This window comes from Electrophorus electricus, chromosome 1, assembly GCF_013358815.1.
Source record: "Electrophorus electricus isolate fEleEle1 chromosome 1, fEleEle1.pri, whole genome shotgun sequence".
Lineage (NCBI taxonomy): Eukaryota > Metazoa > Chordata > Actinopteri > Gymnotiformes > Gymnotidae > Electrophorus > Electrophorus electricus.
In genome coordinates this window covers 12,853,852-12,925,026 of record NC_049535.1, presented here as the reverse complement: position 1 = coordinate 12,925,026, position 71,175 = coordinate 12,853,852, and the positions used below count along the sequence as shown (strand labels likewise).

The 71,175-nt window shown below is 41.2% G+C and overlaps 4 protein-coding genes across 11 annotated transcripts; 1 reads left to right on the top strand and 3 right to left on the bottom strand.

The window, feature by feature from the left end:
- Positions 1 to 389: 389 nt before the first annotated feature.
- LOC113583692 (leucine-rich repeat-containing protein 3-like) lies at positions 390 to 4,122 on the bottom strand. Its single transcript, XM_027020152.2, has 3 exons — positions 3,980 to 4,122; positions 3,167 to 3,248; positions 390 to 2,065 (listed from the first exon to the last, which is right to left on the bottom strand). The coding sequence occupies exon 3, from the start codon at positions 1,664 to 1,666 to the stop codon at positions 908 to 910; it is 759 nt and encodes a 252-aa protein (XP_026875953.2). The 5' UTR covers positions 1,667 to 2,065; positions 3,167 to 3,248; positions 3,980 to 4,122; the 3' UTR covers positions 390 to 907.
- A 5,021-nt stretch (positions 4,123 to 9,143) lies between these two features.
- LOC113583703 (poly(rC)-binding protein 3-like) lies at positions 9,144 to 12,812 on the bottom strand. Its single transcript, XM_027020170.2, has 12 exons — positions 12,738 to 12,812; positions 12,593 to 12,616; positions 12,464 to 12,496; positions 12,220 to 12,336; positions 11,948 to 12,079; positions 11,614 to 11,742; positions 11,161 to 11,307; positions 10,547 to 10,588; positions 10,201 to 10,276; positions 9,797 to 9,849; positions 9,372 to 9,541; positions 9,144 to 9,198 (listed from the first exon to the last, which is right to left on the bottom strand). Exons 1-12 carry the CDS (start codon positions 12,810 to 12,812, stop codon positions 9,144 to 9,146), a joined length of 1,053 nt encoding a protein of 350 aa, XP_026875971.2.
- An 8,378-nt stretch (positions 12,813 to 21,190) lies between these two features.
- Positions 21,191 to 28,366, top strand: slc19a1 (solute carrier family 19 member 1). 3 transcript variants are annotated; one of them, XM_027020174.2, is made up of 6 exons: positions 21,191 to 21,275; positions 22,344 to 22,970; positions 24,049 to 24,829; positions 25,227 to 25,419; positions 25,802 to 25,943; positions 26,547 to 28,366. In XM_027020174.2, the coding sequence occupies exons 2-6, from the start codon at positions 22,698 to 22,700 to the stop codon at positions 26,724 to 26,726; spliced, it is 1,569 nt and encodes a 522-aa protein (XP_026875975.2). In that variant the 5' UTR covers positions 21,191 to 21,275; positions 22,344 to 22,697; the 3' UTR covers positions 26,727 to 28,366. The 3 variants fall into 3 exon arrangements, with proteins under 3 accessions (XP_026875975.2, XP_026875973.2, XP_026875972.2); XM_027020172.2 differs by having other exon boundaries at positions 21,215 to 21,271; XM_027020171.2 differs by lacking the exon at positions 21,191 to 21,275 and adding an exon at positions 21,343 to 21,587.
- Positions 28,367 to 31,682: 3,316 nt separating this feature from the next.
- On the bottom strand, positions 31,683 to 70,786 carry col18a1b (collagen type XVIII alpha 1 chain b). 6 transcript variants are annotated; one of them, XM_027020166.2, is made up of 44 exons: positions 70,040 to 70,610; positions 69,815 to 69,911; positions 69,564 to 69,695; positions 53,899 to 54,440; positions 53,448 to 53,540; positions 53,169 to 53,219; positions 52,909 to 53,002; positions 52,059 to 52,112; positions 51,489 to 51,610; positions 50,033 to 50,059; positions 49,687 to 49,893; positions 48,992 to 49,018; positions 48,739 to 48,801; positions 48,513 to 48,596; positions 48,356 to 48,406; positions 48,108 to 48,248; positions 47,930 to 47,992; positions 47,804 to 47,848; positions 43,749 to 43,892; positions 43,541 to 43,606; positions 43,436 to 43,462; positions 43,257 to 43,355; positions 43,101 to 43,136; positions 42,933 to 43,010; positions 41,465 to 41,497; positions 41,283 to 41,318; positions 39,524 to 39,583; positions 39,331 to 39,408; positions 39,170 to 39,205; positions 38,940 to 38,993; positions 38,748 to 38,828; positions 38,589 to 38,657; positions 38,372 to 38,399; positions 38,232 to 38,285; positions 38,030 to 38,064; positions 37,833 to 37,946; positions 37,577 to 37,733; positions 37,355 to 37,419; positions 36,734 to 36,862; positions 36,597 to 36,629; positions 35,948 to 36,370; positions 35,392 to 35,589; positions 31,996 to 32,111; positions 31,683 to 31,903 (listed from the first exon to the last, which is right to left on the bottom strand). In XM_027020166.2, exons 3-44 carry the CDS (start codon positions 69,661 to 69,663, stop codon positions 31,702 to 31,704), a joined length of 4,215 nt encoding a protein of 1,404 aa, XP_026875967.2. In that variant the 5' UTR covers positions 69,664 to 69,695; positions 69,815 to 69,911; positions 70,040 to 70,610; the 3' UTR covers positions 31,683 to 31,701. The 6 variants fall into 6 exon arrangements, with proteins under 6 accessions (XP_026875967.2, XP_026875968.2, XP_035390279.1 ...); XM_027020167.2 differs by lacking the exons at positions 69,815 to 69,911; positions 70,040 to 70,610 and adding an exon at positions 70,637 to 70,786; XM_035534386.1 differs by lacking the exons at positions 69,815 to 69,911; positions 70,040 to 70,610 and having other exon boundaries at positions 69,564 to 69,798.
- Positions 70,787 to 71,175: the final 389 nt, after the last annotated feature.

Below are 71,175 nucleotides of genomic sequence, written 5' to 3'. Positions count from 1 at the left end.
TGAATGAACTGGGAATAATTAGTCTACAGATTATACTGGAGTTACTGAATATACTATACTACTACTGAGTATACTATACTACTACTGAATATTATATACAGCATATTTAGCAACATATTGAAGGAAATACTCATTCTGTCTGCATGAACTATCCCACAGAATCCAACATCCCCATCATCCCTGGTTCCCATTCCCATAGCAGGGATACACATTCGTTGTTGGGTAATCAGTGATGGATGAATTCCTGGGACTGCCAGGAATTACTTTCCCACTTCTGCTCTTATGGAAATTGGTTCTGTTAGGGCAGAGAAGAAATGAAGATAACACCAGGACTGTGTTCCATCAGAAAACCAACTGCAGACAAGGGAATGAAACAGTACACTGGGGCCTGGAACACCCATAGCATAACTAATACACACACAGATTCGCCACCCACTTTATTAGAAACATTTACATGTCAGAAACATAATGTAGGTGTACAATCAGAGACCATTACATATCTGTTGCCAGTTTGAGTTAGCCTCAAGCTAGGAAAATATTCTGTCAGTGATGGTTGTCTGGTTGAAAACTGACAAGGGATGAACAGGGTAAAGAGTAGCTGACGAATTATACCTTTCAACATATCGATTACAGACTATAATTGTTCATCTATAAAATACATTTATAAGGCAGATAAGTGTACCTAATAAAAGTGCAAACGAGTTTGGTGCATTGTATATGCTTCTAATAAAGTGGATGGTGAGTGTAACTAAATTCCCATTCTGCTGTAGGAACCTGTTATAAATGCAGCCTTTGACACAAAAAATACAATTCCAATATTCCCTAATGTTGTTTTGTTATGGATGTCTGACACTTATTTATGAAGACCTTGAGGAAGTCGCCAGCTGTAGAGGATTCAGAAATGGTGCTATAGAACTGTGCTGATAGTGTCTGTATCTTTTCTCTCTCTGGGGCTGCTGGGTAGGGCTCTGAGGTACTCCAGATGCCTGCGGGTACCCTCCTGGTTCTGTCGCATGTAGTACACCACGTAGGCTATCACCATGATGAACCAGCCAAACATGGTGACGAGCATGGCCACATCAGTGGTCTTGCGCTGGAAGCTGCAGAGGTTGACACCTGAGTCAAGCACCTGTATAATGGGCTTGTCGACGTACTCCTCCCTCACAGCTGTGTGGCAGTTCACCTTGTTCACCGTATCAGGGTTCAGCTGCAGCTCCCTCAGAACCTCCTGGAGGGCGCACTCACAGTGCCAGGGGTTTCCCGCCAGGCTGATCCTAGCATGTAGCCTAGCAAACGTCTCCCTCGGGACTCTCTGCAACAAGTTGTTGGATAAGTCTAAGACCCGTAGGCCCTCCGAGATGCCCTGGAAGGCTCCTTCCTCCACCGCCTCGATGGCGTTGTTGGAGATGTCCAACTCCTGGAGAAGGTGTAGCCCCTTGAAGGCCTGGCTGGGGATATAGGTGATACGATTGGAAGCTAGCTGGAGAGACACAGTGTCCTCTGGAATATCCGTTGGAATTTGGTTGAGATTACGGGATACACAGTGGACCATCTTGAGCTGGTTCCTCTCTGTGCACTTGCAGTCATTGGGACAAGGAGGCAAGGTACCGACTGAGAAAACCAGATACAAAACCCCTGTGATGCTCATCAGCAGACTATCACCCATATTACAGACACTGGCAAAAAAAACTTTCCAGTGCACTGGCTTATTTCTTATAATTCCAGGCCACAAATCCCCAAAGGACAAGTCAGCTACATTATTCAGCGATGGCTAGAATGTGGGGAGTTACTTCCTACATGGAATTTTGCAACATGCCTCCACCAAGCCATCTTTAACATACAGAATTAGAAACTTGGAAATATACTGAAAAACATGAATACAAAGGACTTCAGCAACTGATTTGAGCCTTGTCTATGTACACCAAAAAAGTCTTATTCTGGGCAGGGAGAATAAACAGCCAGCTGTGTGATTTCAGGATGGGTTTATACTACTAGAGAATGAACCACCTGCTCTGTGATGGTTTATTCCACTGGAGAGGAATCTAGATCCAAATCTTCGGGGCACCTGAGTTGAAAAATGTTGGAGGACAAATTGTTATTAACACTACAGTCAAAACACAAATGCATCTTCCATCACAGTAAATCTGTCATTCTGTTTAGGTTTGATTGTGATTTATCCTACAGTCCCCCGATGATGAACTGAAAGAGATAAACAATGAGAAATTTAAAAGCAAACTGACCCTAAAGTTAACTGGCATGGACTGCAAAAGGTTATAGCTGATTCTTTATAACTAGTGTTATTTTATATTTTCCTTTGTAAAATCAGCATTGTAAAATCAGCTAAAGTTTGTAAACAATATTTTATCTCAGTGCATAGAAATGTTTTTTTTTATACATTTATTGGGTTCATGCTTGTTACTTTATGCTTATAGAGGCAAACTGTTCCAGTAAAGGGCATGTTATAATATTTTTGTTAGCTAATGGGAAAAGACACTTTTGAAAAAAACGTATAAAGGGTTGTAAATAAGTCAAAAAGTTTTACATTATAAAAATAGTTTCTGGTTTAAGAATCATTCCTAGAGACTTTTCCAGGGTCTCATACATGAGGCTAGCACTGCAATGATTGCAGTAATTAATACACAGATTGTAAATGTACCCTGTTTCAGCCTCGTTTACCAATTACTTTATGTATCTGTAATGGGATACTGGACCATTCACTTTCAATTTAAGAGCCAGACACTGAAATAATATGTTGTCTGCATTTTTATCTGATGAAGTCGTGCATATCATCAATGTGCTCTTTTAATTTTCTTTTGTTTGCAGCCTCTCCTGTGTTAAATAGGAGCTGATATAATCTAGAAACATTTTAACAGTTTTAGCTTGGTCTTGAAACATTTAAATGTAGAATCATTGAAAACATTTTGTCTACTTATTAGGCACACAACCAGATGTATTTATATGGCCCATTTTAAATATCCTGGAAAGGGTAACATTTACATATGGTTTTAAATACCATGGAAAATATTACATTTACATTTTGCTTTTTATCAAAATCACATTTGCATTGCTGTAATGCACTCCACAACCTTCGCTTGGAAGGTGAAGCTGCTGTATTATTCTGCTGTATCAAGGTTACAGGTTCAGACCCCAGCATGACACCTCTGACCTGCAAGCTGTATCCGAATTCTCTTCTACTTTTCCCTCTCAGGTCCACATACACAAAACAGCGGTCATTTTCAGAGGTCTGTCTGGGAAAGTCCAAAGGTACATTCCTCAAAATGTGAACTGTGTATTTGTAAACAGCGTTCTGTAACACAGCCTTATCTAATGCCTGCAATTTAAACAGCTACAACACCAGCCTTTATAGATACAAGATCCATCGTGGAGTCTTTGTTTCAGTGTTAAAGTGAACAATACTGTGTGAGGGGGATGGAGCACAAGTCACCAGTACTGCTCCTTTCTAGCTTCAGATATGGCCAGAAAATAGTTAAGTATCAAATACATTTAAATACATGACTTACAGTCAGTTCTTTAGTAATAAAAATGATCCATGCCTCGACAGATAATAACACTGAAAATAATGTACAGCATTCTATATAGATGCCACAGAAATTTCAGGAGGATCTGCACTAAGTACAAAATGCACAGGCGTGCGTACACACACACAAATTGACTGACACTTTGTGTTTTAAAAGTGCTTTTATAAATGTTACCATTTGTTACCCCCAGATGAGGTCATGTGTGCTCATAATCTACAGATCTATACTTGCCTTGATCTCCTCATAAACCTAGTCTGCTGATACAGCGACCACGGCTATGTATTAAACTGTTTTAATACAAACGTTCAACACCGCTACAATATTATTTATTATTGCATTGCAATGGAAGTCAACAGTACAGCGTTGTTACATTTGAATAAGATCGTAAAATGAATAACAATAAATCAGTCATATTCAAAAGCGAATTCAAGAATTCTTACCTCCGAGTGTAACCTAAACAAGAAAGTTTAGCGAATGTCTTTTTGATACATCTCCAGTGGGATTAAAAACTTAATCTATACTACAGTCATCTCCTGAGAAAGTGCGTGATTTGAGCGCAGGGAGTCCGCGGGTCTTCACACACTTGTTGCCCCGCCAGATTCTCCATTTTACAGGGGTGTAGCGGAATATGGTATTTTTTTCTAATCGGAAGAGCGACGATGGGCTTTTTTTCTTAGCAAAAATAGAACACCCTCAGGGACAGCACCTGGTGCGGAGAGAGGGCTGTCTGCATACGTTCAATGATGACGTGTCCAGGCTTTCCGAAACACACAGTAGCATACGTTCACATTACGGTTAAGGTAACCCAAACGCGATTAGCCTACATTTGAGGGAAATATCTTTCGCTGAGGGAACAGGAGAGCAGTTTTGTGGACAAGGTCTAATTTTTAGAAGAGAAAGTTTAAATGCCGATCGCTTTATATTCAACAAAAAAGTGGTCTTATAATCTGAACTATATACTGTACTTAAATATTGTTTATGTATTCAGGTGTCACTATTTATTTCAAAGGGAGCGATACAATTTTGTTAATTATCTTTATTCGAATGTTGGAGTAAATTAATCCTGATGAAATTCAATTTAAGGTAAGTGTCGCTTAAGGTAATAGGCCTTTGCATAAAACCACACAGAAAGCTTTTTTATTATAGACACATGCAAAGTAGTTAGGGGGAGTGGGAGAGGGGGAGAGAGAGTCAGAAAGAGGTAGAGAGATGGAGAGAAAGTGGAAAAGAGAGAGAGAGAGAGAGAGAGAGAGAGAGAGAGAGAGAGAGAGAGAGAGAGGGTGATCAATCCTTTGTACATCTTTTACAGCAGATTTTTCACAGCTGGGGCTATACTATTCCATATAAGTTTAATGGAAAATCAATCGAAAATAACTGGTGAGGATAAACCATGCTGCATTAATGAAGTTAAATCAATTGAAAGAAACTGGTCAGAATAGAGAATCATTCTGCAATAATTAAGTTCAATCGGTTAGTGTTCAATAGCCATTAATCTATCTGAATTTTAACATGTGCTGTGAATTTATTAAATCATATAAATCTCAGTGTGTTCGCTTTTATTAAGGATTAAAGTAAAACAGTGATGTTGGTACATCTGAGCTGTAGTACTTATTTCATTTAGCTGTGTAACATCCAATAGGCAACAAATGCCCTGCTTCCTCCTTATTAGTTAGCTGATGAGGTTTGAATTTTAAATACAATAGCGAATATGGAATATGTTTGTATCAGAACCCTCTCTCCACAGGTCATTATGACCACAGGAAAAAAGTCAAAATTAGTTGTAGTGCACTAGTTCAAAATGTCATCTCAGACTAACATAAACTTAAAAGTGTATATATATATATATATATATATATATATATATATATATATATATATATATATATATATATATATATATATATATATATATATATATATATATATATATATATATATCAGCTTCATTGAGTTCAGTTAAACCTGACTGGGCTATACCTGGCTGCCATAGCAAAGGGAGAGAGAGAACTAGTCAGCTTGCACTTGTGCTCACGATGTTCTTAAAGTCCTTCTGGATTGTCCTGCTATCCTGCATAGAGCCTATAGGCTTTAAAGACTTCCTCAGCCAGACCGCCACAAGTGAAGAGTCCTGCCTCTGTCTGTAGAGTGTGGCTGTGTAGTTGTACCTCAACTATGACCCTGTCATGCGTATTATGGAGCAGGTTTCTGTCCTGTTTCTCACGTCTTCCTGATTAAGTAAGTGTGTTAGCATACTGAGCCATCAAATCATTCCAGTTAAATGGCTTTGCTCTCATCTGGAATTATACGCTATCATCTGTTCCCACACTTTGGCAAATTTCAAGGACAGCTGGAGAAAAGAGAATGGAGAGAAATTGTTGACATAGGAACTGTGGACTTTCTTTGGAGTAATACCATGCAAGAATAATGTTTTACTGCCAGTAAGAAATGAATCTTAAATATTATTATTTTTATTTATTAATTTATTTGTTTGTTTATTAGGGCTCCACCCTGCCTCGATTATAAATATGGGCAGTGGTAGCTCAGTGGTTAGTGTACTTAACTAGTAATTAGAAGGTTACCAGTTCAACCCTCATAACTGGCAAGTTGCCACTACTGGGCCCCTGAACAAAGCCCTTAAACCTCAACTTCTTGAACTGTGTTCAGTTGTAATTGTAAGTTGCTTTGGATAAATGTCTCAGCTAAATTCTGTAATGTAACCCTATTGGGAGAAGGTCAGGGCTAGCATGCACCTGCCCCCTTGTGGTGAAAGAGGTTTTGCTGGTTAACAGTAATGCAGATGCAAAACACAGCATTGGTTTTCACTTGAAACAGTATTTACCAGCTGAAGACTGCCGTAAACATAGAAAATGCAAACCGAGTGACCCCCCCAGACCTACTGTACTGGTCTGTTACTTATCAAGATAGGCTGGCCTGTTGGTATATAACATTGAATCACCATGGTGCAATTATGGCATTGAATTACGGATGTACAATGTAATTAGTGATGACCTTTAGTGTATATATAATGTTCATGTAATATATAACATCGAATTAGTTGCATTGCCTGTAAGCAGCAAAAAATGTACATTGTGCAAATGTACATTACTCACGTAATGATGTTTAAATAATGCATACATGGAAAAAACATTTAAAGCCTATCATACAGCATGCTATGCTATAAACAACTAAATTTCCAGAAAGTTAAATAGAAATATTTATACTTCAAATGCACATATTAACCACTACTGTGTTCAAAATGAAACTGAGAATCTAACTTTATAACCCAGATGTACTTTTATCATCTGGATATGTTAGCATGGATGTTAGCATGGCTGTAGCTTGAAGATGCACTGCTACAAATGACATGTTTTAAAGATTCACATCGTTACATTCAAATGCAATTAGTAATTTTCCTCTTCTAATTAGAAACATCACAGTCAAAAATCATCTGGAAAAAAATGCTGAATTATACCTGTGACTAACAAAACAAAAACCCAATCACTAAATGTCTTCTCATTATGTTTATCATAGGATTACAGTCAAAACAGAATTGCTTACAATACACAAATATAGCAGATAACAAATATGGCATTTAACATGAATTTTTAACACACTGCTAGGTCATGTTTCCATGACATATTAAGCTACCAGAAAACAATAAAATGTCTGAGTCAGTGCAAACCAGTCAGTCATCTCCAAGTGCAGGGCCAGAGAAACGTTTGATGTTCTGGTCATCTTATGGAGTGCTCTATAAAGATCTTGACAATAACACTGCAGGCATATTTAAGAAACAAGTTCAATTTGCCTGCAGTTTGAACATTTTGGCTACATACACATTACCAACCTGGAGTGAATCAAATCCAATTTTTGCCTTAATGTGTGGACGCACAAATACTACAATCGATGTTTTATTTTTAATCAGATTTGAGTCACTTTTGTATGTGCTCCTAGATCAGATTCATATCCAGTTTGTGAATGTGCCATGTGTGAATGAGAATAGCCAGTTCAGAATGCATGTGGCTTTTTGCCTATATGCACCTGTTTAACGCTGTTGTCGTTAGCCAGCACCAGCAGAGCATGTTCACACAGCCCGTTCACACAGCAGGTAAAAGTAGCCCAAATCCAATCTTTCCTTCCATATATGATGCAGATTTGTCATTTAGATGGCAGTGTGAACAGGAAAAACCACACTGAATCTGACATTTTCAATTCCAATTTGTACCATTTCATATGTGGTACATATGTGGTATATGTATCTGATACATGGCAATGCAACTCAGTCTGATCAGCCAAATTGGAATTCCTGCGACTTTTCATGCAACTTCAGTCGTTATAATCTCACATTACCTTGAAGGGCAAATGGATGTGTCGCGAATGGCCACCCTCCTCATGTCCCTGATGTCACGGTTTCCCTGTCTTCCTGCACTCCCTGGTTCCATGCCTTAGTTTCATTTTCTCCACCCCTGTCTGTTCCTCTATTCCATTCCTTGTTTTAGTTTCCGTTGTTCCCATGTTCACCTGTATCTGTTTAGTGTCTGATTGTCTTGCTTATTTAAGCCCTGTGGTTTTGTCTTCTGGTTGTTGGTTATTATGGTAAGTTATGTCTCTCTGTCAGGTTTGCATCGGCATTTTTCTGTGTACTCCAGCCGTGTGTTATATTACCCTCAGCACCCCTTAGCCTCTGTTTGTTTTACCGTTCATGTTCCCTCATTTAATAAACCGCCTCCTGCATTTTGCATTCTACCTCTCGTCTTGTTCCTGTCAGAAGCGTAACAGGATGACTCAAACATTTGCGGTGATGCTTCTGTACAAACAAAATTTGAAGGCTCTTATCAACTGCTCCCTTTTCTCATAATTTGTTACCAAATTGTCAGCTGGTGTCCGCTGCAGAATAACACGAGCATTAATTTGTTTTCTGCATGTACATCACATTTTTTTCTATTGTTGGAATTTATTTAGATGTATACTCATGATTAGTAGACCATGCCTTTCAGGGCATGATAGGATGGTGGGAGATGGGAAGAGAGGTTGTGATTAAAACAGGAGGACTTCCAGTTGTGACCTGTCTCCCAAACTTCAGTTATTTCATAACTTCATTTTAAGACTCGTAGCTTGTCTTGCTGGATTGCTTGATGACACTTTAAGCATTTCTGCATATTTACGATAAAAGGAGTGAAATAAGAACATAACTGATTCTATACATTCTGCATGCTATGTTTCTGTGCTAACAGATCATATGGGTTCAATCCAGAAGAGTTAAATTGACAAGAAAATAAAACATAAAGCTTTTACTGACAAACCATGAGCATTCTTTACAAACTACCTAAATTCTCAACAATTGCTGAATAAATTAGCTACAATACAAGAAGATCATAGACACATGAAACATAAGTTGTATATGGCACCTCACACTTGCACAGATGATGTCATTCCTGTTTTATGAAAGGAGTCACATACAGACTGAAATGTTCTTTCAATTCCATTCACACTTGCTCAGAAGCAAACCTAAGTAAACTGTCCATGTCACTATGGAGGCTCATGGAGTCCAAAAAGGGATACAATGGGATGATTTCATAGCTTTTCACACGAGGACAGCCCAGGGCTTCAAAAGGTCGTCATAGTAACAGGATCAGTCCACATTGCTGCCACATCCTGAAACCTGCCAACAGCACCTGGATATTACCTCTCTGAAGGGATACATCAAACCCATGCCTGGCATGAGAAATGAGTCCCTTCTTTTCAAGGTACGGGGCAAGTTACCCAGGACTGATTCTGTGGCAAGAATGACATGACACTCTCAGACAAATGAACAAACATTGCGATTACGCTTACCTGGCATTAATGAGATACTGTGCCAAGCTGATGTTGGCAGGTGTGCCCATGATGGTGATCTGACGATCTGATGACCCCTCCATGGCGTTAGCGATTTTGATCTGAGCCCCTGACATATGACGAATCTCATTGATTTTTGTGCCCTGGCGTCCAATTATGCATCCTATTAGCTAAAGAGAGATGTTATGGGTTATGAAGAATACTAAAGTATGAAAGGAGTAATTAAGTATGATGCAGTTTGAGAGGCAAAAATTAAAACTACTTTAGCTTTGCTTATACTACAGGCATGGTAGTAGATATACCAGCCTAAAGACATGTCGATGGGAACTGGGTGTTTTATTGTTAGCCTTGGACAATGTTAGCCTAGTGTGTGTAAGTCTAGGCTAGTGTTTGATTTTGACAAGATTAATAAAGTCAACACTCACATCATTTGGAATGGTAAGCTCATGAATACTGGTCTGTGAACTGGCATCCAGACCTGCAGAACAGTGATAGGATGGTGAACCATCTCTCACAGAACCATCTCTCACAAGCTTTGAATGTTATGGGATAAATGGCTGTAGCAAACAGAATGTATTTCATAATGGATGCAACATGTGACCGTTTTCTAGGCCTGTTTTGCTTTAGTAGTTTCATGACTGCTAGCAGTGCTCCAGCACTTCAGATGGATGCCGTCTAAATATTAACTCAGTGGAAGATCATGACATATTGACCGGATCTCTCCCAAGGGTAGAGGAGGTGAGGGCAGTGTGAGAAGAGTGAGAGAGTGAGAACAGTTCTACAGGAACAAAGTGAAGGGTGTGAGCAGGTGGGGTGGACAGGTACATACCAGGGAAAGTGGGTGTGGTCTGTCCAAGGGGGGGGAGGGGGGTTTGCTGCATACCCAGCTGATGGAGTTTGGTCAACTGCTGGGGAGGGGAGGAGGGACAGGACAGCTAAGAGGTTATCGTCACCACCCAGAAGCCTCCACATCCTCAATTAAGTTCTCTGGACAGGATTTAACAGATGGGTCAAGACTGCAGAGTTCTAACAGGACTAAACCTGACATCAGGCTGTGTGGATAAGGTCTGTGCTATTCCTGGTACAATTGTTAACATGTCAGTTAAGTTGAACAGCAGAAGCAAAGGCAGTAAAAGAAAGATAGATTAGTGAATTAAATAAACCACTCTACTCACATCGGGATGAGGGATGGCAAACTGCCCCTGAATGGTGTATGTCTGGAAAAGATATCACAAGGGAGGAATTCATCACACAAATGTCAGAAAAACTCATATTTTCTCTTAGGTGTCAGGCTTGATTTGTGCATCGATATATCATAAGATCAACCCAATACATCAATATATCATATGACATCAACCCAATATATAAAAAATGTTATGTGTGAGCCAATGTTTCACTCATCAGTTCTCACTCCTATTAACATCTGTAGAAAAAGAAGTAGTGTATCAGGACTGTATCAGGACTGCACAATATATCACTTGTTAATATTGCAGTGTTGGCCAATGTAATTTTGATATTGTGAAAAGTTACAAAGTGCAAATGAGCAATATTTTTGGTTGTCTGCTACAAGTGTCCTTTCTGGATGAAATGGGTGCATTTATGAATCATAGCAACCACATGATCCAACAAACACAAATGATAATGTAGAATAGCCTTTATTACTGTAACACAGGGTTTTCCAGTGTAAGGTAAGGTAACTTGCATTAACATCACAGTATAGTATGAGTTCCCTAGTGTGCAGGTTGGAGTATACATGGTGAGAGGGCAAATGGTATGAGAGTGCACTCACAGGCAGTGGCTGGTGCTGCAGCAACAGGCTGAGGTTGGTCGCTGAGGGTGCCGCCAGCCCATCTGCCCTTACCTGCGCCCCGGAGAAGATCATGGGAATAGAGGCAGGCTTAGGCCTGTACGGGATAGTGGCACCTTTGGGTGGACACTGACAGGTCAAAAAAAGGCAAGGTCAGTTAGCAAGATTTGGACAGGGAAAGAGGAACATGGGTAAGGGGGCTCAACAGATGTCCGGAGCGAGATGAGAACAGGAATATTCAGCCTACCGAGAGACCTGCAGGGCCTCGGGTCCATATGCTCAACTTTATATGCACTGACACAGAAGGTTCCCACCAACATTTGGTCACCCAAAAAGTAAAGAATGTCGAGTGAAGTGACATGAGCCTCACAAAGCATTCCGCCCTGTTGTGTGAACCTTATAACACCACCTCCAGCATCAGCATGCAGACCTCACCACCAGCATCAGCATGCAGATCTGCTTCACACAGTGAATGATGGCATCTGGAGTTCCCGAGATGGTAACAGCGCGCTCGGTAGAGTTTGGTAGCATGTCTCCTGCCACCTGCACCTGGGCTCCTGTAGACTGAACACCAGGAGCAGCACCATCACCTGGAGGAAAGGCTACACAGCAACACTATGTCTTGTAGCTATATTGCATCAGCATGGCTTAAGCTCTGGACACTTGTGTTGTTTATTTGGTTTATTGTGATTTACTCAGCCTGACCTGTGTTATAATGATCAGTGGGAAAGTTAATTCATTTGAAGTAAGGCTGTGTAGCACAGCTTACCTCCCTCATCTCCTTGATCTTAGAGCCTCCCTTCCCGATTAGAGAGCCACACTGGCTGGCTGGCACTAACAGACGCAGGCTCACTGGAGGTTTACTGGTGGCCTGGCTGTTACTCATGGAAGTAACAATGTCCTGAGAGGGAGGGACACACTCAGTTCTAGTAGATGTTGACCACAGCCTTCAAAAATAGTCAATCAAGGGTAATGGGTAGGGGTGGTGGTGTTTGAGCTTGTTTCTGCACTGAGCTTGATAACGGGAGGTAGATGAAGTACCTCTTCAAACTTGTATGCAATCATGGCAAAAGCCTTAAATATGGCATCTGTAGGCCCTGTGATAGTGACTATCCTTTCGGGACAGGTCCCTTCTGAAATGTTTATACGGGCACTGCTCTGTGGAGACAGTACAGGTGAGACAGTAACTCATGAAGCATTGTGGAACAGGAAGCAGAAAGGGCAGGAGGAACCACTGCAATGGAGTCTGATGTAGACAATGTCTGAACCACCAAAGTAAACCTACCTCCTCACGCATTTTCTTCACTGTTTCTCCTTTCTGAAAAAAAGAAAATAGTGTTTTTTTGTAAGACAGTAAATACACATGCAGTTAAAAATGAGATGTACTCATCCATAAAAAGGCAGGTTTTCTCACCTTGCCAATGATGCTACCGACCTCCTAGAATGTGAAGTGATACCTAAATTAGAGTGCTGCTGCTATTCAAGTATAAAATCCACATTGTTTAGCCCTGGCCCCACTGAAGAGAAACAATTGTCTGGCTCATGTGGTTGACTTTTACCTTGCCGTGCATGAGGAGCCTGATGGTAAGATTGACTCTGAGTCCCCCCTCTGATTGGACATTGGTATACTCCATAGCAGGGGGGAGGATAATGGGGCTTGGTTTGACAGTTAACAAGGACCTTTAGGTGAGTTTGGGAGTAGAGGGTTTAACAGCCAAACACCTATGGGTAAGTAGAAAATCAGGTGAAAAAAAAATGGTATATAATTTATTTTCTAAAGGGTTACAATTTTTTAATGCATTCAGGTGTAGTTTAAAGAATAAAAGAATCTTACAGAGAACTTTGTTAAAATTTTAAAACAACAAAAGCTGAATGGCATCCCATTGTAAGAGTATTTCTGGAATTCAAAGGCAGCTCGGGAAAGGTCAGAATACGATCTATGGATTTACCATTTCCAGGACAAGATAAAGTGTAACATCAAAATTCTGCATTCTCTAATTCTGCCCCTCTCTGTAGCCTATAACATAGTCTGAGAATATCTGAGGAACATCTTACAATTATAAATATAAGGGTGACACAAAGACATAGATGAGTGCCTGAGTCTCTGACAATGGTGAGACATTTCTTTTCGCTCATAAATGTTTCAGCACCTTGCAGGCACAAGGGTATTGAAGAAGCTTGGATGATTATGGAGGAATGGGACTGCAAACAGATGTCCTACAATCTCCCACAGAATGCCAGATTATGTAAAATCTTAAATCCAGATTATCCACATCCAAGGGTTAGAGAGTAGCATTTTCACATAACAAAAATAATCCACAGAAAACCATGATGACCAATGCAAACCATGAAGGTGACCAAGAACCTCTGACAGAAGCACTAATAAGATCCCCTCGAGATGCTGAGGGCATTAGAGAAGAGTGTTTGGATGAGTAAGAGATAGCACAGGGCAAAGAATATCAAACCTTACTTTTCATGTTTTAATCATTCTGTCCATACAATGCTAAATACATACAATGAGAATAATCATTACAATACTAAATGAGGTTGTTTGGATATTTGGTTCTTCTGCTTTGAGCTACTGCAATAATATGAGACCAGAGCAGGAAAAAACTGACCATACATGGTGGGTATGTCTGTATGTCTGTCTGTCTCCCTCCCTCTCTCTCTCTCTCTCTCTCTCTCTCTCTCTCTCTCTCTCTCTCTCTCTCTCTCTCTCTCTCTCTCTCTGGGACTAGTTTAAAATATGGCTCGATTGATTTCGCTTAGTGTAGCAGTTATAAACGTGATGTTTTAATACATTCTGCAATTTCTCCTAAACACGTGCAACATAATTGTATCATTTTCTATATAAAATTGGGCATGTATGTTTTAATGAGTGTAAGAAGTCTTGTGTGAGGTGTGTATATTTGGTGCATGTTTCTCTTTCTCCTGAGCTGCACTGACTGCATTCGTTCTTCTCGGGACTTCTGTTTCTTGTGATGACCATTTCTCTCAGGTTATGGACACTAAGTCTAGTCAGAGTCTGTCTCTCTGTCTCTCTCTCTCTCTCTCTCTCTCTCTCTCTCACACAAACACTCACACGCGCACATAATCACGCATTAATGACATGGGTCGAGAACAAAGGTTTTGTCAGGACTCAGCCAGGGTTTTCCGTCAGTATTGATCTGCAGTTTAGCGCTTGCGCTGATCACGCAGAAAGTGTCTTGCGGTAGGAGCAGCATTTCTCACGACGTCCGACGTGGAAAGTGGGTCAAGCTTTCTGCTAACGAGCGTCTGACCTCTTTTGCTGCGGCTATCGAATTACGCACGCTTCGCGCTTGGCCGGGCGCTGTTCGAATCCCACCCCCACTCCACTGCGTGGAGCCTCTCGGCCTGGCGCCTACAGCTTCAGACATAACAAAGAAGGACGAGCCCGCTGATGCGTGAACGTCACAATTTGCAAAAGTCGATTTCAACAGTAAAATTCGTGTTTACGCAAGGACTAACGCAACATGGGGGTCTCATTTTTAGTACCCTGGTGTTCTGATTTTAGTATATTTGACACGATCTTCAACTCGGAAGGGCAGAAGAGTCAAATGCTGAATCACAAACAGACAAAACCGGGGAATGATGGCTGTGAAAGTACACATTTGCAGCTTATGCTTACTTCAGTTATTACAGAAAAGTGAACTGTCTCGGTGTATCTCAGTATATACTCGAAAACACGAAAAAATGCGCCGCTAAAACTAATATTAAAAAATGGCGGGTTGTTACCAGCTTGCCTTCAACGTTAATATGTCCTCAATTTTGTTTCATAACTACACTTTTCAAAATGGCCACAAAAGCAACTATGCGCAGGCACAGGTCCTAAACAGATCTGTCGACTTCTTGCCTCTAGTTATTAATTAATGTTTGGTGTTCATCAAATTCCTACAGTTGCAGTCTTCATTTACTCTTAGCAGAAAGAAAACATACATAAATGAAAAATACTGATTTGAAAAAAAAAGTCCAGAAAATGGTACCATTTAAATGTACTTTCCATACTAGTTCAAAGTATAGTATGAGGATACAGTTGCACATATTAGTATTAAAGTTTAGTAGAAGGCTCAATTCATTTTCAAGTTCAACTTATTAATAACTAATGTTAATGACTTAGCTTTGCTCTATCACACTAAACACAGTCCAAGACTGACAACCAGGGAAACTGCTATAATCTCAGTCCCTATCAAGACTATGAGAGTAGTCTTCAGTGTCTGGAATCCTGTCACTTCCATGATATATTTCATGTGATTCTGATAAAACTTCCTTAAAGTCAGTGGATTTGAATGGATTAACTGGACATAAGTACCCAGTGATTCATTTAGGCTACATTATTTCCCATTAGAGATGGATGCGCTGTTTTGTAGACAGTGTGGTAGTGTGATTAAGAGAATCTCAATGAATAAGTCTCTTGAGGGATGGAAAACGCTTTATTCTGTGCTGTGCTATTGTATTTGTGTAATTAGGTATAATAGCTCAAACACACATGTCCTTGACAATCAAATCAAACCATTCCCAAACAACGTTCACAAATATTTATGAGACAGGAGTAGGTCATTATGATTTAATGATGAATTGCATGTAAAAATGGCCTAGTATCCCAGAGCATTATCAAAGCCAGTTAAACCAAAATATATCCAAAGATAATATATTTGTTTAGAAAATGCTGTATTACATAGCACAATATGGCCATCTATGAGATACCCTGATACGTTAATACCTTGAATTCTTTTAAAAGACTTGGCACAACTAGTTAAAATGATTGTAATGTCAATAATAAGGTTGTAATGTCAATAATAAGGTTAACTTTGTTAAATTGATCATTTTAAATATTAATACATATTTGGAACACAAATCACAGTTTGACAAAACACAAAACACCTTAAAAGAAGCATTACCTCAGGTGTAGCTGGAATCCAGTGGCTGCCACTTTCAAGGTTTGCAAAGTGATTATTAAAAACAAGAACGACAAGCAGGAAAATGATTTCTCTCTTTGACTAAAGTCAGATCAAACTGCAGCTTTCGATTGGCTGGATGATTCAATCATGTGAACTAGTTGTCACAACACGTGACTTTCTGGTTTTGGACAAAAGGTGAATACAGACATGTGTAGTTGGATTCGCGTGATATCGGGGTGCATCCCTGAACTTGGGACAGTGTTGGGACAGTGTTAGGAATGTGGAAATCAGGTCATAGATGCTCTCACACAGGGGTTCCCATCCTGAGGGTTGCTCATAGCCACCCAGCGTGCCATTACTGGCCCGTGTGGCTCATCTTTCTTTTGCAGCCTCAGTTTCCTGATTGTGCAAATGTCTTAGTGCAATAACAAGTATGTCTGATATAGAACATAGGGGAGGTGTGTCCTGATGTGTCTGATATAGAACATGGCGGAGGTGTATCCTGGCATATAACCCACTCCTTGTTGTGGACACTACACAAACAGCCACAAACAAGCACATTTGAGTCGTGCTGTGCTGCGCTGCAGTAATGTTAATGCTGGATAAATGTTGTATTCTATGTTCTGCACCCAACTTCTTCCATCAGACGTTGTTACTCAGAGTTATTCAGAGTTATGAGATTTGGCTGCATCCTCTACAGAAATCCATGGTCGTGTCAGATGTTGGGACATTTGTGGGGGGGATTAAACTCCTGTCAATAAGACTGAAGCCCCTCCATCAGAGCTCAAATAATTTACATGCACACATATGATCTCAGGATAACACCAGGGGCGGTCAGACATGAGAAACCCCAAACAATATGGATTTTCTGACCCACTTCAGCCCACCACCCTGTGGTAATCAGACTTCATGAGAGTTCTTCCAATTAGTCCCCTACTAAATCTTTAAAAATGAAAAAAGCAATACTTCTGTATTGAAATTAAGACCTAAACACATTGATTCTTTGCTCATTGCTACAATCAAAATGGAGGACAACACATATCTTGGTAACTACTGAATAGCTCATGGGAATATTGCACAAATGGAGCATTAAATTTGTTCCACATTGAAGCATGTGGTGCACCAGTGAAAGGATGCTCCAGCAGGGAAAGTGCAGTTTCAATTCAAGGTTTTGGCTTGATTTTGGTTTAGAAATATATCAAGGTTAATAAAGAGATTATCAAACTAAATAATCTCCTATTTTAAACACTAAATTCTGTGAAACTGAACTGAGAAATGAAGAATACACCCTGCACGTCTGAAATGTGGTATGATGTCATAAGAACTCTAGTACTTTATGCTTTTCAGCCTTTAACAAACTGAAAAATATTACAAGTTGGCCATAAATTGGAGTTAGAATCCTGAAGAATAAATTGTTGTGGTCTTGGTTTCTGAGTGCACTTTGTTCAGATCCTATAAGGAAGTTCAGTTCAATCCAGTACCCTATTCATTTTATGTCATGATTATTATTAGTAACAAGTACTACAACAATAATAATAAATCATCATTTGTGCTTCATTATTGAAATGTTAAGTAAATTACCATCTCATAATCAGAAACCTCAGCAGGGATATGTGAATATGCTGAGTGCTTATACACTTTAGAAGTGTGAAATAGTAACACCTGAGACAGCCAGTCTCCAACAGGAACTGTTTTCCCTCAAATAAGGGTTATTATGTAAAGAGGTTATTACTTAAAGAGGTGAGCAGGGTTTTGGTGATCTGCCTGAGTGATCTGCCTGACTCTGCTTTAGCCATCTTATCTCTGTTCTAGCTGTAGACTGACCTACAATGCCTGTATGGTGTACAGTATTGTGAGCAGCACCAACCTAGTGATGGGCCATAGAACACCTGCAGTAACAGTGATGTAATGAGCCCACACAGGCATGAAGAGACTGCCAGACTAAGTATAGTCGAGTAGAAGTTGTCATAAGTGGTCTGACACACCTGCACTCTGGACCAATGCAGTTCTATTTAGTGAAGGAATGTAATGTAGTCGGTTACTGATCATCCACTGCAGTGCTGACATTTTGCTCTTTCTCTCAATACTCTTATCATAACAAAAGCAGTAATCTTAACAAGCCCACTCCAAAAGCTTGTCAGAAAGCCCTCAAACAATTTCAGTGCTTCTTATGTTCTTGACGTCAAAATATCTCAACTGCACCGTATATCCTTTCCATGTCAAGAGTGAAGTGAGGTTTGAGCTCAGTAGCCTGCAGGCAGAGCCTCTTACAAAAGCGAGAAAAGCCTCTCCCAGTCTCAGAAAACATCTCTACTTGGGCCTGGACATTCATCTGTACAATGGAAAATGGCTGACCTTCTTTGACTGCTGTTGTCATTGGGCACAGTAATGGATTGAGATGCCTATGAGCTGAAATCTATATAAAGTGATGTCTGTTGTACACTGGATGGGTGGAAGCCTTTGAATTAGATACAAAGATCACACTTCACTGTTGGTTTAATTGTTAATCTGTTTTGTGTGATGCTGTGTGAGTCCATGAAGGGGAATCTTGCTTATGATACATATTTATGAATGTTCCTCACATTTAATTTACATTTATGGCATTTAGCTGATGCTTTTATCTTAAAAAAAAACCCTTCCAATTATGACTGAGTACAACTTGGGCAATTAAGAGTTAAGGGTGTTGCTCAGGGGCCAAACTTTGGCAACTTAACAGGGGTGGGGCTTGAACCAGCAACCTTCCAATTACAAGTCAAGTACCTTAACCACTGAGCTATAAAAGTTAATAGATATATTTTCTGAAAAAATTTGGAGTCCCACCTATTTGCCCAAGTTTTACAAAAGATTTTGTAACACCTTCTGTTGGTTTGAATCATTAAAATTTAAGCTTGGTACACGTGTTTTATACTGGTCACACAGAGACGAGGACGAGTTATCACAGCAGACGCCAGCTTTACAAGACCTTCTACAGTTCCTCTCTTCCCCTCATCCTTTTATTTGCATTTGAATAATTCTCCCATTTTGAATCCTTTAAATTGTTTTCCTCACCAGCTCTGTTAATTCAGTGCACATGTTTGTGAGGTGAGAAACAACCACAACAAGAGTCAGAATAAATGTCAGGTTAGTACTTAGCTACTACACCATGATTTGGGTTTAGTCAAATAATCCAAAAGCAGTTATACACATTTTTACTATGCACATTCTGCAGCAGATGATGGCGCTCAGGCAATGTGAAGGTGTCTGCATCAGTTCCACTGGCTGTTTCAAGTTTTCTGAGTCCAGCTCATAGTCAAAAGTGATCCAGTGAAGCTTTCATGTGGGCCAATTTATTTAGTCATGTGTAATACACATAAAAAATTGAAAAACAGAACCATTACTGTAATTTAAAATATGGCTCTAAAAATCATTTGAACCCAAATCTCCGAATTGTTATGAAAAGCTTAAAAGTAAAAACAAACAAAACAATCAGAGTAGCTGTTCGCCAATGTTATGTTCTCAAATTTAGTTTCTTATTACAGAACCAAGACATTAACAGTGTGAGGCCTGCATTATACATTGTAGACACAAAATCCTGAGTGCCAGATTCCTCATTTATTTTCCTGTCACGTCTTGGTAACGAATCTTGCACCCATTCGCCTGTCAGGAAAGCTGCTACTTTCGTCAGTGACAGTTTCACCAAACTACTCCGCACAGCACGAACCCTTGAATGACGTTGCTTTGTAAATTTGACATTAAGTTACAATGCTGTGTTTAAAACACAGTGTAAAATATATTTTTTAAAGATACGAAGCACCTCATGTATCTGGATTGTAGTTCAGGGTTAGTTTAGCAGGTGTCAGGGTCTTTGTTTCTGCCTTTGGCTGCTTTTGCCACTGAAAAGACCTGAACGTCAGAGCTGGTTGCCCCAGAGAAAATAATTAAGTTAATTGCGCCAAAGTGTTTTGGTCTGCTAATGAGAAGCGGATATTTAATACTTCAAATTTAAAAAAAATGTGAAATAAAGATAAATTGAAAGGAGAAAAATAACATTCAAACGTAAATCTATATAATCCGTGGTGTCGACGCCCTCCAGACCGAAAGCTGTGAATACATAACTAATTTCTTCTTCTCCGGAAACGCGAGATTAGCGAGCTACGTTCAGTATTCGCCAGACATTCGCGTAAGAATGGCTTGGTTACTAAAAATAACAGAACATGTACACTCTAAAAAACTTTACATGCAATTAATATTCTATTCTGATCATTTAACAAACTACAACCCACGACCGCACTAAAGAATAACATGTACACTCTAAAAAACCTTTCATGCAATTCATACTTACTGTGATCTTACTCAAATACAACGGTTTAAATGCTGATAGCATTACAAGACGTGTAAAGATCATGTGCGATTTAGCGACGAGTTCATATTGGGCTATACGACATCTTTTCAAAATAAAGTCATAAGTGTACCGAAATTCAAATGTACAATTGAACATAAGAACACTTGTGAAAAAAAATATTATACATCAGATTTTCTATATTTCACATTGACTAGAGTAGATGGGGCTCACTCTTAAATCACGTTACCCAGAGTCCCATTTGTGGCCTGAGGTGAAGTACACACAAGAAGAAAAACATTTCATGTGCATTTGAGCATGTGAAACATCTAACACATTTGTGAAATTAGATTATATGTCAAAGATCATATTTTGAGCTATTTTGAGGTTCTGTGGAAAAAATATAAGTGTTTCTGGAGCTACATACTGAAAATATTTTCTTATATACATTATTCCATGTTCTGTCATCAAACCTACAGGCAAGATCTTTCTCCCACACTGTTCTTAAGGAGTCATGAGTTAACAAACCTCAATGAGACAGCACAGAATATATAGATATGAGATTTTATCATCCCCATCTACTCTAGTCTGCCAATGCGAAATATAAGATCTCTGACGTGTAATCTATTTTCACAAGTGTGTTAAAAGATTCACATGCGAAATATAGGAAATTCGACGTATAATCTTTTTCATAAGTGTGTTAAAAGGTTCTCATGCAGATTTTAACGTCGTGCACATGACTTTTATTTTGAAAAGACGTGTTGGCGCTGAAGCGCCGGCCCACATATACTCGTCAGTAAATCAGACATGATCTTTACGCATCTTGTAATGCTATCAGCGTTCAAAGCCATTGTGTGTGAGTAAGTTCACAAGACATATGAATTGCATAAAATGTTTTTTAGGGTGTACATGTTATTCTTTAGTGCCGCAGTGGGCTGTAGTTTGTTGAAGGATCAGAGTACACGCGTTTAGCACGTGTTTATTCCATGGCAGCGCGTTACTCTTGCAGAACACGGCATTCTTTAACTAAGTTTGATCAGTTCAGTGAAGGCATTCTCTGTCTTTTAAACAAACAGTTTACCTGTCCAGCTAGTGCTGAGGTTGATCAGCATCGAGCACAAGGCTGCTTAGTTTGCCCCACAGAAGATATGCGGGAAGACACACGTCTGTCTGTAGGTTTCTGATCGCATCACGTCCGTCTGTAGCTTTCTGTTTCTGTTCACTTTGTTTCAACATACAGAAAACGTTTTTAAAAAGCTGCACATGTAGCTACATGCAACGTGTAATGCTTCGGGAAAGAGCGACGGGATGACGTGTAATGAACTCTATTGGCTTAATTTGTCTGTATTATTGAGTTGTATTTGTGTCGCGATGTTTGCGTTATCTTCATTTGCATGTAGGTGGTTTCGTGTAATTTTGTAACTTAAAACACTTAAAACCCATTTTGCTTTTCCTAGTAGTATGACGAGCAACAGAAGTAGTCTTGCTGTGTATTCCATGTTGTTTAGAAGTGTTATGAAAATATGACGTGAAATAATGCATTTGCATTTGGTCGTGAGAAAACAGTAATGCAGTAAAACAAGCCTAGCAACTCCGTTAAACTCTGTGTATGCGCTAACATTTTACCATAACAGTACTCCACAAAATTCCCATGTAATAAAACCAATACTCTTTCAAAACTCAATTAAAATGATTTAGGCAAGCCCTTTTTGAAAAAACTGTTTTTAGCTAGATTTCACCGATCTAATGTGATGTACTCTTTTTTTCTTTTTTTCCCCTTTTTAAAAAAAACCCAATTTATTCACAGGCCAGCCTTCATTGGTATTGCTTCCTGTTGTAATACCAAATTTGTTACACATTTAATACATGTTAGAACATCTTCTGTCTCTTACAGTAAGTGATCACTGTTTTGTGTTTTTCTTTTGCAGGATCTGTTATTGTCAGACTTGCAAGAGAGACAATGGTTAGGTACACAGTGTTATTTGTAGATTGACATATTCAATTTTTAAATAGTGAACTATAAGCCCATCCCTCATTTTATGAAATCTTGATTTCTATTAAGTCATTTTTTGAATGCTTAATGGCTGGTTGATCTTCTAATGCACTACCGACACCACACTGGGTAAATTCCCTTTAGAATATAAAAATAATTTTTTTTTTCTACATTTTAATACCTCCTTGACTTCCTTTAACATTTCAGTATTATGTGACATCCTTTGTCCGGATTTTTATGGAGTGACATAGCCATCCTAAGTTGTAGTATTGCTAGGCAACTGTAGAATATGGTCGAGTCTGTGACGTATAGTGGGGAGGAAGGAGATCACAGGGATAACTTGAGCACAGATGAGAATAAGGATGCACCCAAGCCTGAGGAGCCACCACTGTGCATGCTCGACATGCAAGCAGACCCGAAGGAGCAAGCCCAGAAACCCGGTTCCTGGAAGTGGTCCGTGGTCTTCCTGTGTTTCTACGGCTTCATGGTCCAGCTGAAGCCAGGCGAGCCCTTTATCACACCACAACTGCTGAGTCCTGAGAAGAACTTCACCCGAGAACAGGTGCGCCTCGGTGTGGAGTTCAAAGTTACACTTGACAGCCCTTAAGGTTCCTTTTTAGCTATGGATTTGTTATTAGTTATTGGATTCAAATTTTAACCCAGAGATTAAGTGACTATCTGTTTTATTAATTACCCACTCCTTTTTTGTTTGTTTTGTTGGTCGTTTAAAACAAAACAATCATCATATGCTTTCTCTGTAGCACCCCGGGGTTGTGTATTTCTGTAGCATCTGTGGTTGTGTTTTTCTGTAACATCTGTGGTTATGGAACCTTGTTTTAGGAAAAGGTTGTTAGTGGGTTAGCGGTTCCAGATGAAGTTCTGCTTGGTTTGCACTGTCTTGTTTGGGCCCCATGCTAAGCGGTAATAGCTGGAGCATAGTTGCTTAAACCTGGTCAGAGGTCACATTCCTGGTAAATGGGTCAGACAGGCTGTGAGCTATTGCCAGATCTTGCTGACTACAGATACCTCTGTAGGCATGTTTTACTGGGACAGTAAGTGACACGGAGTACATTTTATGAAGCATGTGATTTTGAGCATGCACTGCACGTGGTTTCCCTGAAAGCCCCTGAAACCAATGGCACCACATGTAAACAAAAAAAAAGATGTGCATACTGCCAACTCTGAGTGGTCTAACTGGCTCTGTGGGAGGACATAGTTGCTGTTTTCTCATTCAGTTACATTTTCACTTCAAGTGAGTTCCACAGCACATGTACCATCATTTACTGCCACCAAGTGCTGCTGTTTGTTTAACTAGGTCATTATTCAGACTAAGGGGAAGGGGACTAAGCAGACTTTGGAACTAACTATCCTAAATGCACTCCTGCCAGTGAAGTTGTGTGTGGTCATTAATAACATTGCGCTTGTGAAGTTTTGATGTGTGTTTATTTTATTTGTTAGGGCTAGAATTAATAGGCAGTTATTCCATTGCTGAATATACTGCAGGGGCCGATGCTTTCTACTGGGTGATCTGAATATTCCGATGCTTCCTACCAGGTGATCTGAATATTCCAATGCTTCCTACCGGGTGATCAGTCCTTGGGCTTTCCTCATGTCTTTCTGTTGTCGCCTTGTGTGTGCAGGTGACCAATGAGATCAGCCCAGTGCTCTCTTACTCCTACATGGCTGTGCTGGTGCCCGTGTTTCTGCTGACCGACTACCTACGCTACAAACCTGTCCTGGTCCTCCAGGGCCTCAGCCAAGTCTCCATCTGGCTCATCCTGTTTCTTGGCACCTCCCTGCTGCAGATGCAATTTATGGAGTTTTTCTACGGGGTCACCATGGCGGCTCGCGTAGCCTACTCATCCTACATCTTCTCACTGGTGCCGGCAGGCGTTTACCAACAGGCGGCTAGTTACTCTCGCTCCTCCGTCTTACTGGGCGTGTTCACCAGCTCTGTGATGGGTCAGCTGTGCATGTCACTGGGGCATGTCACGTACAGGATGCTCAGCGCTGTCTCGCTTGCCTTCGTCTCGTTCGGCCTCCTGCTGTCCCTCTGCTTGCCGTGGCCTAAACGCAGCCTGTTCTTCAACCAGAGCCATCTGGAGGAGCAGGGGGCCTCCCACCCACCTGAGCTCGACGAGATCAAGCGAGACAGAGGGGCCAGCAAGGCCCCATCGTCAGGCTGTGATGGAGGCGGTGCCCCCTGCTGGGCAAACTGTGTGTTTGTTGAGATGTTGAAGGAGTTAAGGAATGTTGTGAATGTGTCTAACCTAAGACTCTGGAGCCTGTGGTGGATCTTCAACTCCACTGGCTATTACTTGGTGGTGTTCTATGTGCATATATTGTGGAACAAAGTTTACCCTGCCACAGATCAAAAACATGTCTACAATGGAGGGGTTGAAGCAGCCTCCACGTTGCTTGGTGAGTTCTGCAGGATGTAAAATTACTAACAAATAGCAAAAGTTCTTCTAGATGACAGGAGTTCAGGAAAAACCAGAAAGTAGCTGGACTATATGACCTTTTATCTGCCTGGATACAGTTTGGACTAGAAGATCCTAAGAGTTAATGAATGCAGTTTATTGAAGGCGTTGGCAACTTATACACATCAGTTTGCTGCTCAGATGGAGGCAAAGTCCAAGTTCTGTAAGAGATCACTGAGTTTGCCCGCAGCACACGACAGATATCGCAGACTAATGAAGAGTGTCACATGAAAACACTTTATTAAAAGCTCTCCATCTTGCATCCTTCAACAGTGTACCTTCAGCATCATTACAAGTGCATGAGCATAACTTTAGGAATGAACACTCTTTTCCATCAGGTGCCATCACATCATTTGTGGCCGGCTTCGTGAAGATCCGATGGAACGTGTGGTCAGAGCTGGTGATTGGTCTCATCACTGCTTCACAGGCTGGCTTGCTGCTTCTCATGGGCTCTACCAACAACATCTGGGTATGCTATGTATGCTACGTCCTCTTCCGTGGCTTCTACCAGTTCCTGGTGCCTATTGCGACGTGAGTACCACAGGAGTGCTTGCTCCAACGTTCTGTAGTGTTATCACATTAGAAAAAGGGCCTTCAGGGTTGGGGTTTAGTTCTGTAGTGTACAGTTTATTTTTAACTGTTTTGCAACTTCTGCCATTCCATGAATTGAACAGTTATGCATTCTACATCAGAACAGGCCTCTTAGAAAATGGTACCTGTGGTAACTGAACATGTTAATTTTGTGAAAACACAGAGCTCCTCACACAAGAAGAGCTGTAAGGAAGAATTTGTTGTGCTCGGCTACCCGAAGGGCAAACGGCAAAACATAAAAAATAATCAGACCTTAGGAAAGACAATTTTACAGGCCAAATTGTCATCATATTTCAGCCCTGTTGCTGTCTTCCTCTGTCAGCTTCCAGATTGCCTCCTCTCTCACCAAAGAGCTATGTGCTCTGGTGTTTGGTGTGAACACTTTCCTGGGAACCATCCTGAAGAGCATTATAACTCTAATCATAGTGGATAAAAGAGGTTTGGCTCTGCCTGTGCATTCCCAGGTAAGGACCCTTTTCTAAAGGTACAAGTAATGTGTTTGTGTTTTTTAAAAAGTGGCAAAGCTATCCAGTTGCGTTTATGGAAATGCCCAGCCTTCTACAGATAGATGCAGGACTTCTCCTTCAGAAGTTTACACGGTCTGGAATTCGTTGTGTAGGACTCAGTCCTGTAGCTGTTGTGAAAGACCCAGTCCAATTCTGAGATCTGCCCTTGTGAAGTTATTAGCAAAGACAGCAGTCAACCTTGTGTTGAAAAATGAACTGACCACCTATTAAGTGGCATCCTTAAAGTACAGGATACAGTAGAGTCTGGCACCAAGAATACTATTGATTTTACTGAAGTTTTGTAATTAACCAGGGTACTTGCATTCAGGCTCTGCCATTCAGTAATCTTGTATTTGCTTTTCATTTGCATTAAAAGGCCAAAAAGGCCAAGGCCAAAAGCTTTGCATATGCAAATATGCAAAAATCATAGTGTGTGTGTCCATGTTGCAAAATGTGATGTAACGGGGAAAGTTCCTCATGAATGTCTAGTGTGTCAGCTGTGTAACAGCAGTGTGTTAATTTAAAATTTAGTTTTTAAATGAAATATTTTTTTCCTTACAGTTTTTTGTCTACTTCTTCTACTTCCTCTTGCTGACTGTGGTGTACCTGGGCTGTGCGGCGTGGGTCATCACATGTCATTGCCGCAGTCAGAGGGAGAAGCAGGTGCCTGTAGAGTTGGGCCAGGTGGAACCATTCAGCTCTGAGACAGACCCTCTAACCAACAGAACTGGTGGGAAGTAACAAGGCTGTTGAGTTCAGTTACAGCCATCTGTCCTGTTCTGAGAGGTTCCCGAGAGACTGTGTGTAATTGTCTACACATAAAAACCAAGGTGTACATGTGACACACATTCCCAATGACTGATGATGTGTAAAGGTCTTTGTTGGATTCAGGGTGGAGCTGTTCTGGGGTCTGACGTTGCTGATAAATTTCCACTATGGACCAAGAGGCTGGAGTTGAAAGAAGTGCCTTACAAGTTTCTGAGACTTAACCTGTTTCTCTGTACTTCCTCATCTTTTAAACACCGTTCTATTTGAACAACCGCCAAAGTAGTTTTGGTGTAATGGTGGAGAGCAGTTGATGCATCTTCATAGTTGGTGGGAGAGTCAGATGCAGGCAGTAACCTGAGTTACCTGAGAGTATAGACTTCAGGTTTGTTTCTGAGAGAAGTAAAATTCTTTCAATTCTTTGTTTTACCTTTTTCTTTTTTTTATTGGGCACCTTCTTGGATTTCTCTGTTGCACAGAGTTAACTAGTTGTTAATTATTACTTGTCTTTAATTTTTTAGTCACCAATTTACATGTTTTAGATATTTAAAATGTGAAATTTTGTTGATGACCTCATTAAAAATAAAAAAGAAAGAAGCTATAGCAGCAGATTAAAATGTTGGTAATGCTGGTAATAGCTGTGGTTCCAGGAGGTTGGTCAGGGCCAACAGGGCTGAGCAGAACAGCTGCTGTCTGGCGTGGTGTTTGGCAGGAGAAAGAGTGCTTTGTGTCAGTATTGCAGTCCGACGTCGTCCGTTAACGAACGTGGACTGTGCTAAATGCTGAGAGGTCGAGTCAGTGCAGTGAATGTTTTGTGCTGTACGCACTGAAGGAAGAGAGGAACTCCTCAGTCAGACCCTGACATCACATGGTGTTGCTTGGTACTAATTACAGATCTTTGATGCTAATGGTTCTTGTAAAACTTTGGAGCACTTTTGGTCCCAAACGGCTGAATTAGACGCACACAATGGTTTTTAGTAGTATAAGCAAATTAATTGTGGAACATTTTAACAACAATGATATGTTCTCTTTTAGCACGTGTAATTGTGATATTGGCAGAAGCACACTTCTCTATCCCTCTTCTGGTATTACATGGACCAATTAGGAATGATAATGTAAAATATTTGCGAGAGAATTACCATTTTAGCATTATCTTATTAGTCTGTCATGACCGAGCAAGATCTTTGGTGTGTGGTGGTGGCAATGGACAAGGCAGCCAGTGCTAATTATATTTCATTTTTCTGGCAACAAAAATATTTGCTGTTAACATTGATCAGTATCACCTGTTTTCTATTAGAATGTCTTAGAAATGGCACACTGCTATAAGGAACCCTAGCACCTCTACTGTTCATTATTTAAGACACCTAATTCACACCCTGGCGACTCGAGTATGACATTGCCGTGCGGCCAGATTTGTGTGTAACTCTTGGCTGGGGGAATTTCGCAGCACTACAGCCTCTGAACATGAGCACAGGGCGTAGAAAGTAGTGAGGCGTGTCAAGCCAGGAGCCAGCTCAAGAGGTTTTTGGCAAGCCCATTTATGAGTAGCTGGTTTCATAAATGCTTCTGATTTTTTAAAATGCTTCTAATTAAAAAAAAAGAAAAAAAAAAAAAAAGGAAATGTATAGAATTGGAAAAAAAACAACTATTTCTTAAATTTATGGCATTTATCTGTCGCTTTTATCCAAAGCTACTTACAAATATGACTGAGTACAACTTGAGCAAATGAGGGTTAAGGGTCTTGCTCAGGGCACCAACAGTGGTCATTTGGCAACCTTCCAATTCCAAGTCAAGTACCTTAACCACTGAGCTACCACTGCCCTAAATGAGTTCTCTGATTTTGTTTGCATGTTAATCCGGATCTTTTGACGCAGGGACTACCCGGAACAGAGGAGCAGGGTAGATCACATCTTAATGGTAAAGAACATGGAATTAAACTAAGCTAAATATTTTATGCAGTCTGAACTGTACATTGTACTGCTGTTGGGTTGCTGTTATGCAATGCTGAACAAGCAGTTTAATGTCTGAACATTTGCATCTTCATTGCAGAGATGGGTGCTTAGATGTTTTTATAATTTTTTGTAGGTATCTGAGATGATTTATATGTATATATTTCAAAACATTCAATTAAGTTACCATTTGAGTTACAATTAAAGGCCTACTAGAGTGTATATAGTGTACTTTGGAGCACCAGTGTTAACATTACCACCTATAATTAAAAGGTACAGTACTTGGGTCATTACGGTTGTGTGTTCTAGTTTCCAAAACTAATGTGTAACACACAAAGTGCCTCTGGATTTCTGCATCTGGGGATGTTTGGATATTTATAGTAATATGACTTTAAAAATGAGTTTGAATAAACACAACTGAGGCACTTCATATGTTTCCTTTACTTTGTAATAGATACTGCATATTATTGTATGTCAGGCAAAATACTGATCATAAGGAAAACATTCAGAATTTTGCACTTTAGACACCTTTGATTTTTATTTTGAATTTTTATTTTTATTTTTAACCGTACTTTTAAAGTGAGCATAATGTTCTGGTACATTTTACAAACTGAATATTTGCTATAAAATCATACACTGAAAACTAGAAAATGTAATTATTTGTTTTGAATTTATAATTTTTTTTTTAGATCTGAATTTGTAAGTATCTAATAAATCTTTAGGAATGATAAAAGATTTCACTAAAGTTATAGTTCATTAACAGGATATTGAGAGCTAATTGTAACTTAATCTCTGCCTATGGCAACTGTAACATTATTGTCTGTCTACAGACAAAAGTTCTGTTCTTGAAATTGAAAATAATTTATTTGAAACATACTCATCTATTAAGCACATTTTCTTTCAATTGTGCTCCAAGTGTACAGAAATGTGTGATGGCTTTTGTCTGTTGTAATGCACAATAACTGGAAATTAAATTAGTTAACCCTGATCATTTCTTTAATGTATCACACTTGTAATGCAAGAAACTGTGAGCTCAAAGGAATAGAAGGCACTCTTTGACAAGTAGGCAAACATACAATGTTTCATAATCTGTTGGAAGAGCATTACTCAGTGAACAGCTTCAAGTGTAATTGTTTAGCAGCATAATAAATAAAAATACATATTTTAGAGATTCTCATTGTTTATTAGTTTCATAAAAATTACAGTACATATGATATACAAATGGCTTCCAGGTTTGTTGTGGTCATAATCCATTAGAAGTGTACTGTAGTTCAGTAGACTCAACAATATTGGCAATTGACCAGTAAACTCTTGTACTTAAAGCTTTCTACTGTTAAACTTGTGTTCAAAATAAATATAAATCTAAAAAAAAAAAAAAAAGGCTTAAGTGGAAAAGTACAGAAATGAAGAATTGTTACACAGATATGGTCAAAAATAATTTTGACACAGATGCAAAACAAGTGTTAATTAACATTAAAAAAACATGTATTTCTTACACTAATTATAGACCATTTGGGTGCAGTTGTAATGAACTAAGTGCATATATAATTCAGTGAAGCTTGAGACCTTAAAAGGCCCATGTCTTTGGTCTGGTTTGTGAAGGCACCTTAAAAATTCCACCTTAATGAACTTAGTTTTAAATGCATCATCTACTGCATTTAGCTCTAAAAAGAAATTGATTTATAAAGAGAATTCTTTACTAGTTGAACTGGTGGTAACTGGTGGTCAAACAACCTGGAAATGAATCATATACTAAAGAGGGTGGAATGTGGGCTGGAATGTGGGCTATCTACTACTATGGTTATGCTCTTTGGCAAGGAGCTTGTGTGGTTGAACTGGTATTCGGGGACCAAATTGTAGCCTCGCCTGAGAGTTTTCTGTAAGATAAATAAAAAATGGTACAGATTTGTACAGTTTTAAGCAAACCTAACAAGCATTTCCCTCATTCAGCCTTGTTTAACTTTGTGGAGTAAGATGAAGGAGTCGAGAATCTCCCGTTTATTTTTATAGGGATTATATGGTTTGTTGTGACTGAGTCAAAGGTACTGAAACTAGGGACAGATCTAATTTTGTGTCCTTCCCATAGTTAAATCTAATTACTTTTCCACACAATGGTTTACTTTTTTTTTTTTTAACTCAAGGGTTAAATAAAAATATGTAGACATTGAGTCCTCCATAGGTACTGAAGTCCTGAGGTAAAGATTTTTACCAGATAGTTTTTGGAATGTAAACCTACAGCCACACTGCACCTTTGTGTTTGACTGCCCACCCCTAATTTCTGCATATTTAGAATTTTTGTAATGTTATATATTTACTAACCTCTCTATTAAAATCTCCTACCTTGTACCTAGACTTACAGGTCACTTTATTAGCTACACCTGTATAATAGGTACATTTTAGCTACACTTGTTTAATAGGTACAAGTCTACAACTACAGATTGGAGATCCCGCTACCCCATTTCAAACCAACCATTTTCTGACTATGATTTGGGTGGTGGACTATTCCCATCACAACATTAAGATGGTAGCTGTGGGAATACATTCAGGGGTATACTGTAGTGGCTAACAATGCTGCCTTACCTGTGGGGGACTAGGGTTCAAACCCCATCTGGGCAAGTGCTCTATGCTGAACCAATAAGAGTCCTTGGACAAGACTCCTAACACTACACTCTCCTGCTCCTGTGATATGCTTGAAATTGTAAGCTGCTATGGATAAGTGTCTACTGTGCTCAAAAACTGAAGAGCTGTATGCACTGGGCATGGACTCACTACTTATACACCTACACAGAGTTAGTAATAAACTGGCTGGTTTGTGTACCCTCAATCCCAAAGGTGTGAGTATTTGTTGGAAATTAAGATTTTGTTTTCACTACTGGAGTACAGGAGAGTACTACTGGAGTACTGTACATTAACAGGAAGTCATGGCTTTGAACCATGTGTGTGTGTATATTGTTCTTCTGAGGCAGCTGTAAAGGAACCCCCCCCCCCCCCCCAAGCTTTCATTAGGCAATGTAGCTGTTCTCCACACACAGCACAACGTAGGAACTGGAGCAGCTGCGTGCAGTCTGCTGGAGAAGGCGGCCGTTTCGGAGAGAGGAGGCCATGCCAGTGACGGCATGGTTGTTGGTCCGCCATGCTTCGCAGTAGCTGTCTGTCTGCCGGAGCCCGGCGACGCATGAACCGTGCCACACCAGCTTCTCTGGCCTGCGAGAAAAGATGGCAGTAAGAACAGAAACTCCAGCCTGGGACAAAGGTGCTCAGGGAAAGGTCTCTGAAGAGTGAAGGTTAAGACTCGCCATGCGTCGTCTTCAAGGACATCTCGGCCGTCGAATGAGTAGATCCGTGTGTTCTCTCTCATCCGGCCGTCTGAGGCATTAAAGATGGACTCCCAGTTGCTGAATACCTCCTCATCCTGGAGGAAGAAGATACAGAAACATCAGTGATATAGAAAATGTCAGTGACTCAATATTTATATACAGTTATGTGCAAAATATTAGCAGTGTGTTTAAAACAACTGAGAAAAAGCTCAAATCCTCATAATAGCATTTATTTCTATATACACAAAGGCACTGGGAGCACTGCACATTCAATTCCAAATGAAAACATGAACAACATATGAATTTTTAAACTGAAAATGAAGAAAAAGTATAATAGGCTGTTCCAAAAAATTGCATTGTCTTCATTTTCATTTACAAACTGAAAGTTGTTTACAGATTTAGCTTTTCTGTTGATCACTGAACTAATATTTAGTTGTATTTCTGATAACTGCTTTACATCTGTGTGGCATGGAGGCAACGAACATCTGACACCTGGAAACAGATATTCCAGCCCAAGCTGACTGGACTACATTCCACAGTTCTTCTGCATTCTTGGGTTTTGCATCAAAAACAGCATTTGTGATGTCACTCCACAAATTCACAATCGGATTGGGGTATTCACATAACATCAGCCTTGTTGGTCTGGAACCAGGATGTTGCTCGCTTGCTGGTGTGTTTGGGGTCATTGTCCTGCTGAAACACCCATTTCAAGGGCATTTCTTCTTCAGCATAAAGCAACATGACCTCTTCCAGAATTTTGATATATTCAAACTGCTCCGTGGTGCCTGATATGCTATAAATGGGACAGACTCCAAAGTATGAGAAACATCCCCAAACCATTATGCTTGCACCTGCATGTTTTACAGTCTTCACAGTGTACTGTGGTTTGAATTCAGTGTTTATGGGTCATCTCACAAGCTGTCTGGGGCCTTTAAGAACAATAGAATAAAATAGAATGTTGCGCCACTTCTCTTTAGGCTAGTCAGTGTGTTCTTTGGCAAACTGTAACCTTTTCAGCACGTCTTTTTTTTCAGCAATAGTACTTTACGAGGATTTCTTGCAAATAGTTTGGCTTCACATAGGTATCTTCTGATTGTTGCAGTACTCACAGGTAACTGAAGATCTTCTTTGATTTTCCTGGAGCTGATCATTGGATGCTTCTTTGCCATTCTTATTATTCTATGATCTACGCGGGTGGGAGTATTTATTTTCCTACCACATGTTTCTGGTTTTGTTTGCCATTTTAAAGCATTTGAGATCATTTTAGCTGAGCAGCCAATTATTTTCTGCACTTCTTTATGTTTTCACCTCTCCAATCAACTTCTTGATCAAAGTTCTTTCTCTTTCGGTACAAAGTCTGGAATGACCCATTTTACTTCACTGAGCAAGGGCTAAAACCACCAGGTACATTTGCTGCCCTCCTTTAAATAAGGGCCATAATTGAGACCTGTTTCTTCATAGAATGAATGACCTCACTAATTGAACTCCACACTGCTATTAATTTGAACATGCCAGTTCATTAAATGAGTCAATGACACCCAATTAGCAGCATGCATTGTCGTGACTGTTGATTCTATTGGTTGCCCACTATTCGGCTGCACCTAGTCATGAATTTTTTTCCCCATGTTATATTATCTTTTCTGCCAAAATCAGTAATTAAATACATTAGCGATGTTAGACTGCTATTATTTTGCACATAACTGTGTGTGTGTGTGTATATATACACACACACACACACACACACACACACACACACACAGAGCTCTGGAAAAAAATGAGACCACTCCAATTTTTTCTTACATGAGCCATTCCATTCAGGTGTTTGTTGCATTCCTTCACAGACACACCTCATTCTACTTAGGTGATCACCTTAACAAAATCCTATTCTAACGAGCAACAGTATAAAAACCACTGCTGTTGTCATCACTATCCCCTTGTTATAGAACCAGCTAGATGGGAAAAGCAGTGCTAGCGCTACCCAAAAAGTATATGTAATCAAAATACAGCTACAGACCATGCCAAAAGAGTTAAAAAGCAAGGGTATTAATGGGGAAAAGAAGGGTTCAGTTGTAGCTTTTCTGGCAGAAGGATACAGTGAGCATTAGGTTGCTTCTATCTTGAAAATTTCAAAGACTACAGTTAATAAGACCAAGGTCAAGGAGCAAACACATGGGACAACAACAGCTACAGACTGGCAGAGGGTGAAAACGACTCTACGGACTGCGATGAGCGCCACCTCATTCGAATGTCACTTAACCGTAAGATGACTTCAAGTGACCTACAAAAAGAATGGCATGCAACAGCTGGGGTGAGTTGCACAGCGAGGACGGTTCAGGAGGCATTGCTGAATTCGTGCAAAGCTAGAAAAAAGCCCCTCTTCAATGAGAAACAAAGAAGAGCCAGACTGAAGTTTGTGAAAGACCATAAAGATTATGCCGTAGAGGACTGGAGTAAGGTCTTCTCTGATGAGTGCAATTTTCAGCTTTGTCCAACACCTGGTCATGTAATGGTTAGACGGAGACCTGGAGAGGCCTACAAGCCAGAGTGTCTCGCACCCACTGTAAAATTTGGTGCAGGATCGGTGATGGTCTAGGGGTGTTTCAGCAAGGCTGGAATCGGGCAGATTTATCTTTGTGAAGGACACATGAATCAAGCCACTTACAAAACTGTGCTGGAAGAAAACTTGCTTCCTTCTGCTCTGCAAATGTTCCCCAACTCTGATTTTTAATTTTTTTCCAACAGGCCAATGCTCTGTCACAGCCAGGTCAATCAAAGTGTGGATGAGGAACCACCAGATCAAGACCCTATCATGGCCAGCTCAATCTCCAGACCTGAACCCCACTGAAAACCTCTAGAATTTGATCAAGAGGAAGATGGATGGTCACAAGCCATTAAACAAAGCCGAGCTCTTGGAATTTCTGTGCCAGGAGTGGTGTAAAGATACCCAACAGCAATGTGAAGGACTGGTGAAAAACATGCCAAGAGGCTTGAAAACTGATTAAAAATCAGGGTTATTCCACCAAATATTGATTTCTTGACTTATCCCAAGTTGAAATATTAGTACTGTGTTGTTTATAAATGAATATGAGCTTGTTTTCTTTGCATTATTTGTGGTCTGAAGCTTCTGTAACTGTTTTATTTTGACCATTAGTCATTTTCATTAAAAAGCATGCTCTAAAATAAATAAAATATTTTTATCTGGACTTTGGAAGAAATGTTGCAAGTAGTTTATAGAATAAAACAAAACTGCTCAGCCTGGTCAAACCCATCAATTAGAAACTAGAGAAACTCATAATTTTGTAGTCTCATTTTTTTCTGGAGCTGTATATAATAAATACATGTACTTTAGTCTGGATGAATGGAGGTGACAAACACCTTCAAGTTAACAACAGGGATGTGATGGCGGTCATTTCTGTGCACTATACTGTGGAGGTCCTGGAGCTGAGAGGAGAGGAAGGCTCTGAACGTGCTTTTAAACCCAGCAGCTTGAGCCTGGAGGAAGCACTGGTGATCGACCCCTCGAATCCCCTGCATGTCTCCCTTTTTAGGGGAGTTGAGGGCGATGAGGTGCAACTACAGAGAAAAAAAATCAAAGGTCACAATGTTTGCAAAAGTACTTCTATAGATAATTATTTCCAAGGCTTTAAAATATCCATTTTATATAAAAAATGTTTTGTAACCTGTACCTGGAAAATTGTGCATTTGACAGAAAATTATTTTGGGAAATGCAAACTTTACTGGAATAATGCATAAGATGATTAAACATGTTCTTCTAATAAAACAATAATATTTCCACTTTATAATTCTACTTTACTCTGATACAAATAATTGTCTTTTTTTATGTTTTTTTTTCCATGAAATATCTAATCTCTCACAAGGTCTGTTCAGCAGAGAGGAAGCAGAGGAAGTAATGGTACGATACGGTACTGACCGCTGGGCCGGAGGAGTGTGTGTGGGTGGGTGCCCGGGCTTCTGGAGCTATGGGCCGGTGTACTGGTGTGACGTAGTATCGTGACCCTGAATGGTATGCGTGTCTGCCATGAGGCTGGTGGGGCTGGTGTCTGGGCTCAGGCTCAGCTGAACCAGCTGGGGCAGGGTAACGAGGGTCCAAGTATCGTGAGTCTGAGTACCGTGGGCCTGAGTACTGGGGATCTGAATGTCGCGGGTCTGTTGGCAGAGGATGTCTCAGATCGGTGGAGTATCGTAGGTCATATGGAGGGTGGCGGTCTGGATCAGGCAGCTCGGGCTGCTGTCCTTCAGGCACTGGGGAAAGTCTTGGGGGAGGGGCTATAACGGAGGAGTCTGGAGAATAAAGCACATCCGGCGGGGGTTCCACCACTGCTATATGACTGTCCTATAGAGGGATACAGAGGGATACAAAGCTATATCATTGTCCTATGGAGGGATACAGAGGAATACAGAGGGATACAAAGCAATATCACTGTCCTATGGAGGGATCCAGAGGGATACAAAGACTGAGGGGCGTGGATGTGCTGCACTCTGGAAAGACTTCTGTCCAGGATTAACTACCATATTCTACAAGTTTAATGCAAGAAAATAAATATTGGTCTTAAACTCACCACAGGGCTTGGGAAAGGTGTATATTCTCCCAGCTGAAATAGTCCAATAAAAACACAGTGAAGTGGGACACATGCAGCTTGGAGACAATGACACAGAAATAGTCGATCATACTACTGTTGGAAGTGTGGTGTCATACCATGACTTTCCGGACACCATCCCGCACTCTGACATAGAAGTCCGTGTTGTCTATGACATAGACTAACGTGCCTTCTGGATGGTGTCGAGTTGCAGTAGCCATTGTGTCAAAAGACCTCATCACCATGACCTGAAGTGATGAAAATGAGGTTAAAGAACAAAGTCTGAAAGTGCAGGGAAATAAACAATACCACTATAATAAAATCCGTAATAAATAGGAATTTGATCATTAACTAATTAACCAAAAAGTTTTATCTAAATGAAGAAACTATCTAATAGTTTATTGACTGCTAATATATTTTATATTCAGTAAATTCTATCATTCAAAATTTGATTAATTTGTAAATCAGCTGGCACAGGGTGGAGCTGTGGTTTCTCTACACTATAAATGACAACTATCATGCACAGTTATACAAGAAAATGTATATCATTAATACCACTATACAATTATATAAATATTAACAATCACTGCCAAGTGTTAGGTAATGATAATCTTTTATCTTTTGTTTTTAAATTCATTTAAAAAACCTTTAACCTATGTATCGGGTAATGATTAAATAGCTTTATATAAATATTTATTTATGGCCAGTTTTTATAAGATGGTAAAGAGAAATTAACTTACCCCAAATGATTGTCCAGGAATTCCAGGGAGACCAGGAGGTCCAGGAGGTCCAGGGATATTGATTGCTAAACATTACACATGTGTTACTATGAACTGTGATTATAATAGTCTAATGTTATTGGCAGTTGTATATGATATACATACAGTATGCATAACTAGAACAATCTAAATGTATTACTTCTAGAATCCAGAGTATTAGCAATGTGTTTCTGTGCTTCTCACATTGTGAAGGTCTGTGTGCTCCTGGACCTGCTGGTCCCGGTGGTCCAGGTGGTCCAGCAGGACCTGGAGTTCCTGGTCGACCAGGATAACCAATTCCTGGAGGTCCAGGATGCCCTGGAGGCCCTGGAGGTCCAGCAACTGATTCTCCTCTAGGGCCCTATTTAGCAGAGCAAACCTTAGGTGTAACTGACGGGTAAGGTAACTTTTATTCACTGGACATGCGTGAGGTCATGTGACAGTTCACACAAAGTCTTACCGGAGGTCCTGGACTTCCGAGTCGACCTTCTCCTGGTCCATAATGGGGACTGTACTGACCACCTCCTGGCTCTCCTTTCTGCCCCTTAGAGCCTTGTTCACCCTTCCATTCATTCTTCGACAACATGTTAACGTTAGTCAGTAGTGTGTGTATATATATATAAGATTTATTAGTCAGTTTGGTTGGCATCTACTTACCTTTAGTGCATAAATGTCAAAACTGCTAGTCAGTCCTGTGACATTTAAAAGAAAAAAAAATCATGTCAGTAGATTTTGACAGGACTATTAGGAAAGCCTGGTATTTATATAGCTGCCTGCAGTAGAACTGGAAAACTCACTCTACTTTCATGAGAGGCTTAAAGCTCAGGGCTGCAGTGTTGTGTTGTTTTTTAACCTGTACCTGGCAAACCCGGTATGCCCGGAGCACCTCTCTCACCCTTCTCTCCTTTACTGCCTGTAAGAAAAATATTTAATACTCCTATTATCCCCAGCTGGAATGTGTACACCTAATGTGATGACCAATTTGACAGTCAAACCTACCATAGTGAAGTCTGGAATCATCATACCCCTAAAAAAAAAAGGTGTCTTAATACAGTGTCACAGAGTGTTCAGCTCTTCTCTTATTAAGTTAATTTTGCAACATTTGGATACAACCAAAATATATGCAGCTCCAGTATAACACTAACATGTATAACCAATTGCACAAGTAGAGGATACTTTCCTGTCTATGCAGTATCACGTTGTTAGTCATACTGACCCTGCTCACAGGTACTACAGGTCCTGGAGGTCCAGGAGGGCCTGGAGGTCCAGGTGGACCTGGGCGTCCCTAAAAACAACCATAAATCCCTATCAGCTCTAACAAGATGTGACATACCAGTGTTTGTCTGAGAACATACTGCAGTTACTCAATAATTACCGGATATCCATATCTGTGTCCACCTGGTCCAAATCCTGAATCTCCTTTTTCTCCCTTATTTCCATTTAGTCCTGGACGACCCTAGAATTACCAGTAGTAGTAGGTAAACCTTTAGTAAAAGGTACTAAAGGTAAACATTTTAATATTATCCACTAATAATACAATGCAGTGCTCATGTGCTGATGTACTCACCGGTCTTCCTGGTATTCCTATTTCTCCCATTGGCCCTGGAGGACCTTGTGGACCCTGGATGGAAACAACAGAAAATAAATCATGGTTTTCTACTGGACTGAACTATCAACACAATTAATTATAAAATGATTAAGTGAAGTAATTAATATACAGGATAAATACTATTTTCTTAGTGTGTATATAGTTTTTTTGTGTGTAATATTCTTTTAAATGGCATAGACAAAACATACTGAAGGTCCCACTGGTCCTGGAGGTCCAGGTTCACCCTTGTAAAAAAGAGATCAATAAGCAAAATTACCATGAGAAATTCTACTGTAAATGCCAACATGGTTATTTTGCCTTATGCTACATCTTATGCTGCATGCTTAGTCAAGGTTTGAGGGAACATCACCAGTTTTCCAGTCCATCCATCAATGTAAATGGGACTTCCAGATGGGCCAAGGAGCTGACCTGGCTCACCCTTCTGACCCTAAACAGAATGGATCCAGGAAGTGAGAGAGAAACCACTGCCTTCAAGTTCAGGTTTACTTGATTTCTTCACATGAATTTTGCCATTTAAAGTATGTTTAAGATATATAATATACCTTAACAGATTCACCTGGTAACCCTGGGATCCCTTGGTCACCTTTGGGTCCAACTGGACCCTGGAAAAGCATAATACTGGTTTAAATTGATTGAAAATGTAAATAGAAAACAATTAATAGTCTATATGTAGGCAGACAGTAGGTAGGCATGTGTCTGAAACTACAGCCTAATAAGTCACTGTGTCTAATTTTTTTTATTTGATCATTTATCTAATTTATGAGTTATTTAATTTTTAATCAGTTTCTATTTATTATTCAAGAGAATATTATTTAAAACGGATGCAAACGTTTTATTAGCTTTGACACAAGTGCTATGTTTGAATGTCCTGCTGGCAAACCACTTACTTAATTCTTAAAATAGTTTTGATGCCACTTATTTATTATTATATAGGTATAAAGGCCCCCAGCTCAGACTTGCTGCCTTCACCATTTCAGGATTCTGGGGTAGGCAGGGATTTGCAGTGCTGGTTGATCCTATTGCTCAAGTGAACCAGTGAGACAGACATGAGCTACATAACACAGCAATTGCGAGCAACCCTATCTTGGATTAGGTGGAAAGGAATGTGGAGAATTGTAATCAAACAGAGTGTGTGAAGTGGCTCCTCCAGATGAATTAAACACACTTGCATTGCAAGACTGTCTTCTGTGCTGAAAGTGACAGTGATCAATGAAGGTTACAGACCTCCTGCAGTTCATTCTGGAGGGCACGCGGAAGTTACTAATATACCCAATTAGCTTTGGGGGAAACTCTACTGGCCAATGCACTGTCAGGACATTGAGTTGCACAGCCTCTGCTGTGACCCCTGCACTACTGAGAAAGGATGGACCCACCAGGCACACACTGTGATGGGGCACACAGCAGGCACACAGCAGCTGATGGGAGCTTCCATGGATCACATGGAGCTGGATATTTTGGGACCCTTTACCACTACACATGCTGAAATCCACTTTGCCTCAGTAGTAATCTACTAGTCATCAAGTAGAGCAGGGCAAATGTGGACCCCAATGACAGCATCACTACCATCAGTGAGAACCAAGTGGAAAAAAATGTTTCAGACCCCTGCAGAGTTGTACAGTGCCAGGGCCAGAGTTTCAGGGAACGGGTATATTGGTGAGGTTTGCTAGTGGCTAAGGATGAAAAAGACAAGCACCATTGCACTTGCAAGTACAGAGCAACAGCACAGTGAAGTGATTCGATTGGGCCTCCCACATAGCACTCATCCACTGATATTAGTGATTGGGACTGCCAACTGCATCTGGGCTTGTGGAAGATCCTGAGCTGTATGAGAAGGCTGATGTTGAATATCTGCACCAAAATAGCACTGCTAGACTCTAGTTCCCACCTGGTGTGACGACTATACTCCTGGAGACCAAGATTGGGTCTACTGCCTGACTGCCAAGAGAAATGGCAAGGTGCTGACTACTGATCATGGTGGTGGCATGAAGGCACTTTGTGCTTGATTTGGTGGTTGGGACCTGTTGTGGACTGACTGACTCTACTATGGTATCTTGATGATATTCAAATGAAAAGGTTTCTTACTGGAGATCACACATTTGCTACATACCAGAGTGTGGTCCTTTGTGCATTTGTGTCACTGTGGCTACATCCCTAACCTGCCAAACTATTATCCTGAGCTCTGACAAATAACACCAAGCTACAGCTAAATTGTAGAGACTTAATTTGGACCCTAGCAGAACCCGCTAAATTGTTATTTTAGAACAGTCACTACAAATATGTTCAGTCCAAATCAAAACTTACAGGCAATCCTGCTTGCCCTGGATCACCAGGCTCACCCTGGGAAGGATACAGTATACATTTTATACGCATGGCATAGTTAACCTTACATAGTACCATTCACTATTACAATAATCCACCAATATATGATTGCACAAAAATGTATATTGATTAAAGATGAAAAAAGCATCATTATTAATGTTTGCCTTTAGTCCATGGATTCCATCTGCTCTGCCATCCTAAAATGAAAAATGATACATAAATCTATGATGTGTGTTTATAGAACAAAGGAGTCATACCAGGGTTTGTTTTAATCGAAGCAAAGTCTGAGTGCACCCTAACTGACCCTACTGAAGGGGCTAGGCAGTCAAGTATCAAGGTGTGCAACACTGAATCATATACTTTCTTAGAATCAGAGCACACAACACTTAGGTTGGTCTGTCTGGGTTTGGAGTCTTGCTGGACAACATTGTCTGTTAGAAGGTGGTGCTGTGAGCCTCTGGTGTTGTTACCATTTTGGTGCTCTGCTTTGTGATCTCTTAACCACTGAGCACTGGTGTAATGTGTTACTTCATTTTCCCACATGCTCTTCCAGCACTGTTTCTGTTCTGGTTTGATCCACAGTCAGGGTTCTGTTGCTCAGTAAATGAGGGGATACTTTGGTTCTATGGAGAAGTGGGCATTCACTCTTTTGGTCACTCCTTCTTTTGTGTATCTCTGTAGTCTTGATACCAGTGCTATTAGCCTTTGTTTAGCAGACTTCAGGCCATACATAACTATTTATCTCTTCCATAGCCAGGCACCGTCTTTGATCTTTATGCCCTTCTGGAGGTCTATAGGCTTGCTGACTTCCATCCACATTGGCTTTATCTTGGTTTCCAGCCTTTGCTTCCAAGAGGCACAGCGGTGTGGGCCTGATGTTTGTATTTTCTATCTTCTATCTATGACTAATGCAGCAGCAGTTTGTTGGTTCCAGTTGTACCATTGTGGTTATGGCAGCATACTGTCTGAGGGTAGTTTGCCATTAAGTTGAGGGCACATACAGTGTTGGCTGACAGTAGTTGTTTAAGTCACGACCAACTTCTGCAAGTTGGGTCACACAATGTGTGCTTTGTCCACTTTGGTGTTCTTGTGAAATCTGGCTTTTCTTTGCAAGTATAGTAGCAGTAGTTGCTGTAATTAAGACAATGGCAATTTCTCTTTATTACATCAATTTCTAGTTTTAAAAGGAGGCATCATTTGACGATGATGGAGGCACTGGATGACTAGTTGCTTGTCTGATTGTGGCTCAAGGCCTTCTCCTCATCCATATATCCCTCATGCAATGGCAAACCAGTATTTTGGCAGTTACCTAATAGACTAAACCTGTTTAACTCATAACACTAGAAACGGCATTATCGTCTGCATTATCTCTTGAAATAGGCAGGTGAGGGTTAACTTCCAGTCCGTGGAGAAACCTGACTCTAAATTGTTGGTAGAAGTTTGGTAGCAATAAGCACAATAAAAGCTTAAAAGCATGTTGGGAACACTTACAGTTCCAGAGTGTGGGAAACACAAGAGTGTAGGAAACACAAAAATGTTCCATGAAAAAACAAAGAAAGTGAAAAACAGGTATAGGTTGCTTTGAAATATTTGGAAGTGACAGCCATGATCCATGAAAATGTCTAAACTTACAGTGCTGTAGATCACAGGTCCTGGAGGGCCAGGAAGTCCTGGGGCCCCAGGGGGACCTCCAGGTTGGCCAGGCTCACCCTAAAACACACATACAAATTCAGAGAGCTGCTTAAATCAGAATGCCCCAGATTCATTATGGACCATGATAATAAAGCAGTGATCACTTACCCGGTCACCTTTCACCCCTTTTTTGCCTGGTTGTCCCTGCAATATGATTGAGACAGGAGCAAGAAAATCTTCTTATGTAATTATTATGTTGCAATGACTTATCAGGCTAATTGGTATGCTCAGTGCAGAGACAGATCTGTGAATAATGTAACCCACTGGTGGTCCTTGGAAGCCATCGAGTCCAGGAATTCCACTTTGACCTTCGGGACCCTCCCTGCCTTTCTCACCTGGGGTTCCAGGTAAGCCTGTCACACCCTGAAAGTTGGAGATGACAAGACAGTGTTGTGTTTATAGTGGTTTTATTTGCATTCATACTCATGTGCCGTGCAACTCACCGGCAATCCAGGAATTCCTTGTGGACCCTGGAGAGGTAATTACAAAGTAATTATAATGATGTCACTTCCAAGGTGAAGGAGAATTATATAACTCAAATAAGTTACCTGTGGGCCCTGAGGCCCCATCACACCAGGAGCATACTGAATAACAAGTTCAGACTCCTCTCCACTCTGAACACACACACACACACACACACACACACAGTGGACAGTTATGGAGGCCTCTCTGAAAAGCACTTTTAATATGCCAAAATAAAAATAAAATTACTGAACCTTCATATGTATATTAAAAGGCAGTTTTTTATTAACTCACACTTTTATTAACTCTGATGATGGGTCCAGGGGGTCCAGGAGGTCCAGGAGGCCCTTGAGGTCCCCTGGGGCCCATAGGTCCAGGTAGACCTGCCCGGCCCACCTGTCCTGGATCTCCTTGTAGCCCTGCAGTGCCTTCTGGACCCTACAGGGGAAACACAGAGGAAATGCTAAACTGTGCAGGAGTGTCTCAAAACAAGGGCGGTGAAACACTCTGAATTACTTTGAAAAAAAGTTTTTTTTTTTCTGTTCTGTCATGAGAATGAGAATGACATGATTAAAGGCTGATGGTCTTTGTTTGTGTCTGGTAGCATGTGGGTTAACACAGTGCTAAGCAAACACATGCATCATTCAGGGTCATCATGTCTTTTATATATATATATTAGGAAAATGTGTATTACGCAGTGTATGGACGTAATGGGCTCTAATGTAATGTAACACACATGGCAGTAGTGAGCTATAATGTATCATAGCACACACTATGCATGGCAGTAATGGGCTCGAATGCAATGCACACTGTGCATGGCAGTGGCATACTTAACACATATGGCCCAAATTCCACACTTCCTACAATGGTCATTTTGACCATTTGAATTTAACATTCTTATTTATACCATTTATAATGTTTCTCTGTGTACTTCACTACAATTTTAAATCTGTCTGTCTCATACACACACACACACACACACACAGGAGAACAATTGATGAACACTTGATTTTTTCAGAAATAATGTAATCTTCATTGGTCAACATTTGAAGAATTTTTTGTTAGGGGTATACCATGCCACTAGAACAGTGTTTTACAAAATAACCAAGGTATTTCAACATAAAATCTTTATTTTGCAGAAAACACAATGATTAGAAAATGACGATAGCAATGACTTTAGCACAGAGAAAGATTACAACTAAATTTTTTGAAGGTTACAGTCACCAATCAGTAGGAAGTGTACAGGCCGTTGCTTTGAATGACTTCAGCACATCTGCGGCTATAGGACATCACTAGTCCCTCACACTGCTCTGGTGTGATTTTGGTCCACTCTTCTTGCAATCTCTTCCACAGCTCAGGACTGTTGTGGGTTTCTTGGCCATAACTTTGTCACCAAGGACTTTCCAGAGGTTTTCTATTGGGTTTAGATGAGGACTCTGAGCTGGCCATTTCATTGTTTCAATGTTTTCAGTTTCAAGGAACTGCTTTACCCGTTATGCTGTGTGACGGGGAACATTGTCCTGCATGAAAATTGCTGATTGAGTGATGAACGCAAGGAAGGAGCCACGTGTTGTTGAAGGTTCTGATACACACTTGCATTCACTCTGCCATGTAGCTGTATGAGAGGTCCAACTCCTGCTGCCGAAAACATTCCCCAAACCATGACACTTTCTCCTCCACCTTTCACTGACTTCCTTACAGACTTTGGGTTCAGACTTTCCCCAGTTTGTCGACAATGTTTCCCATCAGACTCAAATAAATTAATCTTGCTTTCATCACTAAAGTGAACTCTGGACCACTTCTCCTCTGTCCACACAACATGCTCCTCAGCAAAGGATAGTCTAGCCTTTTGATTCTTTCTGCTAATGAGAGCTTTTGTCACTGTAGAGTGGGCTTTCAGTCCAAATGCTCTTAAATGTCAAGACACTGTATGACGAGACAGATCCTTATCCTGTTCAGTGCTGAACCGGCTAGCAATTCCAGCTGCAGTGTTGAACCGATTACCCATGGACATTCTCCGCATTATCCTGTCCTCTCTTGCATTTGTCTTTCGTGGGCGACCAGCCTTCTTGGGGGACTTGAATGAGTTTGTGATGTTGTAAAGATGCAATATTCTAGAAATCACAGACTTGGAATGATAAACGTCTCTTGCTATGGCTGATAGGGTCATCCCTTTTGCCTTCATCTGGACAACCTGCTGCCGGAGGGTTTCAGTCACTTTGGAACGGCTAACCATCTTGCAAAGTCAAACTGGACTGAAAACTGAAAACTGGAAAGTTAGGCTGCCAGCTAAATAGGGTTTGTCAGATAATTAAGAAAATTAGCACCAGGTGCCAGATTAACATGAATAACTTGCAGCTATCTGAAAGTGTTCTCTAAATTTGATCAGTGTTCTTTTTCAGTTATCTCATTTAAGTTTTTTATACTGTGCTTTAGAATATATACAACTCATGAAATAAGCTTAAAATACTGCTTTTTACTCCTGTTAGGATAAATTCACATAGGATTACACAGTGACCTTGACATTTAGGAAATTGTGTGTTGTTCTCTATTTTTGATCTGCAGTGTATGTGCACACACACACACACACACACACACACACACACAAATATTTATTAATTAATCTAACAGAGTGCAATAGCCTACTAGACAACAAAGGCTTTAGCTACTAATCTATTGTATTTATTTTGTCAGAAAGCCATTTCATTTTAAAATAGCTAGGCTAATTGCATATAGCTTAGTCCTAAATGACTTAGTAAAGACCATCAGAGAAAATCAGATTATGGTTTTATATAAATTTTTTAAAATTAACTATTTGGAATTCATAAATAAAACTAAACAGCAGCCAAAATAATAGTATGCAACAAAATAAAATTTTTAAAAAATAAATAAATAAAAAACATTTTTGGTCAAACTGCTCCATGTTGGCTCATTGTTCTGACAGCACAACTTTTATGGTTCTGCATGATCTTATTATTCCGCGATTGTCATGGTAACATCTGACTCACTGGAAGAGGTTAAATAAAAGGGGCAGGCTAGCTAGCCACTGTCTATAATGTATACCGTCAAAAGAGGCAGTCTGGGCTTATGAATTTGTCTGTGCTTAAGATTTACTGATCTGATGTTGTCAGATAACAAATATGCACTAGTTTAGTAAAAGTCAGAGATATGGGTAAACATGGGGATTTTAGTTTAGGGTCACAACCACAATGACCATCAAGAGGGTCAGTTCACTCCTCAATATTCAGGTATGACTAAACTGCCCCCCATAGTGGGTGATTTGTTTTTAACATTCTGCTGGAGCTAGATAATGCTGGAACTTTTAGAATATTTTTTTATTTTATATTATAATGCATAGAGTTCATAATTGTTGACATAATGACAGAGACTTTGAAGTTTGAATACGATTAAGAATAAAGCAGATATGTTTGGTGATGAAATACATGTGTCAGTCAGTAGAAGCTAAAATACTCTAGTAATGGTAATGGTACATGTCTAATACTTCAAACTCACCACAAACCTTTCAGAAGTATTCTACGATCATAATGAAATCCTAATTTAACCTTTATGATAATTGCTAAAATGCTAATTTCAATTGTAGTGTTATGTTTGAGGCTTTCTTAGTACCAATATGTAGTAGTGATGCTTTTTTTCAACACCACTAATACTTTAGGCATCTTTAAGCATTAAGCACTCTTTAATAAAAGTTAATTTTTATTAATATATCAGTCCACTGTGACTTTTATTTTCAAAGATCAAACACAAGGCAAGATGCCGTAATTAGCATGTAGCACCAGATACCTCACTAGTGCCCCAGAGGTTATAGAACCAGGAGAGAGAGAAAAGGGGGAAAGATGGAGTCATGCTAGAACAAGAAAAGCATAAAGAAATGTCTTGGAGTCTCAGCACAAGATCAACTCCCTAAGATGAGAAGAGTGCACCCATCGGAGTTACGATTCAAAATTAGTCCTGCAGGGATTATACTTTGGGCTGGGCTTGATAATGTTTCCACATCCTTACAGACTTAGTATGGTTATCAATATTAGATTAGAGTTTCTTTAGTATCCTAACTCCCAAGCATACATATTCATGCTAACAGAAGCAACTAAGTAGCATAAACAACTTTTTTGTCCAGCCTTTTAAAAACATCATTCCCTACACAGTCACTAGTGTGTACACACTCTGTCCTACCAACTTAAAATACTAACACTAAATCTACACCAATAGGATGTCAGTATGGATGCATTGGTAAATTTATGTCTGGTTCAAATTCTAAAATGTAAATTTCATTATATCTGTAGGATTGCCTACGGTCGTGAAGAGCCATAGCGTTAATTGCTGTGTTTTACCTTCTCTCCAGATTCCCCAGGAGAACCCAGTTCACCACAGTCTCCCTACGAGATACAGGGAAACATGTTAAGATGGACAGCATGACATTTGAAACGATATAAAAGAACATTTATTACATCCTTTACCTTAGATCCAGGCAGTCCTGGTGGGCCAGGAGCACCAGGACTTCCAGGTAAACCTGGTGTCCCCTATATTAGGAAAAAAAAAAAAAAGAATATAACAGATGTAATAGCATTCACCTAGTCACTTATTAAAAGCTTGGAATCTCGAAATAAAATACTATATGGTTAGAGCGAAACATACAGGCTGTCCAGGGAGTCCATCTTTACCAGGAGGCCCAGGGGAACCAAATCTTACAGGTCCCTCTACTCCGTCTAAAATGAGAGGCATTGAAGGGCCAGGAGGACCGCGCGGTCCAGGTGGGCCAGGAGGACCACGAACACCCTGAGAAAATAGCCCAGGGACCAGTCCAACATATGCCAGTTACTCACAACAAAAATCAGTTGTAAAGCTCAGTTTAAGGCTGGGAGGTGATCCTGTAAGACACATACCTGCCACTTCTCCATGTCATGAAAACCAGAGCCCTCCATGTCAAGAAATGTCTGTATAGGAGATAAACGACTGTCATGTAATTTATGTTGAGCATCGTACATCAAAGCAAATGGGTGGTGTCAACCGAAACACGGTATTGTAATCGCTGTTACTTACTGCCCGGTCTAAGTGAGTGGGCCCAGGGGGTCCAGGAGGTCCAGGAGGGCCTCTAGGTCCTGGACTGCCTTCTCCGTTCTCTCCCTGCAGAAGACAGAGAATGATCAGATACCTGCCAAGACCTGTTCTGTCTCATGACCCATCTATTCTGTGACGCTGACGCATGTTTGTATTACGTGGAGGATAATATCCAATTTAGTAATTTAATATTTTCCTAAACAGCTACCTTGTGTCCTTTTGGTCCAGGGATACCAGGTATACCAGGAAATCCAGGAGGTCCTTCAGGCCCCTAAATATAAACAAGAGAAACTGATTAATTCATTAGTTGTGGTAGCTTAGTGGTTAAGGCACTTGACCCACCACGGCCAAGTTGCCACAGTTGGGCCCCTGAGCAAGGCCGTTAAGCCTCAAGTTGTTTTCAGTCATAACTGTAAGTTGCTTTGGATAAAAGCATCAGATACATGCCATGAATGTCTTACCTGTTTGCCATCTTCTCCAGGATCACCCTGTTACACAAAATAACAGAGAAAAGGTTTGTAAAACTACTAAAAGGTACTAGATATGCTGCAATTCCATTTACAGTTCTCCACATTATTTAAAATTATTTAATATAATAAGAATAACAGGAATTCATTATATTTATTATATAGTAGCCAAGGATGTACACTATAAGGCAAAATGGACACCTATGTGGACACCTGGCCATTATACCTGTTGGATATCCCCTTCCAAAACCCCTGGCATTAATATATTTAGGCCCACCACTACATGCAGCAATATCTGCATGTTTGGAAGTTTGGAACTCTGTAGTGAGTGATGTACAGAGTACAGGCCATTTTGACATTACACACTTCAGTATGTGCTGGCCCTGCTCTGTGAGCTTGTGCGGTTCCTAGACCCTTCACTTTCACAAAACAGCATTTAAAGCTGACTGAGGCAGATCTGGCAGGGTAGAAGTTTCATGACGTGACTTGTAAACAAAGGTGGCATCCTGTGACACAAGTCACAGAGCTCTTCAGTACAATCCATTCTACTGCCACTGTTTGATATTATACACCAGTTAGCAATGGGTGTGGTTGAAACTGAACTCAGTAGTTAGTCAGGGTGTCCACATACTTTTGGCCATATGGTGTGTATAATTTTTAACCGTTAAAAGGAATTACAGGCCACTCACTCTGTCCCCCTTAGGTCCGGAAGGACCCGGTGCACCTGGAGGTCCGTCTGGACCAGCTGGACCTAGAGGTCCCACCAGCCTCTCAATCACCTTTCCTTCCCCAGGGTGGATCACCTCTGCAACAGGCCCGGGTGGCCCTGGTGGTCCGGGTGGCCCAGGTGGGCCAGGATCGCCTTTGGAGCCAGGATACCCTGAACCAGGACTTCCCTGCAGGACAGCGGGCATTGTGTTATCTGATTGTAATACCCACAGGTACAGAAAGAACATTCATAAAGTTCAGTAAATCTTTGATATACTTACATTTAATTACATATAATTTAAAGCATTATAATTAAAAGGTACATGCCTTCATTCCGTTCTCTCCTCCGTCACCCTGAGGACACAAGACAGACGTGAATAACTAATTACAATGATAAAAGACATGACACTGGATGGGCTCCTATACAGAAGTAGTCGTTTTACAAAATAAAAGTCTTTCCATGATTTTGCATAACCCAGATGATTTAACTAATTAAATTTGCCTGTTGGCTTGGGAGGGATGTTGTAGATATTAAACATAATTGTGGGCCAGGGGGCTATTTCAGAAAGTGAGTTTAGCAACTAACCCGAATCAGTTAACTGACCCGGCTCTGTTAACTCGGGGTTTGTGGAAACTCAAGGCTTTCTGTTCCAAAAACTGGGCTCAGAATAAATTTAGGTTAGTTGCTATGGCAACACTGTGAAGCTAACCTGCTATATAGCAGGTTTACTGAAGATAAACAAGAGATAAACGTCAGAATACTGGCAGAATGTTGGAATTGGAATGCAAACGTTGCTAGAATTGTGCCTAGAGGATTTAATTAATGTTGCAACTCAAATGATTTATTACAGTGATGACATTTTTTTTTTCACTTAAGTACCTTTTGCCCTTTACACTTATCGACCTTTTGAACGTTCTTCCTCACCGGCGCATTTCACATGCCAGACGACAGAATCATTGGTTCTCCCTCGCTTTAACTACAACTATAGGCTACGCATCAGGATTCGCTTTACTTTTAATAGTTTTTTTGCTACTTTAGATGTTCTAGAGGGTGCTGAATATTACACAGGCATGTCCTTCTGACCTTGGTGTTGGTCTGTTAAAAACGCAGACCATTCAGCTTACTCAGATGTTTTCCTAGGTATAAACCCATCAAAGTCAACAAATTGTCCGTATAAATTTAATTAACCAGACTTTTAACATACATGCGGCTTGGCGAGTTTAACACTATGAATTTTACTATCAGTCTTTTATTTCTTATAGCATAGACCCAAATTCCAATTGCGTTTTCAGTAGTAAATGCATGTAGAACCAATAGCTTAGTTCAACTTAAAGTTCAAGGTTATGTTTTGTGAAACCCACTTTCTGGAATACCCCCAAGGTAAATGTTTGGCACTGTAAACGTTTTCCAGTCAGTACACAGAGTGAGCCTGTATCATGGCCTAGGTGAGACACTGAGGCAGTATACAATTGCAACCTGGGAATTATTTGAATGATGAAAGACAACGAAACAGAAACATGACCAAACAACACTACCAACAACCAACAACAAGGAAAAGAACACACTGGGTTTTTATGCATAGACTAATTGAGGCAGAGGCAGGAAACACCTGAACTGAGCTAACCAAAAAATAAATTATTTAATTTAAATTTTTTTTTTAAAAAAGCAGATGGCGCTGGCTACAAAACAAAAGGCAGCATAAACAGAGTCCAGGTGGCATATAGCGCCAGGTGGCATATAGCGCCACGTGGACAGCGTCAACACTGACGACACATTGTGTACCTTCTCTCTGTGGAGTCCACCCTTAGTGGGAGATGACTGGTCTGGGTCTCCAGATTCGCCTTTTGACCCCACTGCGCCCCTGTCACCAAGAGTCCCCATATCTCCCTTCTCTCCTTTATCACCTGGAGGAAACGCAATTCTTTCAGCGTAAAGATCGGCACGACCCAACACTCACCACCCCACAGGCGTGAGGCTTGAATTACAATGCCCTTATCACCCTTTCATGCATAACGCACCTCACCAGGCATTTGAAGCTCAGATCAACATGCAGTGCAGAGCATAGACAGACACATTAAAACTGTTGTGATCGATTGTGAAGTTGTTGCTAAGCTCTGCCAGACAAACCCACATACAAGCCAGAGAGTTCTTAAAGCCAGAGTGTTCTTGAAGGTAGTTACTTATGTCATCTTTAAGTAAAGCCTTATGCACATGTAAACAGATTCCCATAAGAACAGGTGCAACGAGGAGCGTAAGGGTGCACTCAAGGTCTAACTCAACTGCAGACACCGTGTGTAGTACACACAATGTGATACATATTATGCAGGACGCGACCGCATACATGAGCATTACCTTTACTCCCTTGAATAGTTCTGGATGCCACTAAGATCTGGTCATCCTCGTCTCCTAAGTGAAATCATAAAGTGAAAGCAGCTTCACTATAGCTTCACTATAAAGGAATTTTTCTCTTTATTGTGCTGTAAAAATCACCAGTATCACCCAAATATAAATGAGATTGAATAGATAACAGCCATCAAACAATTTGACATGACTGTTGTCAACTTAAAGGTTCATACACTAATGATACATATATACATTTACATTTATGACATTTAGCTGACTCTTTTATACAAAAAGACTTACAGTTATGACTGAATACAATTCAAGCAGTTAAATGGTAAAAGACTTGTTCAGGGGCCCAACCATGGCACTTTGGCAGTGGTGGGGTTTGAACCAGCAACCTTCTGATTACTATAGGGATATAGCATGTGGCATATAGTAGAAGTACAGCTACTGCCCACAAGAGGGCAGTATCTTTACATATAATCCTCAATTTTAGCCAGCAGTCTAATCTAGACCCTATACTACCTGATTAATCCAAGATATTAATATTAACTTTTTCCTCCTTGAGTATTTATCAGAGGTATTGAATGTAGTATTGTCTCTGTAACAACAAATTCTGAAGAAAAATAATTTCTACAATTATATAAACCTTAAAGCCAAATCAGACAGACTATGGTGCATAACACAGCCAAAATAACCTAAACCAAATCAGACAGACTATGGTGCATAACACAGCCAAAATAACCTAAACCAAATCAGACAGACTATGGTGCATAACATAGAGAAAATAAAGGAAACCAAATGGCTTATAGCATTATATGGCTGACTATGTCTTATAGCACAGCTTAAGTGAACGGACCTGTTTCTCTCGCCGTGTCATCGGTATCCAGACGGGACCGGGTGGACGATGAAACAGGGGGTGGAGGCAGGGGTTCAAAAAAGGAGGAAGGACTCTGAAATAAATTCACACTTAAAGTTGCTTCTGTTTCTGTAAGATGACTCATTTTGACTGGCTGGTCGTCATTATTTGACATCTTTAAACCGCTGTTTGCTCATTATGTTAATAACTGAATTAAGTAATTAATATATGATGAAAATAATGCAATGTTAAAGGTTTACCCTACTACTTTGTATCTGCGCCTCCAAACCACTCCCATAATCCTCCAAGCCCTAGAACCCAAGACAGGAAGGAACACAAATCCTTAAAAGAATCCAGTTTCTTCAGGGACATAAGAGGCTCCCAGAAAGTGGAAGGCTCTCGCTATGCTCAATGCACAGACCACATGAGCATATATTTCAAGAAAATAAGAGAAGCATATTTCGTATGAACTGAACTTGACCTGAGGAGCGTGTGAACTATTTAAAAACATGAGTATATTATGTATGCATATGGCTCACATAATCCTCATCATCGTCATCGTCATCGCCTTCATCACAGTGGCGTTCAGCTGCACTTGGGTTACCCACTATCTTCAGTTCAGAGATTAAACCCTAAAAGGACACACACAAAACACACACTAGAACCCTGAGGGAAACGCACACAAAACACACAAGTCCTAACACAAACAAATCACTCACTAGCGACATAAGACGAACACACACACTACAGACTTACGACAAACACACACAACACACACACACAAGAGACGCAAGATGAATACACACAAAACACACACTAGAGACTTAAGATGAACACACACAAAACAAACACAAGAGACTTAAGATGAACACACACAACACACACACACACACACACAAGCCCTAAGAGGAACACCGACAAAACACACATGTATGGATTATACAGAGGACATGGGGGTGTTAGCAGCTCATTGAGGGGTGTTGAACATACTTTGAACTTGTCGGGGTCAGCAGCTCCACCTTGTCCGACAAAGATCCCCGCCCCCATGTCCAGCTGCAGGTCGTCGGGCGAGCGTTCGAAGGTTGCCACTCTAGGCTCGGTGCTGCAGTCCCCATAGAAGGTTACCTGGTCTTGGTTCACAGCTAACGAGTAGTGGCTCCACTCACCGGGCTGGTGGGGCACCTCAAAGCTGGCCACTTCTACCGATTTATTGGAACCTGGATGACTGTAGTAGAACACCACCCTCCTGGTGGTGCCCTCGACGGCTGACAGTTTCACTCCGACATGCATGAGTTTCTGGTCAGAGTCGGTGATGGCAAAGATTACCCCTGCCTCATCAGAGATGGGCCTAAGATGGAAGACCAGGGAGAAGTCGCGGTAGAAGGGGCTGGGCAGGTGTGCTCGGGCGGGCAGCCCTGCGCTGGCCCGTCCCTCAAACAGGTAGGCCACACGGCCGTCGGGGCCCTCCACACGTGTGACCTGATTGGGCGGTAGGCTTCCTATCAGCTGCAGCAAGGAGACGCCACTCTCTTCTGCAAAGTGAAATGTGAAATGAAAATCCTTTAGCAGACCATGTGACATTTCTACAAACACAATGCAGACATTTTCAGCACATGTAGATGCATACAGTTTTGCTTTGATGATAACTCAGAATAGTGACATATGAATGTAAGTTACTAAGTGCTGAATCCAAATAATCTCAAGCAGAAATGTGGTCTCCAGTGGTCTCAAAATCACAAAGCATGGCTGTGGTCTGATTCTAAGACTTGTGACTTGGGATCAGTTGGAGTCTTGGAGTCTTGTAGTCTTGGTCTCATTACTTAGTTCTGGCCCAGGTCAGACTCTTAGGTTTTGTTGTCAAAAAAAAAAAACTGCTCTCACATTCCAGCATGCTGAACATGATAATCAGCTCCTTCCACTAATAGGCTGTGCTATTCAGTAAAATTTAAAATTCTGAGTCTGTTATCTGCTATCAAAAATTTTATTAATTTTATTTGTGATAAAATAATACACAGATTTACAGTTGATAACTATTCAATTATATGTTATTAAACACAGAGATGCAATTTTTCAACTGTTTGTTAAATCCTAATATGAAACTGAAATATACATCCTATTCTCATGGCATTTGCCTAATTTTGAAATTATGTGTGTCATGAATGGCCACCCTCCTGACATCCCTGTTTCCATAGTTTCCCTGTTGTCTGTTTTCCTTTTGCTTCTGGGTTGTTCCATTTCTTGGCTTTATTTTCTCTGCCCCTCTTCTGTTCCTTGATTCCAGTCCTTGTTTTGGTTCTCCCTGTTCATATGTTCACCTGTGTGTGATTAGTGCATCATTGTCTTGGTTATTTAAGCCCTGCGTTTGGGTTCCCATTTTGGTAAGTTAGGGTTATTATATTGTGTCTTGATTATGCTGGCCATATTTGTTGTTGCCCATGCGTTACTGTTTGGAACATTTGGGTGGAAATGGAACACTGGAGGTCAGTTGTGACCATCCTGTCAGAGAATTTGTAGTTTAAGGGAACTTTGTTGATCCTCTCAGGGAAATTAACTGATTTGCATTTTTTCCTTAGTTTGCTAGCTAACTGGAAATACCAAAGCTGAATGTTAATTTAAATTTGTTTTTGGTGCAGGTCTGGGACTCTGGTATGAAGAGGAGAGGTTTTGATGTCACTGGTCAGAGATCTAAGATCTACTCCACATGCCTGATAGTGAAATCATCTTCAAGGCTTTAAACTACAGGTTTACTGACACTTTATAATGGATCACACTGAAATGTTTTGTTCCTGTCAACTCATTTGCCCTAGATGGTACTGGGAACTGTATCTACCTCCAGCTCAGAGAGCTAGACTCAGGGCTGATCTCTCCATACCTCCAGCTGGGATCTAGACTCAGCCATGATATCTCTACCTCCAGCTCAGTGCTGCAGCTCGTATGTAGCAACATTACAGCCAAACACCTACACAACTTGGGTTCCCTTTATACTCTCACACTTTAGCCACACCTCTCACACTTTGATTTCTATTTACACATTCCAGGATTCTTAATTCCTAATCTGCTATTTTTATACATTATACTCATGTACTTTCCTTGCATTTATTTCCTCTATATCTTATGGGGCTGTCTTTGTTTTGTGACTGCTGTAAAATCATTTAACTGCAAGTTGTACTGTGTATAATTATACATGACCAAATTTGATTTGATATTTTTAAAGAAGGTTTTTTTACTAACTTTGAAACTCCCTACTCCATATCTGCAAATGTGGTGTTATTTATGAATTGATGTGGACTGTCCCAAATGTTCCCAAATATTAACCTATGAAACCACAAGGCTATAGATAAAAAGTATGGTCCTATGCATTATAGCCAAAATAAACAAATAAAAAGGCCACCACTGTACCTCTTGGGAACACGAGACTGAAGATCTCTAAACATCCAACAATGTTAGAGAGACTTGGTGATTTATTTTCATTTCTACAGACAGCAGGAAAAGTGGACAAGGATGTGATCTACAGCTCACAAACCAAGAGTGCAGGGCTAAATTTAACATGCTGATTATGTGAAATTTTGTTGGGTTTCCATAGTCCAAGCTACCCAGACCTATTCAGAGGGTTGTGTGTTTGTGTCAATTTAAAGAAACAACTAAAATTATTGGTCACAGGATCAATATACTGTATTTAAACAAACTTTAATATGATTAGGATACCTGATACAATCCAGTGAATGTTAGCTAGTCATGTCTTTGGACAGGAAGTCTTGGAGTGTGTTGATGTTCAAAACAGTGGTATTCACAGATGGTATTCTATTTTGAGGATGTATTTTAGTGGGGGGGGGGTCTACATAAGTTATCAGCATTATTAGATCATAGTTCTGTCACATCTGACTTGCAATGAGAGTTGAAATTAGTCATCTCCAATTCCATGCACCAGCTAGCTAGCTTGCCTTCCACTGCATCAAGCCAGCAGGGTGAAGCATGTGCTCCTCTAGTACACGTGTAACTGGCCCCCACATCTTATTGAAACTCAAACTGAAACATGAGAATCACTCAATTCTGTTGTGTGCTCTCCTGGAACAGCTGGCAGGGGTCCTGAGTCAGCAGGAATGGATTCCCAAGCGAACCGGCACTGAGGCCGCTAACTGTACTGGACTGTGGGAACGGGATGTCCAGTTCCAGCGCTGCGCTTCCAGTGGCTTGGACCCACACCATTTCAGAATTTGCTATTCGCCACAGTCATCTGATCCTTCACAAACCAGGCCAGCTTTCATTACGTTCCCGTGCTATGCTGTCATAGCATGTTTTGAACACAGGGGATTATGGGAATACAAACCCCCACATTATTTACTCCAGATGTGTCCTCTCATGCCTGGATCCAGCTCACAGTTACACACATTCACACATGATCCCAGAAGAAGAGTGGAGCCCTGTAGCCAGAGTGCTTGTTTGGTTCCACTGATAGATCAAGGATGGTCTCTAAAGCTCATTTTAGAATTAATTCTCTTAAAAAAGTTCCCTAGTAATAGAAAATGTTACTGGGTTATAGTTGAACTGGTGATGCTTGTTGACCTGTCAATCCCAATCCCAACACCACTACTTACAAAGCACTGTCAATCCCAACAGCACTATATACAAAGTAATATAAGTAACACCACAGATATTAGAGCTAAAGGTTTATTGTTCTAAATATCTGGTAAGATATAATATTGAGGCTTTAAAATCTACAGTATATAAAATATATATCATACTACAATATCATTATGATCTTTGAACAGGATTCTGTAGTTGGTGAGCTAAGCCAACATGAATGAAATGGCCATTATAAAGAGCTAAAACTCACAGGAAGAAAAAAAAACAAAACAGCAGACTTGGTACAGCAGTGCACAGTAATCTGCATACTGGCTATCTGACATCAAAATTCTACCCATGCCATAAAAGGGGCTTAAGGTCTATGTCCTGGCTAGTCTTCCTTATTTGGCAATTCTATACATGAAAAAAATTGTTTTCTTTCAACTGGAACACAGAAGAGAAGGCATCAAACTATAATGCCAAGAATGAAAATGTTCTTTTGGAAATAAGCTCTGTAACTCTTCAATATACGATCGGTTGGACAGGTAATTGTGGTTAAAATTCTTGTCTGAGAAGGTAACTGGAGGCTCTTGTGAACCAATACCTCCTCAGACTCTCAGCCTGCACCAGGCTGAAGTCGAGTGCTCTCAGAAGATAAGAGCAGGAGGAAGCTGAAGAGATGACTAGCATGAGCCAGCTGTGACTGCTGAATACCTTCAGCTGTAGTCAAGTTAGACTGCTCCCAGCAACACACACTACAGACAGTCTGTATGGCACAGCAAGGCACAGTATGAGCAGAGAACTTTGTGATAATTAGAACCCTCTAAACAATATGGACACTACATTGATGTGCAGGCTACCATGGGACCACAGTACTCGATCAAGGCCAAACTATTTAATACCGCCATAATTTTGAAACTCTAGTTCAAAGTCATTCATAAATATGAAAATTGTAAAACCATCTAAACTCTGACACTCAGACAGTGAGAATTACTGCAAAACTAACATGAGCGGACGTCGTCCCCTAACAATGTGCTCTTTCATCATCATCATCATCATCATCATCATCATCATCTCTGCAGTCTTTTATTGCTCCTCCTCATGCTGAAAACATTCAGAACTATTCTGGGTTAAGGATGTAGGCGCTCCCTCAACCCCCCTCCTGCATCCTCGACCCCCTGGTCTGTTCAGGCTGACAGGGGGCCTTGTTGGGCCCAGCGAGCATGGATATCCTGCCCCCCCCCCCGCCCCCCCCCCCCCGACACCAGGCACAATACACGACTTTTTCTGAGTGCCTACTCAGAGCGTCCAGCATCCAGGCCAGTGATCCTCGGGAGTGTACCAGACTGCTGCGTTGTTTGAGTCCAGCCAAGGGGAACAGTGTTAACCCTTTCCCAGTTTGTAAACAGGAGAATTCCATTACAGGAATGAAGATGGCAATGGTTCAAAATGCACATACAAAATGCATCAAATGGATGAATGGTGGCTGTATATGACAATACCCCTTTAGGAACAGCTTTGCCCCCTACAGGGCACTAGGTGCATTGCAACAAGTGTGGGTTGGCCTACCTGGCTGCAACTTCATGCGCTTCTGTTCAAAAAGCCTGTGTAGTCTGCAGGTCAGACACTGGCACTAGACGTCCAAACTCATCCTACATGTCTGAAGCAGCAAAGCATGAAAAATTCCAGCTTGGAGCGTCAGGCCCTCTAGCAAACAGTCTCTCATTTGGTGTCAGAGCTTGATGGGACACTAACTCATGGTAAAGATCCTGGAAAAGATGACATTAAAACCATAGCCTTGGAAGTCCAAGCACAACAGCTGAAGGGAAACAGTGCTTAAATGCCAGGAAGAGTGGTCCTTCCTCTAGCTGTCATCATTTCCAGGATTTGCCTACTGCGTTGCATTTTCCATAGCTGTCTTTTCAGCCCAAAACAAAGGCTGACAACTACGGGAGTCTCTGCACTGCCCACAGGTCATGCACTTCCTGTACGGTGTTTGCGCTTTTCAAACCTTTCAATGTCAACCCACGGCGATTTGGTTTGGTGAAACAGATCAAATTCCTGTTGTACAGCAAGTCTCCTACTGAGTCATTATGTACCACATTTTTCAAGCCAGTTTGTGTACAGTCAACAAGATCCAGCAATACTTTAATATGCTGGTTTGCATAAGAAATCAGCATGACAAATAAAAGGTGAGGTGGTTATCATCAGGCATCATTATTAGCATGCATGCACAACATGTTCAGCAAAGCTGTGCAGAGGCAAGCACACATGTGCAGCCCTCCAATGCCAATGCAGGGCCGCAGGGGTGAGCAAGTCCCCTGTGGCACGTGCCAACCCCAATTCCTGGCACAACCGGGACAGAGCAGAGACAATAGCTGGGCCTGGTGATGTGGTGATGGTAGGTACACACACACACACACACACGCACGCACACACATGCACACACACACACGGGACTGTGCTGGACGCCTGTCCACAATGCTCTGCCAGTCTTGGACGCATTTGGACTGACTGCTTTACCTTTGTAGTTGCTAGCAAGCACACATGGCCTGCCAGGCTCCGGTCCCTCGGGGAGGGTGTGGCAGGCCACAGGCAGCCCGCTGTTCTGCAGCGCCATCCAACAGCTGTCCAGCAGCAGCTCACAGAAGCCGCGGCAGGGGAGCAGGGTGGCCGGCGCGCCGTCCTGGGCCAGAGGGCACTCTGGCGCCACCAGCAGGCAGAAAAACCACTCCAGCCCGTGGTGGCAGTCTGAATGCAGCAACCACGCCCACTCGTGCAGCACGGCCACCACCTGCTCCACCCCTGTGTGGTTCAGAAAGTTGGGCAAAGAGAAACCCACCGCTGCCCCCGCGGAGCAGAAGGACCAGTCAGAACCTCTGGGGAAGCACTTAGGGGCATCTATCTGCACGCCGCTGGTTTCAGCGAAGGACGTTTTAAAAGTACTGACTGGGCCAACCGTCGTAAAGCTGCTGATCGTCACCTCCCTCAGTGGCAAGCTGGTGGGCTTTGTAGTTTTTTCCTGCTCCACACCCACTATGAACTCTGAGCCTAGACCTGAGGAGCCTTCACTTCCTGAGTCATCTACCATCCCCTGTAAAGACTGGTCATTACCCGTCATGGTGGGGCCTTGCGCCTTCAGGAGGTCAGGGGTCGTCGCTGTGGTAACTGCACTCACCACAGCAGTCACATTCTGATCCAGGATCTCGACAGATTTCTTGATCTCGCTGGTAACACTGCTGATCTCTGCTCCAAGCTTAGTCACATTCTCTGTCCTCTGGGCTTCTCCAACAGTAGAAGTTTCATTTTCCGCTGCGGGGGCCTCCGTAGGCACTTGATCGCGGGCCCATGCATGCAGGGGCACAGTGCAGAGCACCAGGAGGGCCAAGCCTCGCCACGTTCTCATGGTTCACTCTGCTCCGGTCCTTACTCTGACCTTCACAACCTCCTTTCAGGACGTTCCACTGCCTCCAAAACCCACCAAGCCAGTGGACACCCTGCGTTACCTTCCTCCACTCAGCAGTCAGAAAGAGTGAGAGAGAGAGAGAGAAGGAGGGAGGAGGGGCGTGGGAGAGGGAGAGGGGGCGTGCTCTCTCACAGAGTGATAATGGAGAAGGGGAGTTAGTGGCCTGTTCCTGCCCCCTCTCCTTCTGATGCTGTGTGACTGGCTTGACTTATAAGTCAGAGTCTGCTAAGAACACAAATGTGCGAGGTAGTTTCTTGCAGCCTTCCCCTGTGATTCCTCTGATGGAGCTTTTTGCCAAAAGGAAGCACTTTTCTATTATCTAAAATAAACAAAACAAAAATAGAAAACAAATCTATCCATATGTTACCTGGTAGTTTCCTGCTTGGAATGTATTGTCAAGAAGTTTTGCTTGTTTTCATTAATGATAAATTAAACAGAAACGCATTTGAAAATGGATACAGCTCTAATATTTAGTTAATATTTAGACCAACGGTGGATAGTGGAGTAAACAAATAATTCTGCACTACTCTAGGTGCTTTGTCCTATTAGATTACCAGACCAGGAGAGATACACTACCTGTCCATCTAAACGTATGAATGCAAAGAGCACGTGCTCCATTACAGCTTTACCTAATTAGACGCATCAAGCTATAAAACTCCGTAATGCTGAAATTACTTAGTATGTGACCGCATGCAATGGACAAATTGTTATATCATTATTAACAGTGCTATGTATTCTAGTTACAATGTCAGTATCACAGAGGCCAATGTTGTGAGTAACAAACAGCAAACACTATATTGCACAACCCTAAAATATTGTGTGAAGGGGTTTACCCAAGTGTCCCGTGTCACTACTACCCTGGGGCTGAGGGGTAATTTTATAGTAGTAATTGGAAGTCACAGACTGAGGGTTTACCAGAGTGAGTGTGTTCTAGACTTCATTAGTTCACTCTATTAGTGGTTGTATTCATTTAAAACAATACATCTCTTCATGGTAGAGAATCCGCTTGGCTTTGACTGACAGGCATGCAGCAGCTACCTTTCGAGCCAAGATCCTTTGCCAGTGGATGATCTCATCAGGGCAAAGCGAGCTAATTGCACGGAGCATTTTTCCCACCGCCCGAGTGCATGAACAGCCAATGTGGAAAATTCCCTTCCCACCAGCTCCTTGCAGCTGCCCTCTATCCGTGTCTGTTCTAGGGGTGCAGATCCGCTTCTGTGACAATCCCTCTCTATCTTCTCAGTCACACATACAGTACACACTGCGCACACACACACATACATACATACATACATACATACATACATCTCTCATACTTCCGCACAAGCCTGAGGCGTAATGTTGCCAGCTGCAATTTGTAAGCAGAGCTGGTTTTTGGCCCCGTGGAGACCCTCTGTGACCGGTACTGCTGGCCTGACTCAGCACATCCTGGCAGGCTTAGATGACACAGAGCAAGGTTTCTATATGAAGGTTTCTGCTTCAGAGGTAAAATCCACGTGTTGTAGGTACAGTGATGTTCAGTAGTTTGAGGTTCACTAACTGCAATCCTAAAGAGTTGGACAATTCTGGGTAATTCTGGTGGAGTTGCTAATTTTCAAAAGTATAAAATGTTTTACAGTACTACAGTCTGTGGAGGGTGTGCAGCTTAATGCACAAGCGCTGGGACACATTCCCTGGAGTTCACTTAAAACTGTTTTTTTTTTTTTTTTTAAATTCATTCAAAGTCCCATCAATCTGTCAGCCCTTCTGTTCCCTGGCTCCTTCCTTCCTGCTTGTTCCAGAAGTGGAAGTTTGAACTCTGGAGGCTCCTCTGCTGTACCCAGAACACATGGACATGCAAAAGGTCTGGGTACACACAATAAGATGACCTCTGTTAACTCTACAGTGTACCTGGGAATGAGCTGGATTCCACGACACCTAACTAAAGTTAACCACATTATATACATTACAGTGATTTAGTATTCAAGGAATAAGAAAAAAACATCCAAAATTAAGAAAATGCTTGAAAATTTGCAAAGAAAGTTTCAAGTACTCAAGTTCTACTAACTTCATTAGTGTTTCCAAATGGAACTCTTAATTTTAGGCCAAATGTTGTTTCTTGCCAGGTGTGCCAAGAACGCAGATAAGCTCTAAACTGCATGTTGATAATTAATTAATCAATTTCACTGTCAGACAATGAAAAACTATAAAAGCATTTTAAAGACTCATTCAAGGTTAAAACAAGGCTCATAATTCTTTTGCGGTTTCCCAGTCTGACTGAAAAGTTCCAATATTGTACTCGCTTGCACCACAGCCAGGAATTCTGGGAAAAGCTCCCAAGAATGCAAACCAGGACCCAGACCCAGGAAAACTCCAGCTGAAGTATGCATTATGGAAAATCCAAGAGGAAGTATGCACTCTGGAAAACTCCAGATGAAGTATGCTCTCTAGAGCCTAGGACCAGCAGCTGTCAGTGCTGGAACTGCATTTACACGGCATGCAGCTGTCTTCCCCAGTCATGCCTGAATGGAACGCTCCTCTCTGGGCATGGCGATCCCTCCAAGACCACACGCTGAGGTCCTGCTTGCTGCTGCCATCTCAGAATGACAACGTTGCCTTTGATTAAAGATGAACACTTTGCCTCCGGGAACAGGCAGCGATCCGAGTGCTCCGTGCTCTTCCACCACCATTGCCATGGTGATGTTAGGCTTAGTGTGTGAACGTGTAAGGGGATAACTATAATGGTACGTGTCTGGATTAAAACCAGACCCCATCTCTCTGAGGAACTCATCTTCATTCCTGTGTCTGGAATTCTCCTGTTTACAAACTGGGACAGGGTTAACATTATTCCCATTGGCTGGACTCAAACAACGCAGCGGTCTGGTACACTCCCGAGGATCACTGGCCTGGATGCTGGACGCTCTGAGTAGGCACTCAGAAAAGATCTTGTATTGTGCCTGGTGTCGGGGTGGGGGGGCAGGATATCCATGCCTGCTGGGCCCAACATGGCCCCCTCTCAGCCTGAACAGCCTGTCTCTCTGAGGAACTCTCTGATGAAGCACACTGGGTGGCCTAATTATACCTAATGACTCTTAATGATTTGTTATCTGTGGCTAATTGTATTCTGATGACAGAAGTCCCCCTTTTTACACATTCTAGTAAAATCACACACACACACACACACACACACACACATTAACATTAATGGAAAAAGCATGTGAACCCCTATTTTGAGTTGCTACTAATCTCAGCCAAATACGCGCCGTAGCTGTGGCTCAGTCCTGAAAACTGGGTAGGACATCTTTTCTCACATTCCTCTATACACATCCAGTTTATTCATTTATACCTACCATACACTTTTCTACAAACACCTACATAGCTACACTTAAGACTAGCACATCTGTTTGCTTCTATTTATTAATATGACCTAGATTTAATCACATCTGTTTGTGAGTGTGCATGTGTTTCCTTGAGTGTGTGTATGGGCATGCACAAGCATGTGTGTGTGCGTGTTTGTGTGTGTGTGTGTGTGTGTGTGTATGTGTTTGTGTCTGTGCATAAAGAAAAGCATAGATCAGTCAACATCTACATTTATTTATATAGCACTTTTTACAACAGATGTCATCTAAACATCTAAAGATTCTTTCCACCAGTGGGGCAGATTTGAAAACATCCACATATTATTATTATTATTATTATTATTATGTGGTGGAAATAGCAGTTGCAGTGAGGTGTGGAAGGCAGTCTCCAGAAACCGTTTCCACACACACAACTTTTGTGCTGATGCCAGACTGCAGTGCTCAGCATCCTGTCAGCACTCTGTAACTCAGTTATAATTCCCACACTCAAGTGCAGTAAAAGACAGAAATTAACACAGCTGCTCTCTGTGTCCACAGGTTTTCCTATTGTATTCCATTAAATCATTCACTAATAACACTAACCAATATGCCATTTGGTCCAAATCTTTGTAGGTGATTTCTTTGCTTCTGATAGTCCAATGACAGAATGAGACTTGCCTCTAATACATGACAGGTTCACTGGCTCTTTTATATTGTTTCCACATTCTGGTGGACCTCCACAGGCAGAATACCAATTCTGCAGGAAGTTCTCCATAAACCTCTCCATACATTTCTCCTCTTATATCTACAATGGTCAGTCACTTTGGTTGCCTCACAAAATAATGTGTCTGTAGCAAAATATTTAAGAGAATATTTAAGAGATACCAATAAATATTTGCCTGGAATTTTTTGTTGTCATTATACAAAACAATTGTATTTCCCTGTAAACTTGAAAGAAAAGAAAAGTGGAACAGCACCACCTTGTGTTCATGAGGCAAAAACACCATTAACGCTATATTTCAGGTTTTTATTATCTTCATTTCTGGCTGACGATACACACACACACACAAAGAGAAAGACAGAAAGATAGGGAAAGAGAGAGAGATTTTAAAACATTTACGATTTAGCAAGCTCCTCTGCTGTAATTTAACTTACGCCTTTACCTTTACAGTTGTGATTTAACCAAGATCAGTGAAGACACATGTAACTATAGCACAATTACAGTTTTTATGATTACTTATACACTCAAAAATAATTCACAGTTAGTGAAACCTTACACTCAAGAAGCAAAACCTGTGATCTGCCCAGATATAAGCACATGCTCAGCCTCACACTTTTAGCAAAACACTACACAGTGTTTTAAACTACTAAACACACATTAGACACAGAAATCTAACATGACATCACTTCTTTGCCATTTCAAATTCCCCACCTGTGAACCAACCGATCAAACACAGCTGTCAAATGTACAGACTCCACACCACTGTCACAATCCACCCTCCTCACGTTAGACAGACTACACTGCGGACTGTGATGATGGTGTGTAAGTCTGTCTATCGTGTGTGTGCTGATTGGGACGATGGTGTGTAGTTTGTATAAGTCTGTCTACCATGAGTGTGTGGACTAAGTTTGTATAATGTGAGTGTGTGGACTGTGATGATGGTGTGTAGTCTGTGTATCAAGGGGGTGTGGACTGTGACGATGTTGTATAGTCTGTCTAATGTGTGTGTGCGCAGACTGTGATGATGGTGTGTAGTGTGTCTAATGTGAGTGTGTGGACTGTGATGATGGTGTGGACTGTAACCTGAGTGTGTGGACTATGACAATGGTGTGGAGTCTAACGTGAATGTGTGAATTGTGATGATGGTGTGCAGTCTGTCAAACATTGTTGTAGTGTGCAGTGCCGGTCCAGTGTGTTGTGGTGTGCAGTGCCGGTCCAGTGTGTTGTGGTGTGCAGGACCGGTCCAGTGTGTTGTGGTGTGCAGGACCGGTCCAGTGTGTTGTGGTGTGCAGTGCCGGTCCAGTGTGTTGTGGTGTGCAGTGCCGGTCAAGTGTGTTGTGGTGTGCAGTGCCGGTCCAGTGTGTTGTGGTGTGCAGGACCGGTCCAGTGTGTTGTGGTGTGCAGGACCGGTCCAGTGTGTTGTGGTGTGCAGTACCGGTCCAGTGTGTTGTGGTGTGCAGTACCGGTCCAGTGTGTTGTGGTGTTCAGTACCGGTCCAGTGTGTTGTGTTTGGTTATTTCGTTGTTTTCACTTGAGCACAGCAGTGTGTAACGTGTGTAAACAAAATCAGACTGTATAAGCCCTGTGTGTGCCTTTCGATTACAAAATGTTTTATCTATTATTGCATAGTTTCATCAAACGAAGCATTTCATTATATGAAAGATCTGAGGTTCTTTGCTACTTTTGTTTGGCTATGTGAACTGTGTTTAGTGTTCTGACAAAATGAACCGTTTTCAAAATCACGCTTAAACAATCGTAAAAAAAAAGTCTTTAGATAACTGACAACAGTTTACTACAGTATATCTGAACCAATTCTCAACTTTGTAGAGCCTATTCACAAGCTTGCACTGATGCTAAAAATACATCATGTAAAATGATGGCTGCAGAATTTAGGAGTGGGATTTTGGTGCAATGAGGTCACTGAGTGTTTGCCACCCCTACCTCGATGTAACAGTGCCGTATTCATCCCAAACAGACTGGCGACAACCAGAAGAACAATCCCTCATTTGTGATTATAGTTATCCAGCACATGGGTAGAGTGTACTGGTGACACTTATTCTCTAATCCTTTTATTTATTTTTACAAATTTGGCTCAAGTGAAATTAATCTACATTAAGACCATTAAGGCACCTAGTCAGAATTGTTTTCGGTCAGGTTTTGCTTGTTTATGTACCTTTCCCAGCTGACAATGCTGACAATGAACTGCAAGTGCAGGCATCCTTGAAGAAGAACGCAAAACAACGTTTGTGTAATGGGCCTGGAACCCAGGTCAGATAGGTGAAGACACCGACAGCCTACTGCGCTTCAAAGGAATGGAGCACGATAAAACGAGAGGAAAATCTAAACACCAAGCCGAGCGTGGAAAAAGGCAGAACAAAGGGCACCACGGGAAGAATGGCAGCCCCGATGCACTGGGGAAAACCAAACTAAAACTTCCCAAACAAAACCAGAAAACAGGTAGGAACTTTAATGGCTAAGGAGAGCCTCGGGAGAGAGAGAGACTCAAGAGGGAAAACTGGAGAAGGGAGGGGACGTGTAAAAACACACAGACACCCTTGCAGAGCAGAAGAGAGGTGTAGCACAAGGGCTCACAGACCTCAATACCCAAAGTTACTGGCTAGGAGCTTGGTTCAAAACTTTAGCAAAGACCCAGCACTGAGTCACTGGGTCAATGGGCTTATATAGATCTAGCCCAGTTGTTGGGCATCAAGCCTAATTAGTAGTGTGCCTGACTCGAGGCTGGAGGGGGCCTTGGCCTGGTGCCAACCCTTACAGTTTGGTTTAACTTGAAATGTCTGAAGGGAACTCCTTATTCGCACAGCCAGTCCCCAACACTCTTCTGCGAAAGCCCCTTTGTGGAGACACAGCATAAGTAGGTGCGATGGCAGCTCAGCTGCATGAAATCCCACCAACCGTGAAGTTGCTTTTGACGTACCGCTCACCTGTTAAACGCTGTGTGTGCTATCCAAGCCGGTGCACAGCTGGCCCCCCCACAAGCCAAGGGTTACCCACAGGCTGTGCTTGGCTTCTTCTTTTCCTAACAGGAAAATTTCCCCAATGACAGACTGCTTGACTGAGCTGGGATCTTTGTTGTTTAGCACTGCCCTGAGGCAAGATAAACTTCAGACAGAACCAGCGGAGTGAAGAAAACGTGTGTGTATAATTGCAAAATTGTGACATTAAAAAAATTTTTAAAAAAAGACAAATCCAATTTTGGGTGTTGTTGCTCCAAGGAGTGATCTGATTCCCTCAAAAGGCTCTCTAGACATTATTTTCTGTCTGTTACCCAAAAGACAAGGCATATCATATCGTTAGGGTGCATTGTATATGAAACCAAGACAGGTATTTAAAAGCCACTGTGAACACAGCTGTGGGAACCAGGGAGAGCGCAAATGTGCTTTATCGTGAAATTAGAGAGCAGAATGACAGAATGGTATCTTGCTGAAATATCAAGATTTCAAACAGAGATCCTCAGTACGGAGACATGATTCCCTTCCAGTGTGAGCAAGTGTTTGAAAATGACTGATGAGGTTAATGTGCAAGCTTCAGAAGGCTTCATTGTATTATCTGAACACAACTGTTTCTCACGGTGACAATAGCGCTCAGTTGTGCTCTGACCTTAGATTGCAACAGCATTCTACCCCTGTCAGAGTTTCCAAAAGATTAACAAGTTGGAAAACTGATGTCTTCTGTCAGGATTTTAACAGAATATTAATAATGTGTAACCCACTCCTGAGACACATAAGGAGGCCAGTGTGTCTGTGTAGTGATGAACAGAGAAAGCGTCACTAGGGCTGAGGCCAAACAGACTCTGTGTGCCAGAAATGAGCTGACAGGCACAAATGGCATCTGTTAAATTCTAGACAAGCCCTGTCTACACTGCCAGTACTCGCCCACAAGACCTCAGCCACATACCATCCCACTACCATCCAACTACCCTGGCATCACCATAACAACACCATAATATTACCATAAGAACATCCCATGTCATCCCACTATCATGACATCACCATAACATTACCATCCCACTACCATAACATCATAACATCGCCATAACATTATCAGCACAGTACCATGCCACTACCATTACATTACCATAACATCACCATAATATTATCATCCTACTACCATAACAACACCATAGCAACACCATAACATTACTATGTCAGCATCACCACCCAGAAAACATCCAGTGCTGAGAAAATGACTGTTGATCAGCCATGTTGATAATGGCTGACAAACTGTGCACATACAGGGTAGGGATTTCTAATAAAAAGGCTGTTTATGTAAAACTCATCTGGTTTGCCCCTGGTTTCAGCCAGGGGTCTCAGCTTTTCTCCTGGGGACCCACTATCATGCATACCCGCTGTCCTGCACACCCGCTGTTCAGCAGTTTTCCCTCATGAGGTGTTTGACACTGAGCTGATGATGTGGATAAGGTGTGCTGGAGCCGGAGAAAGTGAAACTGTGCAGGGCCTTTAAAAAGATACACTTTTAATTATCATGTCACCTTTCACAATATCACATTGCACAATGACAGCTGAACACAGAGTTGAACGGAGTTGAATATAGTCGAAGAAAATATTACCTGATCGCTGCGCTTCTGTTAACAACTCAGTCAGCATCAGTAGGAACACTGATAACTCCATCGCAGACCAGAGAGTTTTCGCTTTCGTCTGCATCTTCATCAATTACTTGGGTTTTCCGGTTTATTTCCCCACTTTTGTAATACAGAAACAAATTACAACCATTTCTTTAGCAGTGTTTAAAAGCAAGCCAAAAACAGTGCGCGAATATAGCTTGGACCCCCAGGGGAGAGTGAATGAGGCATTACTGTACAGAGGCGAAGAGGTAGCTGGAGGACGTATTCGATTATACAGATCTTCCCCAGGGTCCTAATGCCTCATTGAAAAATGACCAAACGCTGGACGAGCACCTGCGGCGAAATCACATGGCTAACTGTGCTAACTGTAGGTCAGGTAAGGCCATTTCTCATTTGTGCGCTTTGTAAAGCTTTAGATAAAATGTAATAAAGTACATATGGCGCTGCTGATGCGCACTTACCATGTATTGGTCTGAATTATGCGTCCTGACGTACGCTTTTAGGTTACGTTTGTCATTGTTGTCATGCAAGACATGGAGCTACTACTGCGACTGAAAGTGTTACAGAACACACTGAGTATGTACGGCTACAGAACAATGTTAATGTTCATGAAGTTGCAATACACTGACATGGCGACAACTAGCGATTTTTTTGGAAATAATTTTAATACCTTTTAAAAAGCTGATCATATTGCTCTAAAACAAAATATTCTACACAACACGTTACATATCATATACGTCTTGAAAGTTAATTTATCCGCTGAGAGGTTTTTGAAATTAAATATTTCATATTTATTTTTGAAGGATTGCTCAGAATGTTCTGAAGTGCACATGACATTATTATTAAGCTATTCTAATAAGTTTCAACTCATATGACATACTGCACATAACGTCAATTTTAACTGTGAACTGCTGCGTTTCAGTGGGAGAGTCGCGAAGACATTTATAGATGTTTGTCTTGCTAGGCATGGATGACCAGTTGTACAAGATTATCCATTCTGGACGCACAGTTAGAAAGTTATTGAAGAAAGAACTCCGAATATGTGAATGTGAAACTACCTTACAGCAGCCATTCTCTGGGAGAATTAACGTCCAGAAATGATCCGTTAGGGCTCGTGTCCTAACACGTTAGGCACATCTGTGCTGTCATGTCGGCTTCTCTTGACACATTCCACAAGACTCATCTTTGGCAATCCCGTTTTTGGTGGGGTCTGTGGTTCAGAGCAACAGGGAATAAAGCAGAGAACTTGTTCAATGGGTTACAATATTAGAGACTAGTATTATCGGTTTCCCCATTGAGGCGCCTGGTTGAGTTACGAGTCTTGACTCAGAATCGACATCAAAAGTTAAATCATATTATTAGTTACTATCATATTCTTCTGTGTGGTGTAGATTACACGGATGCGCCAAAGAAACAGAAGCTTTCCCCTAAAATGCATCTTAAAATAAGCATGGTTACTGAGTTAAACAGAACTCTGATCATAAGCACCTGGCTAAAAGTTTGGGATCCAATTATGCCATGCAATGCGATTGATTTACCAGCAGAGGGCGCCGATCCCCTGGTTTTGTTAACGCTGGTCATGCAATATGACGGCAAC

Coding starts and splice junctions, on each gene's coding strand:
- LOC113583703 (XM_027020170.2), bottom strand. CDS start 12,812: ATGGAGTATACCAATGTCCAATCAGAGGGGGGACTCAGAGTCAATCTT. Junction 9,850..10,200: donor GACCACACCCACTTTCCCTG/GTATGTACCTGT, acceptor ACTGTTCTGCAG/GTCTGGATGCCAGTTCACAG. Junction 9,542..9,796: donor AGCTTACCATTCCAAATGAT/GTGAGTGTTGAC, acceptor ATCTCTCTTTAG/CTAATAGGATGCATAATTGG.
- LOC113583692 (XM_027020152.2), bottom strand. CDS start 1,666: ATGGGTGATAGTCTGCTGATGAGCATCACAGGGGTTTTGTATCTGGTT.
- col18a1b (XM_027020163.2), bottom strand. CDS start 60,877: ATGAGAACGTGGCGAGGCTTGGCCCTCCTGGTGCTCTGCACTGTGCCC. Junction 48,249..48,355: donor ATGACATGGAGAAGTGGCAG/GTATGTGTCTTA, acceptor CTATTTTCTCAG/GGTGTTCGTGGTCCTCCTGG. Junction 41,498..42,932: donor GACCTGTGATCTACAGCACT/GTAAGTTTAGAC, acceptor TTTTCATTTTAG/GATGGCAGAGCAGATGGAAT.
- slc19a1 (XM_027020174.2), top strand. CDS start 22,698: ATGGTCGAGTCTGTGACGTATAGTGGGGAGGAAGGAGATCACAGGGAT. Junction 22,971..24,048: donor AGAACTTCACCCGAGAACAG/GTGCGCCTCGGT, acceptor TTGTGTGTGCAG/GTGACCAATGAGATCAGCCC. Junction 24,830..25,226: donor AGCAGCCTCCACGTTGCTTG/GTGAGTTCTGCA, acceptor CTTTTCCATCAG/GTGCCATCACATCATTTGTG.